Raw genomic sequence first — 72,089 nt, 5'->3', positions numbered from 1 at the left:
AGCCCTGATGCACCCACTTTCTCTATCTCTCTTCTATTTCTCTCTCCTCAGAAATCAATCAATAAATATTTTAAAAATATATTTTATTTATTTATTTATTTGGTAGATAGAAAGAAGGAGGAAGAGAGAGAGAGAATGGGCACGACAGGGCCTCTATCCACTGCAAACAAACTCCAGACACATGCACCTCCTTGTGCAACTGGTTTACGTGGGTCCAGGAGAATCAAACAGGGATCCTTTGGCTTTTCAGGCAAACGCCTTAACCCCTAAGCCATCTCTCCAGCCCAAAATAGTTTCTTTAAAGTAACAGACTAATATGTTTGGTGGAGGAAATTTCAAGGTGGAATAGCATTGAGTCTTGATGTGGTTTCTATTACCTACTCCTATTCAAATTTACAGAAAAAGAAAATGCAAGAAGAAGAGACATGAAAAAAAAACATGAAATTTGGCATAAAAAATGTGAACATGTTTAAAGTCCTGGGCAAGTAGATTACAGGCATTTCTTCAGCTATAATTATTAAGCGGATTAACATCATTACAGAAAAATCTACTGCTCTGAACTCAGGCAACAGGAAAGATGCCCTAAAGAGAAGACCTAAATTGGTGGAGGCTCAAGACATTAAAAATGCAAATTCTTTCACAAAAAAAGAAGGCCTGAAGGAAGATACTAAACTGCATTCCTAGCTGGCAGCAGAACTTGGCTGTGCCTCTATGAATATAGTTTTTCAGACATGAAAGGTGCAAGATGGAGGGGTCACAAAGTATTTCACAGTTGGAGAGCTGCAGCAGCTAAGCAATGTGAAGCAGGTCAGATTCTCTGCAAAGAGGCCCCGAGAGACCACTATGTGAATCTTGGACTCAGGAGGGGTAGAGGGGTGGAATTACCTAAGGCTTTTGTAGTTCGGACAATTTCATGATGAGCCTCAGAATTCAGGACTTGGAATTACAGGATTTGGTGTTTGCTCTGCTAGGTTTTGGTCTTGTTTTGGACCCATCTCATCTTGCTATGTTTGTATTTCTCACTCTTTGAATAGGAACATTTATTCTTTGCCATTATACTTTGGAAATTTATAATTTGTATTTTGATGTTACAAGGGCTCACAGTTAAGAGACTGCCTAAGATCTCAATAGAGACTTTGGACTTAATGTTGTAACTATTACAAACTGCAGGGACCTTTGAAGTCAGACTGAATGAACTTTGCATCATGAGATGGCCATGGGGATCAGGGGTAAAATGTAGTGGTTTGAATATAAAATGCCCCCACAGGCCCTCATGTGTTTGAATACATGATCACAGCTAGTGGCCCTACATGAACTGGTTATACAGCCCTTTGGAGAAGAACCATGATGAAGGAAGTATCACTGGGTAGGCCTTTACCTTTTATAGCCAAGCTCCACTTGATTCTTGCCTTATGCTTCCTCACTCTGCTACAATAGATTGCAGGCTTCCTGTTCCCATTCCCATGCCTTTCCTGCCATGAAGCTACCCCTTGAAACTGCAAGGTAAATTAAAATCTTTTCCTTTATTAAGCTGCTTATGGTTTGGAATTTTGTCCCAGCAAAGAGAAGGTAGCCCACATAATGGAATTTTGCTACACATAAAGCATGTGTGGCTATGTCTTTGGAAATTAAACACTGAAGTAATTAGGAAGAATGTTTTAATATATTTTATTTTTATTTATTTGAAAGAAGGAGGGAGTGAGTTGGTCAGAGAGGGAGAGAGAATATATGAATGGGTGATCCAGGGCCTCCAGCCACTGGAAACTCCAGACACATGTGCCATCTTGTGCATCTGACTTACATGGGCCCTGTGGAATCGAACCTGGGTCCTTTGGCCCTAAAGGCAAGTGCTTTAACAACTAAGTCCTATCTCCAGCCCTGAAAGAATAAATACTAGTAATTCCACTATATAATAAAAAGTTTCAAGAATATAATTTTTTAAAGATGAGTAAAAGTCAGGATTTGGATCAACTTGAAAAATTCAAGGTAGATGGATGTGAATAAATCTAAAGAGGTCTAAATTTAGCCAACTAGACTATATTTCTCCAGAGCTAACTTAACGCTTGGACATTATTGTAAATGCATCCTTTTGAATTTCTTACAATGAAGCATCTTTGTCAATAAGGCCTTTTATAAGAGAGGTCTTTGTGAAATGATTTTTCCAGTGAGGACTAGCTGGATTTCCATGGGAAGAAAGAGTAAAATGATACACCAGGGCCATTTTATGGAGTCATCTTCTCTTGTCTATATCACCTCACTTATTCCCTCATTTTCCCTTCAGCTGGAAGCTGCAAACATTTAAGGCTTTGTGGTAGTCCCAGAACATATGTAGTATATTTTCATACAAGAAGAAAAAAACTCCAAAGCCCATGAGGTTCTTGTTCCTGAAGTATGCTGTCTGCCTAAAATGCACCCTTGATGGTGTCTCAACTGTGCTGCACTACACTTAACAAAAATTATTCAGGTTTCGTTGAATCTGAAAACCTATCAGAAGAGTATTCATGGACTATTTTACATGGAAGGCAATTACATATTTTATAGATCATTCCCTAACTACCTACTAAAATTTTGCTGATATTAGCCTATCTAAAATCGCTTTCTGAGACTTAAAAGTACAACATTGCCTATTACAAAGTAAATCCATCACTTTCATAAAGTTTAAGTTAAATAGACTACAGAGAGCAAAAAGCTGTGAGAAAATTGCAGATTTGGTAGACAGAGAAGCAAAAATTAGTAGATACAGAAACAAAAAGAATGTGTTTATCCATTGCTCTCAAATTCCTGCAACCAGATTTAGAGTTAACATGATGACTGCTTTTACTGAGAGCTATCCGTGTCATTGCGGAGTTTGCAAACAGACCAAGATTAAAGAGAAACACTGTATACATAAAGCTAGCATGGGTGGCCAGCACACCCTTCTCTACCCTTAGCCTTTCCTGCCATGCCTCTGCAAACCCACAGGAACTTTCTCTATCAGGTAGAGAAGGTAAAAGGCTCTATCTAATAGAACTAACTCTATTTTACCCTAAAACACATAGAGCAATTAAGAAAGGAATGCATAATACAAATTATTGCTTTTTTCCTCTTCTCTCAATAGCAATGCTATATCTCACTATGGGAATAATTTAATAATCTGTAAAAATTTTAAAACAGAGCACTGGGGAACTTCTGGGTATGATGGCGGCTTAGGAGCCTGCCAAACTGGCCTAGGGAGGGATTTAAGCAAAACCCCAGCAAAATACACTCTTCTTCTGAAAAGTGAAGGAGTATAGGTTATTCTTAGATACAGCAGAGAAACCGGAGACAGCAAGACCCACCATAAAGGAGGAAAACAGCCAGAGTCCCACTGAGGTGATCATGGTCGTGACCCTCACAAGCCCACCCAGGGCAGGCACACCAGTCAGCAGGCACACCAGTCAGCAGGCAGCAGCAGCAGGAGACTACACCAAACAACAGATTTTTCAACTCCATCAGCCTTCTTGCAAAGTTAAGAAATCTGAAGGAAAGACAGCTGAGATCAACTAAAGAGCTACTGAAAGTACAAGCAACTCCAGAAGTCTGAATTCTCCCACCCCCCACCATCAGAACCTTGAAACTCCAGCATTCAGCCCCCAATGGCAGTGCAGCCAGCAGAGAGGATCAGAGGTACAGCTGCACAGTACAACATGGAGGGATCGAGGCAGGCACTCAGCACTGGTGAGATGGTGAGATTGGAAGCCACCCCAAAAGGTAACAAGGCTGGTTGACCAAACAAACAAACAACAACAACAATAACAACAACAACAAAAACAGGTACACAGTCCTGAAAGAGCTAATCTCTCTTTTCTTGTCAGGGCAGGTTATGTGGTATATATTCTTGGCTGGCTTTGCCATTTTCAAATAACCTGTATTTGGGGGTCGAATTTTATTGCCTTTGGTACTTTCATATATACATAGGACCTTTGTTTCTTGCTTCTGTCATTATAGGGGGCAGGGTCTGATCCAGATCCAGGTTGACCTGGAACCCAATTCAGAACAGAAATCTCTACCTCACAGCTGACAAGATTAAAGATGTAGAACAACACACACCCTTAGCGATGTTGGCTTTATATGACTATCTGTTTGTTTTGATTTCCATGATTACATAACCTGTGCTGGTTTTTATTGATTGTATATGTTACTTTGTTGAAGTTTAGAATTTGCCAGTAAATTATTCCACCCAGTCACTAGAATACTTGCTTAGCAAGCAAACTCAACACCTAGGATTACTTCTGTGGCTTGCTTGGTGAACAAGAGCTACACCTGGCACCTCATATCCTAAGGGTATATAGAGGTGGATTGCCATGTGTGGAAACATTGCAGATAAGTATAAAACCCAAGCATCAAATCAATTCAGGATGCAAAAGTTGCTACAATATTATACAAGAAACTCAAAGAATCAAAACAATACAGTCCCACTAAAAAGTATAAATCCATCAGAAATTATTACCAATGATCCTGTTTTAGATGAAATGACTGATGAAGACTTCAAGAAAATTATGGTATCTATGATCAAAGAAATCAGAGAAGAAATGAAGGGAATCAAAGAAGAAAACAAACTTCTGAAAGAGAACACAGGAAACCAGCTTAGTGAAATAAAGAGATCATTACAAGACATGAGTAAGGAAATAGAAATACTGAAGAAAAATCAGGCTAAAATCCTGGCTCTGGAGAATAGTCAATGAAATAAAAAACTCTGTAGAAAGTCTCACCAGTAGAATGAATGAAGGAGAGAACAGAATATCTAAACTAGAAAACCAAGTGGCAGATATACAACCAACAAAGAGAAAGACAAGCTAATAGGAAGTTATGAATGGGAATTTCAAGATATCTGGGACACTATGAAAAGATCAAACATAAGAATTCAGGGTATAGCAGAAGGATAAGAATTTCAATCCAGAGGCTTAGTAGGCATTTTCAACAAAATCATAAAAGAAAATTTTCCTCAAATTGGGAAAGAAATGCCAATGCAGATATAAGAAGTTTTTAGAACACCAAACAAACAAAATCTGGAAAGAACATCTCCTCACCATGTTATAATTAAACTACAAAACACACAAACCAAAGAAAATATATTGAAAGCAGTTAGAGAGAAGAAGCAAGTCACCTATAAAGGCAAGACCATCACAATAACTGTAGATTACTCAACACAAACTTTAAAAGCCAGAAGGGCTTGGAACAACGTATTCCAAGTCCTGAAAGATAACAACTGCCAACCAAGATTACTTTATCCTGCAAAGCTATCTATCCAAATTGATGGAGAAATAAGGATATTCCACAACAAAAACAGACTAAAGGAATTTATGACAACTAAACCAGCTATACAGAAAATACTTGAAGGAATTCTTAATGCCAAAGAGAAAACTAAACACACATACAAGGAAATAGGAAAAAATAAACCACACTTAAATAACAAGTAAAAGAGAGAGAGAGAGAGAGAGAGAGAGAGAGAGAGAGAGAGAGAGAGAGAGAGAGAGCGCAAAGGGAAAACAGGAAACACTACAAAATAAGAATGGCAACAATAAATACATACCTTTCAATAATAACTCTTAACATCAAGGGCCTCAATGCACCATCCAACAGACACAGCTTGCAGACTGCATTAAAAGGCAGGATCCTGCCATTTGTTGTCTCCAGGAAACTCATTTCTCAATAAAAGATAGACACTGCCTTAGGGTGAAAGGATGGAAAATGGTATTTCAAGCAAATGGGCCTAGGAAACAAACAGGGGTTGCTATTCTAATATCTGACAGGATAGACTTCCAATCAACATTAGTGAGGAAAGATAAAGAAGGTCATTTATACTGATTAAAGGAATACTCGAGCAGGATGACATTGCCATCCAAAACATATATACACCTAACATGGGTTCCCAGTTTCATCAAACAAACAGTATTAGACTTAAAGTCACAGATAACATCAAATGCAATTGTAGTGGAAGACTTCAATACCTGACTCATCAATTGACGGGTCCTCCCCGGGCAAAAAATAAACAGAGAGACATCTGAATTAAATGATGTCATGAAACAAATGGACCTAACAGATATCTACAGAACATTCCATTCAAATGCTGCAGAATATATATTTTTCTCAGCAGCACATGGAACATTCTATAACACAGACCATATATTAGGACACAAAACAAATCTCCACAATTATAGGAAAATTGAAATAATCCCTTGTACTCTATTTGACAACAATGGTATTAAACTGCAAATCAGCAACAAGAAAAGCTACAGAGCATACAGAAATTCATGGAGACTAAACAGTACATTATTGAATGATCAGTGGGTCATTGGAGAAATCAAAAAGGAAATCAAGAAAATTCATAGAATCACATGATGATGATAATACAACATACCAAAACCTTTGTGACAAAATGAAAGCAGTCCTAAGTGGAAAATTTGTAGCTCTAAGTGCCTATATTAAGAAATTAGAAGTCGGGCGTGGTGGTGCACGCCTTTAATCCCAGCACTAGAGAGGCAGAGGTAGGAGGATCGCCGAGAGTTAGAGGCCACCCTGAGACTACATAGTGAATTTCAGGTCAGCCTGAGCCAGAGTGAGACCCTACCTCGAAAAACAAAAAACAAAAAACAAAACAAAAAAAAAAATTAGAGAGTTCACAAATAAACAACTTAATGCTACACATTAAAGCCTGGGACAAAGAAGAAAAAGGCAAACCAAAAAGCAATAGAAGAAATCATAAAGATTAGGGCAGAAATTATGAAATAGAAACCAAAAAAAAAAAAAAAATCCAAAGAATCAATAAAGCAAAGTATAAACAAGATTTATGAACCCCCAGTTAATTTGACCAGAAGAAAGAGAGATGAGTCAAAAATTAATAAAATTACAGATGAAAAAGAGAGCATTACAACAGATACCAAAGAAATCCAGAAAATTATAAGGACATACTTTAAGAATATATATTCCTGGGCTGGAGAGATGGCTTAGTGATTAAGCACTTGTCTGTGAAGCCTAAGAATCCCAGTTCGAGGCTCAATTCCCCAGGATCCACGTTAGCCAGATGCACAAGGGGGCACACACATCTGGAGTTCGCTAGCAGTGGCTGGAAGCCCTGGCACGACCATTCTCTCTCTCTCTCTCTTTCTATTTTTGTCTCGTTCTCTCTCTGTCACACTCAAATAAATAAATAAAAATGAACAAAAAAGAATATATATATTCCTATAAGTTTGAAAGTCTGAAAGAAATGATTTCATTGATTCATATGACTTACCAAAATTAAATCAAGATGAGATAAATTATTTAAATATACCTATAACAAGTACAGAGATGCAAGCAGTGATTAAAAAATCTCCCAACTAAAAGAAGCCCAGGTCCAGATGAATTCACTGGCAAATTTTACCAGACCTTCATGAAAGAACGAACACCAATGCTTCTCAAACTTTTCCATAAAATAGAAAAGGAAGGAGTTCTACCCAACTCCTTCTATGAAGTCAGCATCACCCTCATACCAAAATCAGGCAAAGACAGAACAAAAAAAAAAAGAAAATTACAGACCAATCTTCCTCATGAACACAGATGCAAAAGTTCTGAACAAAATATTGGCAAACCAAATATAAGAATATACCAAAAAGATTATTCACCCCAACCGAGTTGGCTTTATCCCTGGGGTGCAGGGATGTTTCAACATACACTAATCAATAAATGTAATACATCATATAAATGGTCGGAAAGACAAAAATCACTTGATCATATCAAATAGATGCCAAAAAGGCAAATCCACCATCTTTAATGGTAAAAAGTATTACAGAAACTGGGACTAGAAGGAACATAGCTCGACATAATAAAAGCTATTATGACAACCTACAGACAACATAACACTAAATGGTGAAACACTTGAAGCTTTTCCACTAAATTCAGGAACAAATCAAGGGTGTCCATTGTCCCCTCTTTTTGTTTTTAATATAGTACTGGAAGTCTTAGCTATAGCAATAAGGCAAGAGTCACTCATAAAAGAAATACAAACTAGAAAGGAAGAGATAAAATTATCACTATTTGTAGATGATATGATTCTACAAATAAAAAATTCTAAAAACTCTACCAGCAAACTATAAAAGCTGATAAATACTTTTAGCAATGTAGCAGGATACAAAATAAATGGACAGAAATGAGTAGGTTTCCTATCTTCTAACAACAAATGTGTGGAGAATGAAGCCAGGGAATCTCTCCCATTCACAATTTCCTCAAAAAAAAAAGTGCCTTGTAATAAACTTAACTAAGGAAGTGAAGGAGCTCAACAATGAGAACTTTAAAACACTCAAATGAGAAATTGCAGAAGACATAAGGAAATTGAAAGATATCCCATGTTCTTGGATTGGAAGAATCAATAATGTGAAAATGTCAACCTTACCAAAAGCAATCTACACACTTAATGCATTATTAAAGTTCCAATGGAATTCTTCACAGGAATTTTAAAAAAAAAAACAAACACCTAAATTTCATTTGGAAGCACAAAAATACCTCGAATAGGCAAAAAAAAAAAAAAAAAAAAAAAAACTTTTAGCTACAAAAATAAGGCTGGTGGTATCACCATACCCAATTTTAAGCTATATTACAAAGCCATAGTATAATAAAAACAGCATGATATTGCCACAAAGACAGACATGTAGATCAATGGAACAGAATAGAGGAGCCAGATGTTAATCCATGCAGCTACAGCCATCTGAATTTTGACAAAAATACCAAAATTATTTATTGGAGAAAAGACAGCCTCTTCAAGAAGTGGTGCTGGGAAAACTGGATATCTATATGTAGAAAGATGTAAATAAATCATTGTCTTTCCCCATGCACAAGAATTAAATCCAAGTTGATCAAGGACCTTAATATCAGACCTGAAACATTGAAATTACTAGAGAAAAAGGTAGAGAAAACCCTTAAACTTATTGGCATAGGTAATGACTTTCTGAATATAACCCCAGTTGCTCAGAAAATAAAACCACTAATCAACTACTGGGATCCCATGAAATTACAAAGCTTTTGTACAACAAAGGACACTGTGAACAGAGCAAAGAGACAACCTACAGAATGGGAGAAAATCTTTGCCAGTTACACATTTGAAAGTGTATTGATATCCAGAATATATAAAGAACTCACAAACAGAATAAAAAGAAATCAAACAACTCAATCAAAAAAATGGCCTATGGAACTAAAAAAGTTTTCACCAGAAGAAATGTAGATGGCATATAAACATCTAAAAAGGTGTTCTACATCCTTAGCCATCAGGGAAATGCAAATTAAAACTACCTTGAGATTCCATCTCTCTCCTGTCACAATGGCTACCACCAAGAAAACAAATGACAATAACTATTGGCAAGGTTGTGGCAAAAGGGGAACCCTTCTGCATTGTTGGTGGGAATGTAATTGTGTACAACCATTGTGGAAATCAGTGTGGAGGTTCTTGAGACAGCTAAAAATACATTTGCCATATGATCCAGCTATAGCACTCCTAGGCATATATCCTAATGACTCTTCTCACTACCTTAGAGATGCTTGCACAACCATGTTTATTGCTGCTCTATTCACAATAGCTAGGAAGTGGAACTAACCTAGATGTCCATCCACAGATGAAAGGAAACTGAAAGCTGGAAAAAGCTACACTGTATGGAGTCTCATGGGAGACAGAAGTCATCAGTGGTGAAAACAGTGGACACTGGAAATCTCAAGTTTGGCCAGACAGGCCAAATGTCTGAAGAAGTGCAATAGTGGCATGTCTGCTCTGGGGGAAACCAACTGCTCTCTAATTGGACTGAAGGCCCACTCTATGGGAGGGAATATGTGCCTGGTACTGAAAACCTAATCAAAAGCCTATGGCAGGAGAGGTCATGAGCCTTAGGGGTATAAAGCCGTCTCTTGTCTGGATAAAAGCATATATTACTCTCACCAAATTGCCCTGAAATCACTACACTTAATTTCCATACTCATATATTAATACTACTCTCACTTCTGATTAGAGAAGCTTCTCTTTTCAGATGGTGATGACCACTGAGATGGCCCAAAAGGCCACATAGTGCTGAGAAGAACGGATGTAGGAGTGTCCAGCACTGAAACATCTCACACCCTCCAAGGCTCAGGGTCCATTGTGGAAAAGGTGGTGGAATGTAAGAACCAAAGGAAGGGTACCACTCCCTAAATACAACTGTCCAGATAGAATTTGGCCTTGACATCCAAGACCTCAAACAAGACCCTCATAATAGGAGAAAAAGATGATGACTTCAAATTAAAAAGAGATTAATGGACAGAGGGAGGGGATATGACAGAGAGCAGAGATATGAAGGAGAAAGTAGGGGAGTGGAGGGGAGCATAGGGGAGAGAAATACCATGGTTTGTTGTCTTAAGTATATAAGTTGTCAATAAAAATATATATAATAAGAAAAACAGAGCACTGAAAAAAACTGTACTTGGCAAAACACACAGAAAACACAATAAAGTAATATCAATTATCATTTGAACTTTAGTATTCTTTCTTTACTCATGTGTACGTTTGTATTTGCACATTGCAGGACTTAGTGGTTACTGTTTTATTCACTTATTTGTGGAGTCTGTATGAGAACACATATTTCATGGCCCATGTGTGGAAATTAGAAGAAGTCAGAGGAAAATCTCAAGGCATCTGTACTTTGTTTCCACTTTTTTTGAGACAGGGTCTCTGGCTACTCAATGAATGCCAAATTAGCTGGCCTACAAACTTCAGGTTCTCCTTGCTCTGCCTTTCATTGTTGAAGGTGAGGTGGGAATCACAGATACACATGCCACTTTGCATCCAGCCTTCCATTGAAGCTGGGGAGGATCAAACTCAGGTTGTCAGGCCTTGCAAGCAGGCATCTTTTAACTCCATGCCGTCTTCCCAGCCTGTAGTGATTATTTTCTAATGATAATGATTTTCTTTATTTTTTAATACCTCAGCCATTGTTCTTTTTTATATAAAAATGTATATTAATTGTATATAGAAACAATTAGTGAATCTTAATGGATCAAATACAAAAGTATAAAAGAGTATGCAATCAATGCATACTATTCTACATATAATAAATGATTTATTTTAGACTCTTCTAATTCTCAACCTTTCCTTAAGAATTCAATGACTCAATCCCTTAGAACAATACAAATAAGCAAAAGTATTGAATAATGACTGGGCAAGTGCTTGTTTGGTAATGGGGACTCCTTCATGGATAGATACATGGAGATAAGCCAGAAAGGGGTTTCTTTGAATATGAAATTACCCTAAAATTAGTGGACTAAGAGAAGTTTGTAAATTAATTAGGTCACCATGTATTCAGCCAAAGATAATAAAATATCTAGTATGTATTAGGTAATACAATGAATTCTGGAATAAATGCATTTATATTCATCATTTACATATAGTAGAATTTAAAGTAAAGTGGGGAAAACAGTCTGAATTTCTCAATTTTGGAGATTTAACAGGTTTTAGTTGTTAACTGTATGATACTGGACATCTGATAAAGGTGAAAACAATTTATTCACCTTGTGTGAAAACTATAAATGTTTTAGGACTTTGTGATAGTCACAGAGCCAAACAGAACTCCTGTAAGCCATGAAGTTACTAAATGAAAATCCAGTTGGACAGGGAGGTCCCTATGGCCTGCAAACAAAAATAAAAAAAAAATAATTAATTAACAATAAAAATACAGACTGTTGTTATTGTCTGTTTCTGCATCAGAACTAGATGGTAAGATTTTATTGCTGAACACACCATATATTTGAGTTGTTGGTCATAGAGAAATCAGGGCACAACTGAGCCAGAAGCTTCCTCCCTGTTGGATAACTGTATGGTACCAGAAGATGGCATATATACTGCTGGGGAACACACATCATCAACAGTCTTACTAGGTGTCGACTATGCATGCTATACCTCTGACTGGCCAGGCAAGATGTAACCACTGGTGCAACAGTGTCATGATTGGTATGGGGCTAAATGACTGATTTCCAGCTGGATGTCTGGCCCATTCAACATATGGGAATTCATGTCTTTTCTATAAATCTAGTCAAAAGCTTATAGCTAGGGTGGGGGATTGGGTCCTAAAAGAAGATATTGCTGTTATTTGTCTAAATGGACCTATGAGTCTACAAATTTGTTAATATTTATATTTAGGTCTGTAGACTAGTAATAATGTCAGTTTTGGTCAGAGAGATTTCTGTTTGCAGCAGGCAGTAGTTATTGTAGAGACATAATTGTTCAAAGTGCTGAGAATAAATTAGTGTTGAGTGCTCAGCCCTAAATGGTGCCCCCTCCATGCTCAGCAAACATTCCATAAGAACAGACAGAGGATGGGGGAGCACTGTAGAATCTTCTAGATATGATATGGCCACTATACTCTCAAACTCTTTATATCTGTGATTACCTACACAAGACCTGCATAAAATTAGACTTGTCAATATTCTTTCATAGTGCCCTGCCTTTTTAAAAATAATTTAAAGGCAGTTGATGATTGCTGGAGTATAAGCACTGTTAAATTGCTCATGCTTCTACAAATTCCCCCACATTCATTCTCATGTGTGTTACCCTAATTAAACTCCTCTGGTCACCAAAACAAAACAAACCATGAAAGTCAAAGGCAGACTAGTTGGGAAGAAGCTGTGAAACACCTGGAATGGAAAGAAGATAACATGGGGCAAAGGAGAGGGTAAATATGATCAAAATACATTATATACATGTATGAAAATATCAATGAAACTAATTTTTGGTTATCATTAATATATGCTCAGAAAACTTTTTAAAAATTATTTGAGATAGAAAGAGGCAGAGGGAGAGAGAGGCCGAGGGAGAAAGGATAGGCGGCCAGGGCCTTCAGCCACTGCAAACAAACTCCAGATGCATGTACCCCTGTATGCAAGTGCGACAGTGTGCCATTGAGTCACTGTGCATCTGGCTTATGTGGGTCCCGGAGATTCCAATATGAGTTCTTAGGTTTCACAGGCAAGCACCTTAACTGCTAAGCCATTTCTCCAGCCATAAAAATTTTAAAGTTTATTCAACAGAAGTCACACAAAAATTATATATCTTATAACAGTTATAAATCATAATTCTTGATTGAATTCCGAACACCTACAGATATCATGTATCTTTGATTATGATTTGATTGTTTCATTATTCAAGGCATTACCTTTAGGAAAAGGAAAATAGATTAAAGGTTTTCACTTTTTCCTCTCTCTCTTCATTTCCTTCCCATATTTGAACTACTTACATATACTCATCCATGGGCTTCATCTATATACTGTCCCACTTTCCACACTTGAATGACCTTTGCAAAAAACCCTTGGTCAGTCATGTTCAGTTATTACAAGTTTTACATAATTTAAAATTCTAGCTTTTATCTTCCTCCCTTTTGTATCACCCACTCCTATTACTTAGAGAAAATGCACCAAGAATGAATGAGTACATTTTAAACTTTAGTATTATATTTAGAACAGGGTAGTAATGGTAACAATAAGTATAATTTACAAAATGTGTCCTATGAGCCAAGACCATTGCTAGATGCCCCTGTGCTTTTACCATCATCCAGATGCCCAGCAATTCAATGTCATTCCTCATGTTGTGCTGCTCGCAGTCAGCCAGCACAGCACTTAAACTTGATTTTGTGTGATCCTAATGAATTTTCCCCATGTTACCTCTCTTTCCAGCAGGTAGAAATTTTGTGTACTATTTACCATAAAGTACATTTACAAGGGGAAGAGTAACTTTTATCTTTATAATATGGGAGAAAAAAAACTATAATCTATGTTGCTTTATGAAACATAATATTACTATCTACTAATAATCTAATTTCTATAACAACGTAAAGGACAATAACTAACAGCACAATTTAAAGATGTCTATTGGCTAGAGATGTTTTTGTTTTGAAGATCATGAGAAACTTGGAAAACAAAACATAACTTCTTTAAATTTCTTTGGTGCTTTCTTAAAATTCAGTCTGCTAGGACTTGGGAGGTGGCTTGGTTGCAAAGATTCCTAGCCCAGGTTTTATGACCTAGTACCTACATAAAGCCAGATGCACAAAGTGGCACAGGTACTTGGAGTTTGTGTGCAGTGACAATAGATTTTGGTGCAACCATATTCTCTCTCTCCTTTTCTTGCCTCACATGCCAGGAATGTACCAGAGCACACCAGCCAATAAGACATCAGATTTCTACTGGAAAATTGCAGCCAGGGTCACAAGTCTAATACAGAAGGATTATTTATAGCTAGAATACCAGAATAAGGGATAAATAAGAAATGAGCCCTATTGAAACTTGGCTTTTAGCTGCAAGACACTTCATATATATATATATACACACTCACACACACACACACACATATATATACACACACACATGAACTATACTGAAAAGAAGTTAAGTTTGTTTGGATGAACAGATGCAAAAAGCACCAGAAATAAACACAAATAATATGAAAGATCAGTCCATCTTGAACAAATCCTAGCCTCCAAATCATCCTGTAACAAAAACCATAATCACGTAATTAGGGTAAATGCCAGAGAGGTAATTCAGAATTTGACTTCCAAGAAAGAACAATAACTATATAAAAAGCTTGAACAAGCAGATGAATGAACTAGAGAAATTATGTAAAGATCTTAATAAGAAATTTACAAAGTAAATTAAACTGTGAGTACACTAAGAAGAAATTCCAAAATATTGAGCAGGAAAATTGAAACATTGAAAAACATTTATGCACCAAATATTGAGGCTCCCAACCTCATAAAAGGAACACAAAAGACATAAAATTTTACATAGCTTCAGGCACAACAATTGTTGGAGACCCCCACTTACATAGTTAGAAAGGTCCTCCAAACTAAAAATCAGTAAAGATATTTCTGAGTTACTGGAACAGCTGTATTCAACAAACACATGCAGAACCATCCATCCAATAAATATGAAATACACTATACTCAGCAGACCGTGGAAGCTTCTCCAAAATTGACTATATCACAGGTCACAAAGTAAGCACTAACTAATAGAAAATGTTGATAATTCCTTGTATTAAATCATACCAGAGTAGAACAAAACTAGAAATCAACAAGAGAAACATCAACAATTATACAAACACTTGGATATATATATATATATATATATATATATATATATATATATATATATATAATGTATGTTCTGGATTACTAGAGCCTACCAGATAATACCCCTAAATCACTTCTTTTAACAAATGTTGAAGGATTATCCAAAGTTGAAAGTGCCTTACCCTTTGCTCACACAAAGTTCTACTTGTTCACATTTTGCCAGTCTCTTTTGATTTTCAATAAAAATGCCAATGAGAACCTGTATGGAGATGAAACCACAGCTTCAGTAACATCAGAGCACTGGTGACAACAGCAGGTTCAGGAGGTTTACTAATAGCTGAAACTAAACTTCTCACCGTTTCCTCTCTCCTCTGGCTGCTTGTAGAGGCAGCTAACTCATTCCTGAGATAGGGGGTTCAGGAGTTAGCTCTCTCACTCCCATGCTTTGCTCCTAGAAGAAGATTGCTCACTCTGGATAGGAAAGTTCCACAGGATAGGGTTTCTTGAATCAGGACTGTGTGCCCCAAATAGAGAAATATTAAAAAAAAAAAAAATCCTCAGTCATCAGGGAAAAGCAAATTCACACCACTTTGAGATTTTATCACAGTCAGAATTGGTGTCATCAAGAGAATAAATGACAAATGTTCGTTGGGCTATAGGGGAAAGGGAACTCTTACTTTTGGAGTGCAAACTGATGTACCTACTATGGAAATCAGCATGAAGTTTTCTCAAGAAGCTAAAAACTACACTATCGTAAGATCCAGCTATACCACTCCTGAGCATATACCCAAATGACTTTATATCCTATCACAAAGGTAATTGCACATCCATATTTATTGCTGCTGTTTTCACAATAGCTTGGAAGTGGAATCAAACCAGATGTGTGTATAATGAAAATGTAGCATATATATACACAGTGGAGTTTTACTTAGCTGTAAAAAGTATATATATAATCATGAAATTTGTAGGAAAATGTATGGAATTGAAAAAAATATATACTGATAAAACCAAGCTCAGAAAGCCAAAAATCACATGTTCCCTCTTATATGTGGATTCTAACTTATAATGTATGTATGTATATATGTATGTATGTATTTATGTGTGTGTATGGCTGGTAGAACAAATATAAAGAATAAATGGTAAATTTCTAAAATAGAATGATAATGAGAATACAACTTACCAAAACTTATGGGACACAAGGAAGGCAGTCCTAATGGGAAAATGTATAGCACCAAATGGCTTCATAAAAACATTAATAACTTAACCATCCACCTAAAGATGCAGGAAAAAAATAAAGAAAAATCCAACCCAAAGAGCTCCAGATGGAAAGAAACAAGATCAGAGCAGAAATTAATGAAGTGGAAACTAATAAAACAATTAAGAAAATTGATGAAATGAAAAGTTGGCTCTTTGAAAAAAATAAACAAGATAAATGAACCCTTGGGCAATTGGATCAAGTGAGAAAAAGAATTTTGAAATTAACAAAATCATAAATTAAGTAGGAGAGGTCACAATGTATATCAATGAAATTGTAATAATCATCAAGACTTATTTCTCAAAGCTCTACTCCACAAAATTGCATAATTTGGAAGAAATGGATGAATTCATATACATCCCAGCTACCAAAACTAAACTCAGAGGAGATTAATCTCTGAAACAGATCCCTTTAAGATTTTCAATATAACCAAAAACCTCCCCAAAAGGAAAAGTACAGGATCAGACGGCTACTTAGCCAAATTCTATCAAACCTTCATTGAAGAACTGAAACAAGTTTTTCTCAAACTGTTTCACATAATCAGAGAACAGGGAAGCCTCCCCAACTCCTTCTATTAAGCTAGCTTGCCCTAATACCAGAACCTGACGGAGATGCAACAAGAAAACTATAGGCATATATCCCTGGTAAACTTAGATGCAAAGTTCCTGAACAAAATCCTCACAAACCAAATTCAGCAACACATCAAAAGCTTTGTCAGCCTTGATCAAACAGGATCATCCCAGGGATAAAAGGATGGTTCGACATATGGAAATCAGTCAATATAATACACCACAGAATAAACTTAATCACAAGAAACACAGGATCAGTTCAGTGGCTAGAGAACAGGCCTTTGACAAAATACAACATCACTTCATGATAAAAACACTGGAGAGAACAGGCATGAAATGTTTATATCTCAACACAATAGAAGACATATAGAAAGTACCTAAAACCCAAATAATGGGGAAAGACTCATAAAGTTCATATTGAGATTAGGGGTGACTCACCATTGCTCTTCAGCATAATACTAAAAGTTCTGTCCCAAGTAATGAGACAGGAGAAAGAAATAAAAGGAATACAAATTGGAAAGGAAGAAGTCAAGTTATCCCTATTTAAAGATGACATGATCCTATACATGACCCAAAAGCCTCCACCTCAAAATTTCTATGGGCGATTAACTCCTTTAGTAAAGTGGCAGGGCACAAAATAAACACACAAAAATCAGAGGCCTTTCTATATGTGATGGACAAATATAAGTAAAAGAATCCAGTTTCTGTCCCATTTTGAATATCAACAGAAAAAACTAAATTATTTGGAAAAACACTAACCAAGGTTGTAAAATACCTATATAATGAGGAGGACTTGAGAAGATGGAAAGACCTCCCATGCTCCTGGATTGGTAGAATTAATTTTGTGAAAATGGCAATTCTATCAAAAGCTATACACAGATTAAATGCAGTAACAATAAAAACTTGGGCATCATTCCTAAAACGTATTGAAAAATGATCTCAAAATTCATATGGAATGTCAGTAGGCCTCAGATATACAAACATATCCTTGTCAAAAGAAACATCTCTGGAAGTATCACCATACCCCATGTAAAACTGTATTACAAAGCCATAGTAACAAACACAACTTGGTACTGGCATAAAAACAAAAATATAGACCAGTGAAACAGACTTGAAGACCCAGACTTTAGTTCAAGTAACTCCAGCTTCTTTGAAAATGGTGCCAATAATGTAGACTGGGGAAAAGATAGCATCTTTAACAAATGGTGCTGGAAAAATTGGATAAGAATATGTAGAAAAATGAAACCAGAGCTACTAATCTCATGATACACATAAATCAAGTCCAAATGGATCAAAAACTGCAATATAAGACCCGAAGCTCTTCTACTGGAAGAAAAAATAGGAGAAACTTTCCATGATATAGGAGAGGGGAAAGACTTACTGAACAAAACTCCAGTACTCCAAGAAAATTAAACACTCAAGCTATGGAATCTCGAGAAAGTAAAAAGCTTTTACACAGAAAAAACATACCATATGCATACCCAACAGATTACCCATAGAATGGGAGAAACATTTTGCCAGTGATAACACTGATGGAGGCCTCATAACTAGAATCTATAAAGAGCTAAAAAACTGAATAATAAAAAAATCAAATAATCCACTGAAAAAAAATGGAGTAGAGAACTGAATAAAGTTCTCAGAGGAAGAAATACAAATGGCTAACACACACTTGTAAAAATTTTCAATATCCGTAGCCAGCAGGGAAATGGAAATTAAAACAACTATGAGATTCAGTCTTACTCCAATAAGGATGGAATGCATTGAAAATCCAATTACAACAAATTTTAGCAAGGATGTGGAGAAAGAGGAACCCTCATTCACTGTGCGTGGGAATGTAAACTTGGGCAAGCACTATGGAATTCAGTAGGGAGACTCCTGAAAAGAATGAATATAGAGCTACCAACAGACCCAGTTATTCCTTACTGGGCATTTACTCTAAATGTTGCATGCTTCACTACAGAGATATTTACTGAACTATGTATATAGCTGCTTAATTCATAATACCCCAGAATGGAAATCAACCCAGGTGTCCTTCATTGGATGAATGCATAACAAAGTTGTGGTACATTTACACAATGGAATTCTATTCAGCAGTAAGAAAAGAATGACACAATGAAATTTGTAGAGAAATGGATGGACTTGGAACAGTTAATAGTCACTGAACTCGCACAACCACAGAAAAGCAAACACTGCTTTGTCTCACTCATCTGCGGGTCCTAACCTGATCAGTTTGAGTTGCTGACACAACTGATAGGCAACTTAATGCCCAGACAATAAGGACAGAAGGGTTTGATTGGATGAAAAGGGGATGGTGGGAAAAAAAAGTCATACAAAACTAAGCCCATAATGAACTGGTACCATAGTAACCTTTACCCTTGCAAATAGATTAAAAGATTGAATTCTCAACAGGAGTAAGGGAGGAGCACCTGAAAAGATGCACCCTGAAGAGGTTGAGATGAAGCCTAATCTTAAAAATAATTTTGGGGCTCTCTCCTGTAACTCACAGTACCAGAAAGAGATTGCTATCCACAATGAGCTCTTGATCATAGAGACCTAAGACCCTATTGCTGAAGACACCATATGCTCCCCATACAGAGCATGGAGAGACCTAGCTGGAATCCAGAAGAGAGCAAGTACCCAGGCAGCCTGTGTAGTGCTGGAAATTGCTACATGAGCTACTTGGGGAAAGTAGCTAAGACCAGTTTGAGCAACCAGGGGTCTAAGCTACTCAGTAGGAAACACACTGATAGGATGTACATGCCAGTGTAATAGTGGCACATAGCCTTGGTTGGTAACCAATAGCTTTCTGATTGACTAAGAAATCTGCTGAGTGGAAAAGAACCCATATCTGGAATTAGGAACCAGGTCAGACAAAGATTATGCTTACCAATATCAGGTTCTTATTAGTCTTTGGCTAAAAAGGGGACTATACATCAAATTCTCCCTAAATTAATACTTATCTCATTTATCCTAATCTGACTTCACTTTAAGATGACTTCACTTGCTGTTGGAGAATCTGTTTTCCTTTTTCTGAAGGTAGTGAGATCCAGTGAGATAAATCACCCCTTGTATCTATCCAAGCCCCAGCTGAAACCGCAGAAAAACTGGGATGATGAGCAAGATTGCAGCTTCCATGGTGAGCCTGACAAGCAGGTCCAGGGTGAAGGAGATACATGCCAAATACATGCCAAATACATGCCAAAGGAGATACCTAACAAAGCAGAGATCCAGAGGCTCCTAACAGCTCAGCACCAATGTATATTTAAAAACACTAAATATTGCTCAGAGAATTTTGTGGAAGTGCGGGCCAAAAAATTGTAGAGCCACAGGTTGGGATATTATGCCCCAAAATATTGCCTCTCCACCCAAAACTTACTGCTACTCCTGGAATGTATATCCCACAACCCCAATAGGGAATACCTTCAGTGGCACTGAGGAGGGCCCCTAATGGAATAGTAGCAGGGAAGAGGGAAAGGTTGTTACTCACATGTGATGTATCCATACTAAGTATTTTCATGATAGAAAAATCTGTGGTGACCTTGAAGATATATTTTTTTCCTGTTACATACTTTTTATTTTTTATTTATTTATTTATTTATTTTAAAACTCAAACACCTTGAGAAAGGCCCTCAAACCTCTCAGGGATATCTGTTTGAAATGGCCTTTACGGTGTTTTTTTTTCTTATTTTATTTCTTTTTATTTTTTGGTTCATTTTTATTTATGTGTTTGAGAGTGACAGACAGACAGAGAGAGAGAGAGAGAGAGAGAGAGAGAATGGGCGCGCCAGGGCTTCCAGCCTCTGCAAATGAACTCCAGACGTGTGCGCCCCCTTGTGCATCTGGCTAACGTGGGACCTGGGGAACCAAGCCTCGAACCAGGGTCCTTAGGCTTCACAGGCAAGCACTTAACCGCTACGCCATCATTCCAGCCCTGTTACATACTTTTTAAATAAGTATGCTTCCTCAGTTAAAATACAGTGGTAGTTATTTCATAATAAATTATTATTCTGCTTTTTATAGTTGTAAGTGAAGGAAAAAAAAGTAATATATATGTCCTTACAAGTATAAGCATATGAAAGAAGTCAGCAAATACCCAGAAGAACATGTCTGCTTCTTTTGCTCTAAATTGGGAGGTCACCTCAGTGACTCATCAAGCATGTCAGGTACCTAAATAAAGTTCCTACCTCCAGACCACTTAGAGTTCTCTTTTCAATACTGTGAGAAAGGGTTCCTCCTCCTAACCTTACAAATGCCACTCCACTTTCTGTCACATTGCCTCAATTCACCCAGAAAAATCTCAGTGAAATGCATTATTTTAAAAGTAACATTTCAAGGGCTGGGGAGATGGCTTAGCTATTAATGAACTTGCCTGAAAAGTCAAAGAAGTCAGGTTTTATTTCCTAGGACCCATGTAAAGCCAGATGCACAAGGTGGAGTATGCACCTGGAATTTGGTTGTAGTGGCTAGATGCCCTGGCAGCCCCCCTTCTTTCTCTGACTCTCTCATAAATAAATAAATAAATAAATAAATAAATGAATAAATAAATAAATAAATAAAATATTTAAAAAGAGTACTGAGGCTTCTGGTTTGAATGTCTCCTTCCTTTTCTGGGATACAGCCTTCAAAATTGTGTGGCTCATGACCTCACAGTTGAATAAAGAAGTTCTAGAGAATTTGGCAATAGTAAAAATTCTCTGAGCATACAATGATGAAAGATTACTTCAAAATCAAATGTGCAATGAGTGAAAGGCATTCTTGTCTGTGTTATAATGTACGAATGTACTGCATCTTGCATCTGAACATAGAATACTTGCCACTATGTATGCTGTCATACCCTAAAACACTATGACATGGAGCAAGGCTGAAAATATCTTCAGTCAGATTCTATACTACTACATGTTTTAAATTGCAGTGTTATTATTATAATACCTGCATAGTTTTCTGTTCTCATGGTTTATGTAATGGACAAAGACATACTCAATATTTCCTACTATTACTCTTTAGTACGTTAAGTATCAAATTGTTATATCTTGGGATCATATTGTGTTACAATGCTTTATTTTAAAGATTGCTGTTTGACTTGATGACTTGAATTTTATAAAATATTATGAAATGGACTTCTGGTCAAGATGGCATCCACCTAACCATGCTGCACCTCCCCAGGAAAGAAAGGCAAGGCATTAAGGGTTCACTGGGTCTTTTAGGGGAGAACAATCTCTAGTAGATTGCCAGTGGGAGGGTGCAGAGGGGAACAAAAAGGTAACCAGCTGATTCCCTCACTCTCAGGTAGCCCACCAGTTCCACAATGCACCCAAGCATCTGCCCTAGCCATAGTCCCAGCCTCAGGATACTCCCACACTTACTGCAGGAAAGAGGACTCAGGACAGCATAGTTCCACTTGCTTCACTGATAAGGAGTGATTACCCTGCTACCCCCACTCACGAGTGACCTCAGGCCAGCTCCTCTGCCTGCTGGCCCATACAAGCTCAGCCTCTCCACCCACCTGCATGCTTGCTGCTCTGGCTGCTAGTCCACACCCATTCCACCTGGCCACATGCAAGCTCAGGCTCAATCTGCCTGTCCACCCATAACAGCTCAGGCCCAATCCCCCACCTTCCTGCCATGCATGCAAGCTCAGACCATGACAGCCACCCACCCATCAGCCTGCTGCAAGTGAGCTCAGGTAGCTCTGACAGCCCACCCATGCACAAGCTCAGACCCGTTCCTCCTGCCCATGTGCGAGCTCAAGCCCATGCTGCCCACTCACCATGCAAGATCAGGCCAGGTTGACACCTCTGCCCATGTGAGCTCAGGCCCAATCCCCCTGGCTGCCTGCCACACATGTTCTAACTCTGGCTAATCAGCCCACCAATGCATGAGTTCAGGACTGCTCTGTCCACCCAACCACACATAAGCTCAGGACCACTCTGCCCATCTGCTTTCCTGCGTGGGAGCTCAGGCCTGCTCTCCCAGGGAGCACTACTTCCCCCGCCCATCAAGACCACAGTCCTACTCTACCTGCCCATATACTGTGATGGGCAGACCACAGCACAAAAGAAATAACATGAAAAATCAAATGCAAGTAAATCCAGTAAGAGCACGCAGTCCTACAAGTAATGTCTCTAATCAAAACATAGAAGAAACATTAGGATCAGTGCGGGGCTCCTTCCCGCACAGGTAGTGCCGAGGTAAGGACCAGGCCTGCTGGTTCCTCCCTAGGGGTTGAGGGGATGATGAGCGTCGGACGACCCAGAAACCTCTCCTGGCCACTGGAGAAAAACCACAATGAGTCGGGAGTCTTTGCAATGCAGGAACAACTCGCTTTATTACTCTGAGCAGTTGCCTATATCATGTTGGGGATGAAGGCGGGGATTTTAGGGTGGGAGAAGAGGTAAGGGCCAATAGTAAACTTTAACTATTGAAATGGTAATTACAATTACCACGAGGAAGTAGCAGGCCAGAAGCCCTTAGGCATCCTGCTGAGTCATAGCTGGCCAGAGACAGGTCGTCAAACTTTAGCTAGGCTCAGGAAGTTCCACTAGGCCTCACGCCTAGGCCTTTCAGGGCCCAACAGATCAGAACACCAAAATGAAGCTATCAGCAATGCAATCCTGAACAAGCTACTGGTAGAACTTTCAGAAAAGCAACAAAGGACCAATAATCATGTGGATATTGCCATCACTAGACTAGACCTAATAGATTAGAAAATGGTAGAAGTTCAAAGACAGTTAAGAGATATGAAGGAGAGTGAGGAAAAAAAGAAGAGGACCTCAAAAATCAGCTGGCAATGCTAAATGAAGACATAAAGAAATGCATGGATGAATTCCAAGAAGCATCAAGAAAATCAGAAAATGATGTGAAAAGGGAACTTGACAGAGGGATGGAAACTATATATAGAAAAGTAGTAGAAAATGTAAACCTAATTGAACAAGCCCAAAACTCTTTTGAAGCTTTCAAGAATAGAGTCAACCCTGTGGAAGACAGAAACTCAGATCTGGAAGACAAGATAGAAGAAACAGTTCAAGAATTCAAAATGTTCAATAATTTCAAAAACTTCTGTGAACAGAACATGAGGGAATTGTGCAATACCCTTAAACATCCTAACATCCAGATCATGGGAATACCAGAAGAGGAAGAAATTCAGACCAAAGGCATGGAGAACCTATTTAACAAAATAACTGAAGAAAACTTTCCCACTCTCTCAAAAGAAAGGCATATCAAGATACAAGAAGCTAACAGAACTCCAAAAAGATTGGACCAAAGGAGAACTCTCCAAGACATATTCTCATTAAGACTCTAAACATTGACACAAAAGAGAAAACCCTAAAAGCAGCTAGGGAAAAACAGCACATCATTTTTAAAGGTAACCAATCAAAATGACTTCAGACTTCTCAATGGAAACACTGAAAGCCAGAAGGGCCTGGAATGGAACACTGCAAATTGAAGAACCTATGACTTCCAATCCAAAGTACTTTAACCAGCAAAAGTATCCCTTATAATAGATGGTGAGAGAAAAAATTTCCATGATAAAACTCAGCTTTACAATTATATGAACAGAAAACCAAACCTACAGAGAGTATGTCAGGAAATTCTCCATACAGAAGAATCAAATGATAAACCTCAAATGCCTACAAGAAGCAAATCTCAATAACCAAACTCCAAGAAAGAAAAAAAAAAAAAAAACAATCAAAGTCCATGAAAACACCAAGCCACATATACCATCACAATATGACAAGGAGGGATGGAGAAATGGCTTAGCGGTTAAGCGCTTGCCTGTGAAGCCTAAGGACCCCGGTTCAAGGCTCAGTTCCCCAGGTCCCACATTAGCCAGATGCACAAGGGGGCGCATGCATCTGGAGTTAGTTTGCAGTAGCTGGAAGCCCTGGTGCGCCCATTCTCTCTCTCTCCCTCTATCTGTCTTTCTCCCTGTGTCTGTCACTCTCAAATAAATAAATAAATAATGAACAAAAAATATTTAAAAAAAAACACAATATGACAAGGATCAAATTAAATCTCACAGTCATTACCCTACATGTTAATGGCCTTAATTCACCCATCAAGATACACAAGCTAACAGGGTGGATCAGAAAATTAGATCCCTCAATCTGTTGTCTTCAAGAAACCCACCTCACCACTAAAGACAGATACTTCCAAAGGGTGAAAGGGTGGAAAATGATATTCCAAGCAAATGGAAATAAGAAACAACCAGGTGTAGCTATACTAATATTGAATAAAATAGACTTCAAGCCAAAATATATCAAAAAAGACAAAGAAGGCCACTTCCTAGTTATCAAGGGAATGATCCATCCTGGGTACCACAAACATCAATCTTTATGCACCAAACACAGGGGTACCACAATTCATAAAACAAAACCTACTTGACAATAAATAAATAACCACCAACACCATCATAGTTGGGGACTTCAATGCATCATTATCAGTAATAGCTAGATCATCCAACAGAAAATCAATAAAACGGCTCAACAAAATCATAGATCACTTAGAACTAAAGGACATCTACAGAACATCCCAAATCCACAGTCTACACATTTTTCTCAGCAGCCCATGGAACATTCTCTAAAATAGATCATATACTGGGTCACAAAGCCTGCCTCCAAATATTTAGGAAGATTGACATAATTCCCTGCATAATATCAGATCACAATGCTATACTTCTAGAAATTAACAACAAAAGACCCACCAAGAATCACATCAGCACCTGGAAACTGAACAGCTCACCTTTAAACAATAGATAGATAGTGGACGAAATAGAAAATAAAATTGTGAAATTTCTAGAGATGAATGACGATAAAAACACATCATACCAAAATATATGGGACATAATGAAGGCAGTTCTTGGGAAAATTCATATCACTCAATGCTTTAATAACAAAGACAGAGAGATCCCAAATCCATAACCTAACCAACCACCTAAAGGCAGTAGAAAATCAAGAAGAATCCAACCCAAAAAGCTCCAGACAGAAAGAAATAATTATGATCAAAGCAGAAATTAATGAATTGGAAACTAAGTAAACAATTAAGAAAATTGATGAAACAAAGAGCTGGTTCTTTGAAAAAATAAACAAGATTGACAAACCCCTGGCCAATTTGATCAAGAAAAAAGAGACACTTCAAATTTACAAAATTAGAAATGAAAAAGGAGAGATCACAAAAAAAAAAATAACTGAAATTGGGAGAATCATCAAGACTTATTTCAAAAACCTCTACTCAGCAAAACTGGATAATATGGAGGAAATGGATAAATTCCTGGACACATACTATCTACCAAAGCTAAGTTCAGAGCAGATTAATCTCCTAAACAAACCTATCACACTCATTGAGACTGAAAGGTAATAAAAAACCTCCTGAAAAAGAAGAGTCCAAGACCAGATGCCTTCTCAGCTGAAGTCTATTAAATCTTCATGAAAGAACTCAATCCAATCTTTCTCAAACTGTGCCACACAACTTGAGTACAGGGAACTCCCCAACTCCTTCTATGAAGCTATTATCACCCTAATTCCAAAACCAGGCAGAGATGCCACAAGAAAAGAAAACTACCAGTCTATTACTCTGATGAACTTAGACACAAAGATTCTGAACAAAATCCTCACAAACTGAATTCAACAACACATCAAAAGCAGTATCCAACTTGATCAACTTCAACTGGGATTCATCCCAAGAATGCAGAGGTGGTTCAACATATGGAAATCTGTCAATATAATATGCCATATAAACAAGGTTAAACAAACCACATGATCATTTCAATAGATGCAGAAAAGGCCTTTGATAAAATACAATATTACTTCATTAGCAAAACATTGGAGAGAATTGGCATGGTCGGTTCATATATACAAAGCTCCTAAGGCCTAAATACTACTTAATGGAGAGAGACTGGAGGAATTTCCATTGAGATCAGGAACAAGACAGGGTTGTCCACTCTCACCTCTGCTCTTCAATATAGTACTGGACATCCTAGCTGAAGCAATAAGATATGAGAAAGAAATAAAAGGGATACAATTTGGGAAGGAAGAAATTAAGTTAGCTCTATTCACTGATGACATGATTGTATATGTAAGAGACCTGAGAGATTCCATCCCAAAACTCCTGAAGGTGATTAACTCCTATAGCAAAGTAGCAGGATACAAAATCAATGCACAAAAATTAGTAGCCTTTCTATATGAAAATGCCAAAGATACAGAGAAAGAAAAAAGGGACATAGTCCCATTTCCAATAGCAACAAATTAAAATAAAATAAAATACCTTGGAATAATGTTAACCAATGAGGTAAAAGATCTATAAGATGAAAACATAAAAATACTCAAGAAAGAAATTGAGGAGGACTTGAGAAAATGGAAAGACCTCCTATCCTCCTGTATAGGGAGAATTAACATTGTGAAAATGGCAATACTACCAAAGGCAATATTCACATTCAAAGGAACTACAATTAAAATCACAATATTGTTCTTCAGAGAGATAGGAAAAATGATCTTAAAATTCATATGGGACTTCTGGTTAAGATGGTGGCTTAGGAACCACACCAAAGTAGCCTAGGGGAGAAAAAGCCAAAGAATACCCAGAAAAATACACACTTTTACTAAAAAGTGTGGTATATAAGAAATTAAAACAGCAGCAGAGAAGTAGGAGAGATCCAGGGCATCCAGAGCCCACACAGGCAGGCCTAAGCGGCCCCGGCAGTGGCGGCTTCTGCTCTGGCAGTGGCTGCTCCAGCAGCAGCAAGGGAAGTGGTGGCTCTAGCTCCGGCTCCAGCATTGGCAGTACCGGCTCCAGCAGCAGCACCAGTGGCTCTGGCAGCAGTGGATCCAGCAGCAGCAGCAGCAGCGACAGCTACAACAGCAGCAGATCCAGCAGTGGCAATGGCAGCCGGGAGTCCAGCAGTGGCAGCTCTAGCAGTGGTGATTCCATGTCTGTGAGGCCACAGCTGTCAGGATTGGCTTGCCCTGCAGGAAAAGCCAGTTCCCACCTCCACAAAACAGAACAGCAGTCCAGCAATCCAACCAGCCTACTTGAACCCACAGGGCACTAAACAGGGACAAATAACTGAGACCAAATTCATCCAAAAAGGTAACTGGGATTCCACCAGGGAAGGGTCTCAATTGGTCACAAGCTGACTTAGAATCCTCAACAGACCAGAAATCTTAACCTCTTTGTTGATAGAGGATCTGGTTGTTATAAAACTTACTCTTCCATAAATACTTGATACTGTTTTTCATTGAATGTGTACATTGTTTAGTTATATTTTAGAATCTATCTGTATTTTGTTCCACTCAGCCTACTTGAATACTCCAATAGCAGGCAAATCCAACCCCTAAGAACACCCTTGTAGATACTCAGAGAGTCTTCAGAGCCACACCTAACACCTTAAAATCCTACCAGGAAGATATGTAACATCAGATCAATTGATGCAGCTGAGAATACCCAGCTAGCTAGAAAATCCAAGCATTAACATAATCCAAGATGCAAAATATGTATACATTATAACACAAGAAATACTAAAAAGCAAGAAAATATAAATCCACCATAAAGTATTAATGCATCAGAAATGACTTCCAATGAGAACGAGTTAGAGGAAATGCCTGAGAAAGAGTTCAAAAGAATGATTGTAAATATGTTCAATGAAGTCAAAAAAAGAAATCAAAAGAATCAAATAAGACAAAGGACACCAATTTAATGGAATAAAGAAGTCAATACAAGACATAAATAAGGAAATAGAAATAATAAATAAAAAGCAGTCAGAATTCCTAGCAATGAAGAACACAGATAATGATATGAAAAACTGTAGAAAATCTCACCAGTAGAATGGATGAAGGAGAGGACAGAATATCTAAGCTAGAAGACCAGGTGGCAGATCTAATACAGACCAACAAAGAGAAAGAGAATGACAAACTTATAGAAAAGTATAAATGGGAATTTCAAGATATTGGGGACACTATGAAAAGGTCAAACATATGAATTCAGGGCATAGTAGAAGGAGAAGGATTTCACTCTAAAGGCATAGTAGGCATCTTCAAAATCATAGAAGAAAACTTCCCCCAAATTGGGAAAGAGGTGCCAATGCAGATTCAGGAAGCCTTTAAAACCCCAGCCAGATAAAACATGGAAAGAACCTCTCCTCACCATATTATTATCAAACTAAAAACCACACAATCCAAAGAAAAAATATTGAAAACAGAGAGAAAAAGCAAGTTACCTACAAAGGCAAACCCATCAGGATTACAGCAGATTATTCAACACAAACTTTAAAAGCCAGAAGGGCTTGGAGTGATATATTCTACATTCTGAAAGATAACAACTGTCAACCAAGGTTACTTTATCCTGCAAAGCAATCCACTCAAATAGACAGGGAAAAAAGGAAATTCCAGGCTAAAGGAGAATTTGAAGACAAAACCAGTTCTACAGAAAAAAACTTGAAAGAATCCTCCATGCCAAAGAGAAGGAAAAGCATTCATATAAGGAGCCTGGAAAAAAACAAACAATACTCAAATACTAGTTAAGACAAGAGAGCAAAGGTAGAATCAGAACTATAAAAAAATGGCAAATAAATACAAAACTTTCAATAATATCTTTTAATATCAATGGCCTCAATGCCCAGACCAAAAGACATAGGTTTGCAGACTGGGTTAAAAAGCAGGATCCTACAATTTGTTGTCTCCAACAAACTCACCTTTCTACAAATGATGGACATTATGTTAGGGTGAAAGGTTTGAAAATGGTGTTTCAAGCAAATGGGCCTAGAAAACAAGCAGGGGTTGCTATCCTAATATCTGACAAACTAGATTTCAGTCCAACGTTAGTCAAGAAAGATAAGGAAGGTCACTTTATATTGATTAAGGGCACACTCCAACAGGAGGTCATTACAATCCTAAACACATAGGCACCTAAAATGGGTGCTCCCATATTCATCAAACAAACACTATTAGAACTAAGGTCACAGATAACACCAAACACAGTGGTGGTGAGGGACATCAATGCACCACTTTCATCAATTGACTGGTCATCCCGGGAAAAAATAAACAGAGAGGCATCTGGACTAAAGGAGATAATAGAAGGAATGGACCTAACAGATATATCCAGGACATTTCAGTCAAATGCTACAGAATATACACTGTTTTCAGTAGCACAAGGAACATTCTCTAAAATAGACCATATATTAGGACACAAAGCAAATCTTAACAAATACAGGAAAATTGAAATAATTCCTTGCATTCTATCTGACCACAATGGAATCAAACTATAAAAGATAAGCTATAGATCATGTACAAAATCATGGAAACTAAACAATACATTACTAAATGATGAATGGGTCAATGAAGACATCAAGAAGGCAATCAAAAATTTCATAGAGTCAAATGATAATGAGAGCACAACATACCAAAATCTCTGGGACAAATGAAGACAGTTCTTAGAGGTAAATTTATAGCTTTAAGTGCCTATATTAAGAAATTAGAAAGGTCACAAGTAAACAACCTAATGCTTCACCTAAAAGCCTTGGAAAAAGAAGAACAAGGCAAACCAAAAATCAGTAGATGGGAAGAAATAATAAAGATCAGGGCAGATATTAATGAAATTGAAACAACAACAACAACAAAAAATCCAAGGAATCAATGAAACAAAGAGTTGGTTCTTTGAAAGGATAAACAAGATTGATAAACCCTTAGAAAATCTGACCAAAAGAAACAAAGAAGAGACACAAATTAATAAAATTAGAAATGAAAAAGGTAATATCATAACAGACACCACAGAAATTTTAAAAATCATAGGGACATACTATAAAAATATATACTACACTGAGTATGAAAATCTGAAAGAAATGGATGATTTCCTTCATTTATATGACCTACCTAAGTTAAATCAAGATGAGATTAATCACTTAAATAGACTTATAACAAGTATGGAGATCTGAGCAGTTATCAAAAATGTCCCAAATAAAAAAAATCCAGGCCCAGATGGATTCACTGCTGAATTTTATGAGACCTCCCGGGAAGAACTAACGCCATTGCTTCTTAAGTTTTTACAGAAAATACAAAAAGAAGGAATCCTACCAAACACCTTCTATGATGGATTTCTACACACAGTAGTAAGAAAAAATGCCACAATAAAATTTGAAGAAAAATGGGCAAACCTGGAACAGACCATTCTCTGTGAACTCACCCAATCACAAGAAGATAATTGCCGCATAGTCTCACTCATCTGTAGCACCTAACCTGAATCTATCTAAGATGCCAACATACCCAGCAAGCATCTTAAGGAAATGAACAATAGGGTGGGTGGGGAGAGAGGGGAGGGAAGGGGGTGGAGGACACAAATTTGGACCCAAATGGCAATGGTACCATAAAATTCTGCATCCTAAAGACAGACCAAATGGTTAAACCTTCACCTGGCCCTTAGAGGGTACACCTGAATCACAAGGCCCTGGAAAGGGTATGATGAAGACTGGCCTTAATCTTCTACTGCTTCTCTCTCTCTCTCCCTCTTCTCTCTAACTCTTTTATATTACTTCTCTCTTTCTTCCTTCTTTTCATGGGCACTGACCTGTAACTTCCAGTACCAGCAGGTGGCTATCATCCATAAAGAGCTTTTGATCAGAGAGACCTACAATGTTTCCTAAAAGAATGACAGATTTCTGTCAGAGTATTTGATGACCTACCAAAGGTTAGTGGGAAGACCCTACTGCTGAAGACACCATATGCAGTTGACATGTAACATGGAATGGCATGGCTGGAAGGTAGAAGAGATAAGACCCAAGACAGTCAGTGTGTCTAGTGCCAGAAGGTGCTACATGAACGATTGGGGAAAATGACCAATATCTTCCCATGCAACTCATTGTCTAACCTACTTAGCAGCAAGTAACCTGTCATGATGCTCACACAAGTGCAATAGTGTTGCACAGCCATGGTGGGAAACCAACTGCTCTGGATTTGGCTAATTGATCTGCTCAGTGGAACAGAACCCATAGCTGGAACTGGGACACAAGTCAGAACCAAATCCAAACATGAGCTGGCTCTCCATTATCAAGCTACCACCAATCATGGGCTAAAGGAGGGCCTACATCTATTAAGTTCTCTCTAAAATAATAATGGTTACCACATTTATCTGGTGCTAACTTAACTCTCCATCAGAGAATCTGCTTCTATTTTTTCAGACAGATGCAGATCCTAAGGAGAGAACCACCCCATCATACCTCAAAAGGGCCCCAGCTGAAACTAAGAATAATTGGCAAAACAAGAAAAGGTGCTTTGTTCTTGGTGAACCTGGTACCAGCACAAGAGTGAAGAAGGTCAATGCAGAGAACAATGAACTCTTACTAAATCAGGTATTCAGAGACACAGAGGCTCCCAAAACCTCATCACTGAAGCAGACCTAAAATGAACTCAAAATGGCTCAGGGAAATTTTGGAGAAGAGGGGACAGAAAGAATGTCAGAGCCACACATTGGGTTATGATACACAGAGACATTTTCTCTTACCCATAACTGAGGGCTAACCCCACAATGCATGACCCATATACCCTAACAAGGAGGGCCCAGGGGGAGGAGGGAGGACAGGGAGAAGGTTAACAATGGAACCAACTTGACAAGATTCATTGAGCACAAATCTAATTTAAAAAGAAAGAAAATTATGAAGTGTATTATTGCTTACAAATAAGCTAGAATGTCCAAAATTTTCTGAAATGTCCTTAAACAGACTTCATCCATTATATACTATGTGTTTACAGAAACATACTCAGTATTGGTAACCATAAATCAATACATCAATCAACTCTGAGAAACACTGAAGATGCTCTATATCCTGCAGTATCAAAAATTCAGCCATAATTTAGTTCATGTAAAAGTAAATAAGGACATCCACCTTACACATGTATAGATTTGTTTTGTCATTAACAAGTGGTAATATTATATGGATATTCAATAATTCTTTTAAAAGATTCCTTAACAGTTCATTATCACTATTTGATTTATGTAACTATTTTATATTCCTATATGCTTGGAGTTGGGTTAAACTTTCCCAGGGGAAAACAAGTGTAGAAAGTTTGAGAAGCTCAGTTCAAGGATAACTACAATCATATTATGAGAACATTAAACAACCTGTGGTAGTCCTATATGGTAAAGAACTGTGGTCTCTGATGTAAATTCAGTAAGAAACTAAAGACCTCTTACAACCTCTGAGGGACTATGATTTCAAATCTCCCCTAAATTTTTAGGTCAAATTGCATCATTTGCAGCAACCTGAATGTGAGTAAGATATCATGATGCTTTGTGGAAGTGGGGACTTTGGGAGATTGTACAGGTAGAGTTTTCGTGAATGAAGTCAATCATTTCCTTATAAAAAGGGGTTGCAGGGACCTCTTACTTTATTTTTCCCATGCAAAGCTAGTAGTATGTAACCCTGAGGAGGGACCTCATCAGCATTCTAATCTTGGAATTTTAGCCTCCAGATCTGTCTGTTTATAAGCCACCCACTCAACTATATTGTATTACAGCAATGTGATCTAAGATGTTCTTATTTATGTAAAAGAATGTGATGTCTCTACCACTGTCATTGTGGAGATGTCTTATGCAGGTGTACCCATGGTCAGTTCTGGGCAAACCCAACTACCTAAGTATTCCTGCCATGTTTCCCAACCTATATGTACTTGGTGGAGCACCATCCACAAGAATAAGGTATTTCAAAGCAGTCTACCTTCTAGACTAGGCAATCAAAATCAGTCTATATTGAGAAAGTCATCAATCTTAATAAATCTTCTATGAATTTGTTCCATAAAATTATGGCTTATAATGCAAATCATTATTTTAAAGAGCTAAGCTTCAAAAACTGCTAGGAGCTCAGCACAATGGCTTACATCTAAAATACCAGTACTTTGGAACCTGAGGCAGAAGGATCACTGTGTGTTTGAGGCCAGCATAGGCTACATCTGAGTACCAGGTCAGTTTGGGCTAAAATAAGACCCTACTTGAAAACCAAAACAAGAAAACAAGGCATAAAAGCAAACTTTTTAGGCAGCAGGAGATAAACAGAACAGTTACCATTTTTATCTAGAGTTTTTACATGAAAATATATAACCCAAAAAGCTACCATTTCTATTCTATAATAACTGTGAATTCCTCTATTTATGTCTCTAGCATGGCATAATGAAACCTGCAATTTTGTTCACTAAAGAAGAAAATGAAAGAATATATGCTTGGTCCTTTGCTGAATGCTGAGAACAACCCCCCCAAATATATGCTCACATACCCCTCCCAATAAGCCAGATACATGTATACATATATACATAGGAACACACACACACACACACACACACACACACACACACACACACAATCTACCAGTAACTTTTCCAAAATGCACTTGCTATAAGAAATTGGGATATAGAGAGCCATGACAACAAAGCAAGCTTTTGATATAAATTTAATATTTGTATACTTACTCAAAATGCATATAATTAGCTTTAGGCTAAGTACAGTGTTCAAAGAGGCAATCATTGTAACATAACAAATTGTTGTACTATGTATTGTATAAAGTACAATATGATTTTAAAAGAGGGAAGTACTAAGTACTCTCTGCTTGGTAAAATCTATAACATAAAATGGCACCTCAATGAAGCAAATGTAAATATAAACTGAAGGATTTAGTACAGGAAAAAATCTTCCCAACTCCATATGTGCTGGTGATAGTGAAAGCATGACCCTAGTATTACCACACTAAACACATGAGTGTGTTAGATAGCCAACAAGTCTTACAGAATGAATACTTGGAGTCTGGAGAAATTAATATAGGTTATACGAGTAGAATGCAGTAGCTAAGAACATTGCCTTCACTCTTGTCTCAGAGATAACTCTAAACTTAAATGCTTTCTATATACTCCGAGCCACCTCACCTTGTATACTGATGTTAAAACTGCAGCTAATAAGTGGCCTCTGGAAGCCATTTTCTACTATACAGTGGTATCGCTAAGAATGTTGAAGGGAGTTACTCCTTCTCTGACCATGCACCAAAGATGTCAAAATTATTTCTGCAGGGACTGAGTAGGTGGTAGCTCTCCCTCATAATGACTTTTAGGATTATGTAAGAAGGGCGCTCTGAAAGTAATAATGATGTGAACTCAACTCCACTAAAGAACCAGGCACAATAAATTTGGAGAATTTATTCTAGCCTTCTAGAAAAATGTACTTTAAGTGGCCATTTGTGGTTCATTAGTAAACTGAGTTATTAAGATAATGATAAATTAACCTTTAAAGTAAACTTTTGAATCATCTATCTTCTGTCTATTTATTTATTTAAAATAGCAAGTAACTGAAGTGAATCACATCAGAAGGTCAAGGTATTTCTTTACAGATGTGAGTATAACTGTATGAGTGTATGAATCTCAATAAATAAATTTCTTTCTTGGGGTCATGGTCAAGTATTCTGAGAACCACTGCCCTAAGAGAACATCTGTGAAAGCTCTGGGGGATACTGCATGGCAGAAGCCAAAACCACATCAGTATTGGTTGACAGAAAAGCCTGCAAGCAAAATATATTAATATTTTTAAAACTTCTTTTTAATTTTTTTAAATTTATACACACACACGTGTGTTGTGTGCACATGCATGAGTGCACATGGTTCAGGGCCTCTTGTCACTGCAAATGAATACCTGACACTTGTTCTACTTGTTGCATCTAACTTACATGGCTGTCTGGGGAATTTAATCCTGACTATCAGGCTTTGCAAGCAAGTAACTTTAACTTCTGAACTTTCTTCCAGTTCCATTTTAATGTTTTAATTCATCTCAGGTATTGAATCTACAAAAATTAGATAGTAGTATATTTCATGTGACTAGTTTTAAGAACTACAAAATAATATTTCTCCAATTTACTAAAGAATATCTTCAATATAAAGCTTTGCTGTAATTTTTTTAAAAATTTATATATTCTACCTAAAGCCCTGTGCTCCTAAAATAATACAGTATGATTTTCAGCAAACACCACTCTAGGGTTCCTCATTTTCATCACTGGTTGGCTCCTGACCTTGACACTGATTCAATTAGAACTAACATGTCAATCATACATTCTTACTAAAGTCACTCTGCTTACACAAGGGAGAAGTTTATTCAGTTAGTAAAGATTTTTCAATTAACCTGATGCTACCAAATAGAAAAAGGAAATCTTGCAATTTTTCAGTATATAAACTAGGGACAGGGGCAGGACATTTCAAAGATTCTAGTATTTCCTCTCATATTTTAATACTCAAGAAGTCAGTGTGAATGAGGAAGGTCCATGAAGACTCTTTTGCCAAGTATATCTCTTCAAAATGTCAGAGATTATGAGGCTATTTAATCTGTTACTTGACGTGTGTCTCACTATTATGCCAATTTTCCTTTGATTTTAGGTTGCAGATGATCACAAAGTCCATATCACATGTTAGGCATACATCAAGCTTGGAGAGAACAGGACTTGTTAATACTGCCAAGCACTATTGACAAATTTATGCCTTTAGATGTTCCCCCTGGAAAAGAACCAAATAACTCATGATTTCTGAAAATTGCTTATGACAGCTTCTCAGTATGCTTTAGGCTGCCTTGCCATGTTATATGTATTTTCATATGCTGCTCAAACATTAAAAAAATTCATACCTGTCAGGCACTGACAGAGTGCCTCTATCCCGAACCTGTTTCAAGGGGGGGATACTTTACTTACAGACATTATCCAACTAAGTTTCTATCATGAGTGAGGGTGACATAACAGGTTTGGCCATAAGAAATAGAAGTATGTAGTTGTAGAATTTTAATAAGAAAGGGTCTTTTAAATTATAAAGAGATATAATTTGAAATATTCCTACATTTGAAATTGCACATCTTGCCATTGGAAAGTGGTTGGGAGAGACTATAATTCTAGCTATAGTGCAGAACTTGTGAAGTTTGTTTTATTGGTTAGGATGGAATAATATTTTCTCCCTGCCTCTATGACTTATGCTTAGAATTAGGAAAAATAAGGCTATGCATGGTATCTTTGTTCTTTGTTTTAAATAAAAGCCAATAAATTCTATTGCCCAGCTATTTGTGTTAGCAATTTGGTTTTACTAGCTTGTGAAATTGCTTGTACCACAGGGGCTGGTAAAATCTCAGTCCTAGTTATCATTGCTCCAATATGCTTATTAAACAATATAACAAAACAACAGAATGTCAAATGTCAATAGTGTAATGACATGTAAGCTCAATTATCAGAATATATGTGGTCTGAGCCTCTTGTGTCATTGGTTTAGAAATATAAAAATCAAAACCCCTTTTTAATTGCTCAAAGATTCTCCAAAAGCACTAGGAAAACCTCAAATTTGTTTAGAAAACATAGGGCACAGTTCTTTCAGAAATAGCCTATTTCCTTCAGCAATACCGAAGCTAATTCTTATCACTGGGAAAGTCATGTGAATTGTCTTGGTGTGGGAAGTAAAATAAAATAAAACCACAATGACAGATGAGCCATCCAAACACATGGGAAATGAAATGGTATAAAGAAAGCATCAATGCAAATATCTCAATCTGTATTTAATGAAGTAAAAATTCATATTCATTTAAATATAAAAAAATTTAATCCTCGTTGTAGTTATAAATAACACATAGCAACTCTTCTGGGCAGTACTACTTAATTATTGCTGCTATTAAAGTCTAAGAAATGACTAGGCTATCAGTGTTAAAAAACACAATTTGTCAATTGTGCAATAATGTTATTAAAATTTTCACTACTTTCACCTATAAAAAGGGCTTTAATCTCAGGCATGTAACTAAGGTCTACCATTTTTTCTTTACAACAGATATACCAGATGCTGAGTTATTAAATTTTAACCATTCATTATGTTGATGTAATAAAAGTCTCCTTTTTATGGATATTATGTAACAGAAGATGCTACTGAAATCCTAAAATGCTGAAGACCGGGTTATTTGTGCTTTAAAGGAAATGAAGAATGTGATAATGATATCCATTGTTTTGTAGAAGGTGGTAAAAACCAGAAGCCCAGCAAGTGGAAATGTGTGATCACACCTCCAGGTGACACTAGCTGAGATTTGGCTTCTTTCTGCCTAACACAAAATCCAATGGCACAGGGAGTCTTGATTGTTAAGATTTTCCAGGTTATGACTATGGTCTATAACCAAGGAACAAGATATGGATACCTAGGCCCATGTGATATTATAGAGACCATAAACACCTTCCTTGTAATTTCACTTCTTCTACACCTGTAATAGATAGAGAGCATGTACTAAACATTTTCTAAAGTACATCAACATTAAGAAGAGCTAATTAGGGCTGGAGAGATGGCTTAGTGGTTAAGGTGCTTGCCTATGAAGCCTAAGGACCCAGGTTCAGTTTCCCAATACCCATGTAGCCAGATGCACAAGGTGATGCGTGCATCTGGAGTTTGTTTGCAGTGGCTAGAGGCCCTGGAACTCCCCTTCTCTTTCTCTTGATCTGCGTCTTTCTCTCCCTAGCACAAATAGATAAATAAATGAAATATTTTTAAAAAGAACAGCCAAAAGCCAAGAAATAAACATGACAGTAGATGAAGTTTAAATCTCCAGGAGCATTATCTAACTATCATGTGTAAATTCGGGATCAGGGGCTGGAGGACTATTGGCTCAGTGCAATAGCACTTGCCCAGCACATCTTAGACCATGAATGGCTCATTCCTAGACCTGTGACAGACTAGTTAATTAAATAATTAGTTCTGGATTGGACCAGAGAAATAGGTCTGTTTGTTTACATTTAAAGATCATCTTTTATTTATAATCATGATTTCACTGACTTTGGTTTAAAAGTCTAGAATATACCTTTAAAAAGATTTCAGTAATGAAACTTAATGTATCTTTACTCTATATAAACATTAATTTAGACTTACTTGTTGTAATTAGATAGTTCTACATAGGCATACACTGATTTCCTCCTTTGTAGTGTTTTTTATATCTTGACATTAGCTCTTTATTATATATCATATTTTAGACCTAAAATATTTGAAAATAGTCAAAATCCTTAGCACAAACATTTATTTTTATTGAGTTTTTATATAATTCTGAATATCACCACAGACATTTAGCCATACAATCATTAGCATTATAGCTATAATATGGAATTGTGTTAGTCATAGCTGCCAGTATTATGACAAGTTTAATGAGTGCTACTGACAAGTCGTCCATAATCAGTCAGTGATCAATAGTTTTCAAGTACCATCTAGAGATAATTTTTCATAAGGATGTGAAAGAAAAGTAATACAGTGTTCTGTGTCTGAGAACTTAACAGTAGCTCTAGAAGTAGATATTTAAAAATAGTTAATATTTGAAGATGACTGACAAAGGTACCATATATTCATTAAATGAAATTTCCTCCTAAGGTCTAAAATTTACCAAATTTCCTTCACTGTTTTCTCCAACTTACAACATGGTATCCTCTACTGTTTCCTCATGTGCAATGCCCAATGCACCTTTCCTTCCAAATACTGAGGCTCAGAACTTATTTTACAATCTCCACTCACTACCACAAAGTAATTTCTTCACCAGAATACTATGTCAGTTTCCTACACCTTTTAATGCTTTGGCTTTTGTTTCCCTATAGTCCAGGCTCAAAAGAGCAATCAGAAGGATAAAAGGGATCTTTTAACACAGTGTGTTGTTTGAAACCCTCAAATGATTTCCATTTCAATTAGAATCTAAGCCAAAGGCTTGCCAATGGCCTACAAATCCCATCACAATTTGGCTCCTGTGTCTTCCCTGTCCTCATTTCCTGTTGTACTTTCTTTTTTCACTCTGTTCTAGGACATCCTAAGATGCCAATAACAAGACAATTCACTCTACCTTGGATGTTTTCTCTGCTTAAATATCCCTGCCCAGACATGCATAACTAGATCCCTTACATACTTCACTGCTTAATTCAAATGACATCTTTGTTATTTTAACCTGATTTCAACTTTTGAATGTTGACTCCTTTCCAGAAATTCATGCTCCCTCATGCTTGCTGTTTTTGCTCAGAACATTTATATTTTCTGCTATAGTGTATTATTTTCCTATACATTTTATTCATATTCTGTCTCTTTATACTGAATAGACTTCATTTATTTGAAATGCTATAGAGTAAGTGTTGTCAGTCATCTTTGGCATCAGTAAGTGCTACTTTTTATCTTGAATGAATGAATGACTGTGTGAATGCTCTGATGCTTTTGGATGCCATTCAGTACAAGTCTGCAAGTGATGAGTGATTGGAAGGCCTATATTTGTTGAGCATAGGCTGAGTACCAGGATTTTATGATTTATTTTTCAACCCCTTGGGACTGAGTACTGTTATTCTAGTGTTACCATTTCCTTTTTCCTAGATGAACTCCAGGTGCTCTGGTGATTTAATTAGGAGTTGCATAATTCCAATAAAGACCTAGTGGGACCTTCCCTCTTTGCCCTGTACTCTATAAACTTTTAGGTTCTTATTATTTTAAATCATATATATATATATATATATATATATATATATATATATAATTTAAGATATATATATATAATTTAATATATATATATTATATATATAATTATATATATATATTAAGAGAGAGGAAGATAGAGAGAAAATGAGAGACAAAATGGATATGCCAGGGCCTCTAGCTGCTTCAACTGAACTCCAGATGCATGTGCTACCTTGTTCATCTGGCTTTACGTGGGTCCTGGGGAACTGAACCTGGGTCCTTTGGCTTTAAAGACAAGGACTTTGATTACTAAGGCATCTCCCAACCCCATTTTAAGCATTTTAGGAATGAATTACTCAAGCCAACAAATAAGTGAGCCATTAGTTCAAATAAATGCTACTAGCTCGGTTGATCTGTCAAGAAATTACCAACTCAAAGAGGAAAGAATTTCTGAATCCCTCTGTTGCAACTAGTTTTCATTGCTGGGCCAAATATAAGATCAAAAGCAGCTCATGGGAGGAAAGTGTTTATTTCAGGCTTATAAAATCCAGGGGTAGCAGAAGTTAGCTCATATCCATAGATGCTTAGCAGAGAGACACTACCAAAGAACCAGCCAACACAAACAGCCAGAACTTAACTGGCTATAAACACATCTAGTATGTTGGAATACAAGATCTAACCTCAGTAACACATCATTTTCCCAGCAAGGCTCCACCTCTAAAGATTCAAGTTGCAAACTTAATATTAATGAAAAATCTCTCAGTCTATGGGGAGCATACATTCACATTCAAACCATCACATCCTCCAAGATTAATTTTTATAATTAAAAGGTTCAGCAATTTTAACAACAGAAACTATCTACCTCTGTTAAATTTTCTGGATATAATATTAATTCCATTTATACTGAACCTGAAATATGAGATTACTAAAAAACTTGTTGTCAATGTTAATTCTATTCCTGTTAAAGTCGCAAAACAATCACTAAACCAAGAAGTGACAACTCGTATTACTAGAGTTATTTATCAGGTATGACAGGAGCAGTTAATAGTCCAAACTGGAAGAAATTTGCCTAAAGAGCATCTCCAAAGCAAAACAGAAATTAACAACTTAAACTATGATTCCTCATCATGGAAAATTCTTTATCTGAGTCTGTTCCAGAAATTGCTTGACCAAGTGAAACTGAATCCTTCATTCCAGGACAGGCTCTGTGCACTTTCTCTTGTACCTGTCAGAACATAAAGTATCTTGCTGATGCTTACAGCACTATACAAGTTGTACTCACATTATATGTGGCAAAATTACAAATCTGTAGACATTTATCTGTACTGCAGTATAAAACCATAATACAAATATGTTCAAATAAAGGATATTAGAACAGAGTTGGCCAATCACATTGGTTGAGCTACCTTCACACTGGTATGACAAAATACCTAATGAGAAGAAGTACACAGGAGGAAAAAGTTTATTTTGGCATACAGTTTAAAGGGAAAGCTTCATCATGGCAGGGGAAGCATAGCATAAGCAAGAGATGGGGGGAAGGAAATACTGTGAGTGAGCTAGCTAGTGAGGACCCATTAGAACTGGATAATAGGCCTCAAGGCAAGGTCCCAGTGACACCACATTCCTCCACCAATTCTGCACCTCCAAAAGGCTCTTCCATTTGGGGAAGCTTAACATCAAACACATGAAGCTATGAGGGTCATTTTACTTTCAAACTGCTACACATGTCAAGTGAGAAAGTTTTACAAAAAGAGAATTATAAAAGGAGAAGTTAATCTAAACCTATTTAAGCTTCTAATTTCTCTGGAATGTTACTCTTTGCTGATTATAAACACTCAGTACATATTGATGCTTCTGAGTATACCATGTAAGAGCTCGATACTATATTTATTTTGGTGTTTTTACTATAAAATCATGAAAGAACTGATTTCTACTAGCTACCTAAAATTGCTTAGCACATTACATTATTGTTCAGAGCTAATCCTACTGTGCAAGAAACATAAAAACACGCCTTTAAAAAGTTATGATTGAGACTGGGGAGATGGCTTGGTGGATGGATAAAGTATGTGTTGCTCAAACTAGAGTCAAACGAGAATACCAAAATTTGGTTGTAGACTATATGTGAGAACATGAAACCCATGGTGGGTGTTGCAGTCAGGTTCACACTGCTGGTAGAAATCACTTAACCAAGAGGAGCTTGTAGGAAAAGGAGGTTTATTTTGGCTTACAAACACGAAGCAAAGCTCCATGATGGCAGGGGAAAATGATGGCATGAGCATGGTGGACATCACCCCCTGGCCCACATAAGATGACCACACAAGAGAGTGCATCAAACACTGGCATGAGGAAACTGGCTATAACACCCATAAGCCCTCCCCCAACAATACACTGCCTCCAAGGACATTAATTCCCAAATCTCCATCAGCTGGGAACCTAGCATTCAAACCACCTAGGTTTATGGGGGACATCTGAATCAAACCACCACATTTCACCCCTGGCTCCCATAAACTCATAACCATATGTGATGTAGAATGCAGTATATTCATCCAACTTTAAAAGCCCCCATAGGTTTTATCAGTTCCAATAATGTTCATACACACAAGATATTTTAACTGAGCCATAATAGCAAAAACAAAAAACCTCCCCCAAGCCCCATAATGGCACAGAATAAACACTCACACTGCAAAAGATGGCATTGGACAAAACAAAGAAATATTCAACCAATATAAGATTTAAACATGGCAAACATCAAATTCTGTAGCTTCAAGTCCAAGTCAATAACAAATCTCCAAGTCAGATAATTCTAACCAGCAACAAGTCTCTGGAGTTCCAATTCTACCTCTCCAGCTAGGCTGCTCACAGTCCTGGAACTGGCATCTGTCTCATAGTCCCAGCATCTCTACTGGGTCTCCATGACAATTTACGATTCATCCTCATGGCCCTATGGGGCTCTCCATGCAGGCATCCAGTAAATCGGCTTCACACTGCCCATAGCCATTTCCAAAACATAAGACCATGTTGCAAATTCAATGACTCATTTTCCTGTATTTCTTATACTTCACAATAGCAGGTGGGGTGCCAATTTGTTGATCCAGGGAGAAATAAAGAATACTTTGAAGAACAGGACACTCCTTGAGCCCTCAGGCCCCTTCAAAAGAGTCTACATTCTTCCTGTTGTGCCAGTGTATGTCAGCTGGCCCAATATCAAATGTTGTAATCTCTCAATTGCAGCTGAACAGGCAGCAGTTCACCCAAAGATTTTTTTTTTTTTCCTGTGCCACATCCCTCTGCTCACACCAGTCCAATTCTATACAAAGCAACCCTGCACAACATCTCAGGATATGGGCATAACAACAAGCTTCTCAAAAAAACTGCTGCCCCACTCCAAGCAAAGCTCTTACTCACCCTCATATGCCAAACCTCACAGACCATAGTGCTTACTGCATTTAAGTCTGTCAACCTTCAACAGAAGAGTCCATAAATCTGTACTTACAGTACTGCAAGGCATTGCTTAGATCAAGGTTTCAAATCCTTCCACATTCATCTTGAAAATCAGCTCTAAAAGGCCAAAGCCACACAATCAGGGTCTACAGCAATGCCGTTCCTAGGCACCACTTTACTGTTGCAGTCAGGTCACATTGCTGGTATAAATCACCCAGACAAGAGCAGCTTGTGGTAAAAAGGGGTTTATTTTGGCTTACAGGCTCAAGAGGAAGTTCCACAATGGCAGGAGAAAATGATGGCATGAGCAGAGGGTGGACATCACCCCCTAGCCCACATAATAGCAATAGCAACAGGAGAGTGTGCCAAACACTGGCATGGGGAAAATGGCTATAATACCCATAAGCCTGCCCCCTGGAGGTGTTAATTCCCAAATCTCCATCAGCCGGGAACCTAGCATTCAGAACACCTAAGTGTATGGGGGACACCTGAATCAAACCACCAACAGTGGTCTTCTATAACCCCAACAAGAGAGGAAGCAGCAGAGAGAGAATTTCCCTGAAGCTCACAGAAAGTACAATAAAGACCAACAGCAATGTGAGATCCAGAGAAACTCTGCCCAGATGAGGATAAAAGATAAAGATCAGGGCTGGAGAGATGGCTTAGCGGTTAAGCGCTTGCCTGTGAAGCCTAAGGACCACGGTTTGAGGCTCGGTTCTCCAGGTCCCACGTTAGCCAGATGCACAAGGGGGCGCACGCATCTGGAGTTTGGTTGCAGTGGCTGGAAGCCCTGGTGCGCCCATTCTCTCTCTCTCCCTCTACCTGTGTTTCTCTCTCTGTCTGTCGCTCTCAAATAAATAAATAAATAAAAATATTAAAAAAAAAAAGATAAAGATCAACCTAAATGCTTTCTGCTGACCTCCGCAGGTGTGCTGGTACAGATACATATTTATACATACACACATTTGCACATCTACAAGAATCAGAAAGACAAATGGTTTCAATTTTCCAGTTTGAGGGGACAAAAATAATAAAGAACACAAAAAGAACAAGGAAACTTGCAATACTTATGGGGCAGTATCAAGAAGGATACTATTTATATAATGGAGATCAAGAATGAAAAGAGAGAAAGCATGGAGCAGAAAGTATATTTAAAGAACAAATATCTAAAAATTTTCCAAAATCAAGTCCATGTCCAAATGTATGAGACAAAAACTGACCTTAAAATACTGGTTTTGACCTCCATCTCATAATTGATTTGATAAAAGGAAGCAAGAGAATTATGACTTAAACACAAGAACCTTATGATCATTTCAGTTGATGCAGAGAAAGTCTTTGACAAAACATAGCACCACTTCCTGATCACAACACTGGAGAGACTAGGCATAGAGGGATCACATCTAAACATAATAAAGTCTATAAAGAAAGCACTTAAAGCCCAAATCATACTTAGTGGGGAAAGACTCAAGGAGTTCCAATGAAGATCAGGAATAAGACAGGAGTGCTCACTCTTACAACTTCTCTTTAACATAGTATTAGAAGTCTTTGCCCAAAAAATAAAAGAGAGAGATATAAAAGGGATGCAAATTCAAAAGGAAGAAATCAAACTATCCCTATCTGCACATGATATGATCCTATACATAGTGACCTGAAAGACTCTATCATAAAACTTCTAACAGTGATAAATTCCTTCAGCAAAGTGGCAGGATACAAACCCAACACACAAAAGTCAGTAGCCTTCCTATATTCAAAAGACAATTATATACAGAAAGAAGTCAAAGAGGCTGTCCCACTTTCAATAGCAACAACAACAAAAGTGAAATACCTTGGAATAACACTAGCCAAGGAAGTGAAAGATGTATATAATGAAAACATAAAAACATTCAAGAAAGAAAAAAGGAGGACATGAGAAGATGAAAGGACCTCCCATGCTCCTTGATAGGTAGAATTAATATTGTGAAAATGGAAATTCTACCAAATCAATATATAGATTCAACAGAATACTAAAAAAAAAAATCCCTGCATCATCCAGGCATAGTAGGGTACACCTTTAATCCCAGCACTTGTGGCATAGAGGTAGAAGGATTGCTATGAGTTTTAGAACACCCTTAGATTACATAGTGAATTCCAGGTTAGCTTGGGCTAGAGAAAGACCCTACCTCAAAATTAAAGAAAAAAAAAATCCCAGCATCATTCTTCACATGAATAGAAAATATAATCTCAAAATTTATATGGCATGACAGAAGGCCCTGGATATCCAAATATATTCTCAGAAAAAGAAAAACATCTCTGGAGGTATCAGCATACCTGGTCTAAAGCTATAATACAAAGCCATAGTGACAAAAACAATACAGTACTAGCATAAAAACAGACAAACAGACCAATGGAACAGAACTAAGGACCCAGACTTTAGTTCAAATAACTACAGCTACATGGTTTTTGAAAAAGAAACCAACAATATATACTGGAAGAAAAGACAGCATTCTCAAAAAATGGTACTGGCCAAATTGCATAACCACATGCATAAAAATGAAACCAGACCCACTCCTCTCTCTATGCATGAAAAACTCCAAATGGATTAAAGACCTCAATATAAACGTGAAATTCTCAAACTACTGGATGAAAAACTAGAGGGAACTTTCCATGATATGTTAGTGGAGAAAGACTTCCTGAACAATACCTCAGTAGTCCAGGAAATTAAACAAACACTCAACCAGTTTGATCTCACAAAGCTAAAACTTCTATACAAACAAACATACCATAAACAGAGCCAACAAGCTACCTACATAATGGGAAAAAACTTCATTAGCTATACCTCTGACAGTGGCCAAATATTTAGGATCCACAAAAAACTCAAAAATCTATACAATAAAAAAATCAAATAGTTCACTCATAAATGGGGCATAAAACTGAATAGGGAATACTTTTTTAATTTTTAAAACTTTTTATTTTATTGTATTTTATAAATTTGAGAGAAAGAGCGAGCTAGAGCAAGAGAGTGAGAGAGAATGGGACCACCAGGGCCTTCAGCCACTACAAATGAACTTCAGACACATGTGCCACCTTGTGCATCTAGCTCACGTGGGTCCTGGAGAATCAAACCTGGGACCTTTGGCTTTATGGACAAGTGCATTAACTGCTAAGCCATCTCTCCAGCCCAGGAATTCTTAAAGGAAGAAATACAATTGTCTAATACACATCTAAGAAAGTATTCTACATCCTTGCCCATCAGGGAAATGTAATTTAAAACAACTATGAGATTCTACCTTACTCCAGAAAGGATAGAAATCATTAATAAACAACTGCTGGTAAAAATTCAGGAAAAGAAAACCCTCATTATCTGCTGATGGGAGGACAACCTTATACAACCACTATGTAAATAAATACAGAGACTCCTGTAAAAGATTAAAAATGAGTTACCAACTGTCACAGCCATTCTTCTACTGGGTATATACTCTAAAGGCTCCACTATTCACTGCAGAAATATTTGTTTAAGCATATTTATAGCTTAATTCATAATAGCTAAGAACTAGAATCAACCTAGATACTCAACATTAGGTGAATGGATAATGAAATGGTACATATACACAGTGGAATTCTATTCGGCACTAAGGAAAATGATATAATGAAATTTTATGAAAAGGGACAGACTTGGAATAGATCATACTGACTGAACTCACACAATCACAGAAAGACAAATGCTGCATATTCTCCCTCATCTGTGGTTCCTAAAGTGGAGCAGACTGAGTTATAGGCATATCTGGTAAGAAACTTCAATGGATAGTAAAGAAGGCTGGAAGGGTCTGGATCTACGGGAATAAGAGAACAGTGGGTGTACACAAAACCAAATATAAAATAAATTGGTACCATAGAAAAGTTCCTCTTGGATAGCAGACTAAAAGTTATAATCCTTAATGGGAGCACAGAGGGTTTGTCTAATAAGAAGGTCCCTGTGGAGAGAGGGATAAAGCCTAATTATAAAACATTTGTTGGTGGCTTGAAACTCCTAGTACCAGAAATTGGTCACAATCCATGTGAAGCCATTGATCAGAGAGACCTATGAGGCCCCCCAAACAAGACAGGATTCTGTCAAAGCACTTGATTACCCACCTGAGGCAAAAGGTAAGGTCCTATTGATGAAGACACTACATGCTGCCAATGCAGAACATTGCAGAGATGCAGTTGAATCTGGAAGGAAGCCAGTTCCCAGATGGTTAGTCTGTATAGTGCTGAAAAATGCTAAATGAGCTGCTGGGGGAAAATGGCCAATAATGTTGTGAGCAAGCAGGGGACCCTGCTATGTGAAAGCAACCAACCTGACAAGATGTAGACAGCTGTGTAATAGTTTTACTCAGCCTGTGTGGGTAACCAATGGTTCTCTCATTGGCCAAGAGAGCTGCTCAGCAGCAAAGAACCCAGAGCTGGAACTGGGAAACAAGTCAGAATCCTATGGAGACCAAAACCGTGACCTCAATGAGAAGCTCCCACTAGTCTTTGGCCAAAAGTGAGACTACAACCATCAAAATCTCTCTAAATTAATACAGGTTATCCCCTTTTGCATATCCTGATCTCACTCTCTGTTGGAGAATCTGCTTTAATGTTTCAGAAAGCAGCAAGAACTAAAATTTATCAACAAGCCAAGAATAGATAGCTGACTCCCTGATAGGTGATAAACCACCCCCAGTAGAGCAGTCAGGGGCCAGGTGAAATCACAGAGGAATTGGCAAGATGAGCAAGAGTGCTGCTTCTACAGTGAGCCTGACAACCTGGAGGCAGATATAGAGGATACTCAAAATGCACAAAAGCAAAAATTCCGAAGGTGCTGAGAGCTCAATATCAAAGTAGACTTAAAGCACACCCACTAAGGCTCAGGGAATTTTGAGGGGCCAGAAATAATGTAAGAGCCACAGTGTGGGAGGGAATATACAGAGGCATTGCTCCTTCCTTACAATGACTGATTGGTGCTCTTACAACTCATAATCCACAACCTCATGGTGAATACCAACAATGCCATTGAGAAAGGCCCTCAGTGAAACAGGGGCAGGAAGGAGGAATATGATGGTACCAGCACATGATATATACATACAAATGAGCTGCTGGGGTAAAATTTCTACTTAATAAAAGTTTATCACTATTAGACTTGTTTTATAAGGTATGCTATTCAGAAATTCAAGATCAAATGGAAGTTGATAATAAATACCAGGGCAAATATATACAAATACATGAAATGCATCAATAAAGTACAATATATAGCTCAAGTCAAAACTGATTTTGTAAGGGTTATGCTCAAGACATATATAATTAATTGGAACTATATTAATTTGTTATTGGACACTGTATTAATTGTTGCTGTGACAAAATGCCTGAAGAAAAGAAAGGGGTATTCCATCTTACCTTTCCAGGGGACAGAGTCTATCATGACAAGGAAGATATGACGTCAGAAGCAGGAAGCAACTGGTCACATTCCATACTCCACCAGGAACACAGAATGATGAATCCTAGTGTTCAGTTAGCTTACTCCTTTTCTTATAATCTGGGATGATACCCCATGGAATGGTGTTGTTCAAAGTTACTTTGAGTCTTCCCACCTCAGTTAACCTGGTCTATAATCTCTCTTACAGACATGACCAAATTTTTGTAACCTAGGTGATTCTAGGTCCAATTAAACCATAGGGATTCACAATATAAAACTCAGACCAACTTCAATAAAAACAAGTTAAAATGTGGAAAATAATACAAGTATAGTTGATCTACACAATCACAGTGAACAGCTTAAAATAGGATATTATTTTATGCCATGTGGTAACCACAAAGGAAAAACATATAGTAAAAACACAAGTGATTATGAGAAAATAATCAAAACACACAAGTATAGAGTAATTAAATAACAAGGAAAACAACAATAGAGGAAGAAAGAGATATATTATAAATCATCCAGAAAACAATAAAGTAACAATAAGGCTTTACTTATCAATATTTCCTTAATCATAAATGGATTAAATTCTTCCATGAAAAGGCAAAAATAACTAAATGGATTAAAAATAAGATCCAGGGCTGGAGAGATGGCATAGCAGTTAAGCGCTTGCCTGTGAAGCCTAAGGACCCCGGTTCGAGGCTCGATTCCCCAGGTCCCACGTTAGCCAGATGCACAAGGGGGCGCACATGTCTGGAGTTCGTTTGCAGAGGCTGGAAGCCCTGGCGCGCCCATTCTCTCTCTCTCCCTCTATCTGTCTTTCTCTCTGTGTCTGTCACTCTCAAATAAATAAATAAAATTAAAAAAAAAAACAAAGTTATAAAAATAAGATCCAATGATGGAAGAGATTCACATTGTCTATAGGGACACAAAGATAGGAAATGAGGAATAAAATAAAATGTTCCTTGCAAAAGAAATATCCATAAGGATCTCAAAGTGGAGTCATAGCATGTGTGCATGTGTGAATATATAAATAAATAAGAAAAATAAAGCTATTCTCTCAACTTACATATTCTTTTAAGACATAATTAAAATTGTGAATGATTAAACACATATAAAACAATTTAGGAACAATCAAAACACATAAAGGAACCAATACAATATAGACTTTTCTGACAAAAAAAAATAAATTTAAATAGGTGAGGGTATACTCTATAACTCTGAAAGAGAAAACATAAACCCTCTAAGCAGGCCTCCCACTTCTGTCCATTCGCCCATGAGCTCATGGATGCAACTGTAGAGTCAGAGTGCCCCCATCCAGTTCCTCTAAGGATCCTCCTCTGCTTTCTGCTGCATGGAGGACAAAGCCTTCCATAGTTGAGGAACATTTCACATTCAAAGCACAATACCCACACAAAATAAAATGATAAGTCAGAAAGGAAGATAGAATTCTTTTTATTTGTTGCCAATATTACTTTTGAGTGGAAAATTCAGGAGACTCTATTAATTATTCAAATATTTAAGGAAACTTTTTGTATAGAAATCTATTAAATAAAATGTACTAACTTAGGTTCAATTCTGGTGACTATGTATACAAGCTACTTTCAGCCTGATGACTTTGGGCATGTGAGGTCAAGTCTGTACACATGTATTCCTCATCTGAAAAATTCTAGAATGCTACTATATTCCATGAGGGCTTTAGAAATAAAATGAGTACTGTTTATATCATTTACAAGCCTAGTTTTCTGTTCCCTATGAAGTGCACTTAATAAACATAATGAACATAGCCATTAGTTTACATTATTGTTTTTAATTTGATAATTAGTATTAACTATACAATTATATTTACAGACAAATATTCATAGAAAGAATTTATTACCAATGCTTTTTGCAAGAGAAATTGAAAGTTAAACAGAGTTGACTGATTTTCTTTAAAGTGAGAATGGAAATCTTCCTTAGAAATGGATTCAATCCTGTGTATACCTTTCTCAGTTATTTAAATGTAAAACAGCAGGCTCCCATTTTGTCCCAGGAGACCCTACCAAAAAATAGCATCCATAAGTTTATTTTTCTCAGAGCAACCCTTGTCCTTCCTTGTGAGCTAATAACTAGGGAACAGGTGAGGAAGTTTGTATAGGAGAACCTTGATGGAAGACATAAACAACTCAAACTCCTTTTAAATAGATCTTACTATTATAATCATTTGAATGGATTGAAATAAACCAACTGGAATCTGTAAGCAAGAAAGATATTTTTGTCCTCCAAAGGAAAACACGATAGGAGCAGCAAGGGGGAAGGCTAGCCTGAGCATTTGTGCTCAACCTCAGGGTGGTCTTGCATTGATAGTTATTTGAAAACAACCAGTAAAAAAATAGCCTTAGCTCTGAGAGGTATGTGTGTACTCATGCATGCGTGCACATATATGTATGCAACTAATTTAGATGTTACTAAATGCCCATCCTCACACAGCTTAATGAAGATCCTTCCTTTTACTCCATTTTTTTCCCCACTGTTTTCTCGGAGAAGCCATCTTGTAGTGCTCAGGAATCTGCATCCACTGGAACACATTATCACAATTATGTACAGTGACAACAAACTGTGCAAGTACTGCTTTCAACAGTGACACCCTGTGGCAAGCAAATGGTATGGACTTAGCTAATTTTTCAGTTTTCGTGAGCTTGATTTTAAAAGATTGAACTTTTTGATTATTTTCTCCCAATATGTGACCAAGAGAGAAAACCTTATATTATATTTATTATATTGGAATATAATCCAAGTAATTAAAAGAGAATTCCATAGCATTACTCTCTACTCTGGTACATATAGGTTTCTTCAGCTGTCCAGCAGGAAAAAAACTGAAGGTCAGATGTGGTACTCCATTCCCTCCTGGGCATGGTTATAGAATTTATTTGTTTGCTTTCAACAAATAAATTATAAAAATTACGATTTTATTTAATATATTTCATGAACTCCTTAAAGCCTATTTAAAGTAGCAGCCTATTTTAATTTTCCACAGCTATAATTCAAAGAGGAAGGTATAAATCATTGCTAAGCTATTTCCTCTTACTCACAGCACACATTTATTTCTCTTGTGAAGGAGTTCATGAAATACAAATAGAAAGTGATGCGACACCAAGCTGAACTTACATGCCCTCTAACCTAGGAGAAACCAGCTCAAATGGCTCCTTAGGCATCTTGTTTCCTTCTTGGTACCACTCATGCTCCAGGACATCCAATCCCGACCATCCTGTGGTGTGACTCACTCAGAGGCATTTCAGAGAATTCAGTTACAATACAGTAATTATCAAAGAAACACTCAGTTTTAATAAGCAAATATCAGGCTTCTAATCCCATACTATTTTTATAACTAGAACAGATGAAAATTAATCGCAAATACTAAGTGATATGCTTGTAAATTCTGAGAGAATCCATTGTCTTGGGCAGAATTTTAGAATTTACCTTTGGCTGTCCTTTCTTCTCTGTGACATTCAGTAATGCCCATTTTATTGCTAAAGTCTTAACTAAAGAAACAAGTTACCTCTAAAAGGAAACATTATGGTATATTCCATTAAGCACAATAAAGCTTAAAGTTTCACATAAAAATCGGCTATCCAATGACATGGTAAATGTGTCATTTGTTCATTGTCGAGTTCACAATATATTTACAGGAAAATTACCAAGAGCTTCTCAGCTGTATCAGATCTCAACCTTATATTTAGATGCAGCCATATATTACTGCTGATAATGTGATGTCAGTGAATAGATTGGAATTTTTCACTGTCCTTTATCAAGATAAATTGTTCTGTCAATAGCAAATGGCTGGCAAGTATTAGCACTGTGCACACTGTATGACTTTTCATTCCCTGAAAAAATTGTATTTAATGCTTTTGCACAAAATCTATGGCCGTGACTATCCTTATTACCTATTTAACTACCTTTTAAAAGGAGGATTTATTTCTGCAAATTAGGACCTGGGTAACAAGATGGTATCATGCATCATAAACTTTAAGTCAATACAAGGCAGGACACTTGCAGTCTGAATGGGAAAATACCTCACTCTCGTCTCTTGGTCATCCAATAGTATTAGCAATCTGTGGTGGGAGCAGCTGCTCAGAGCAGAACTTTATCTTGGCCTCCTTCCATCTACACTGCTACAGTGTCCCATAGTAGCAATTTGCTCATTGGCCTATTACTTTCAATAGGTATTCCAGTAATTGGCTATTTCACACTTGTAAGGCTTGAACTGGCAGAGAGCAAAGGCCAGGCAGCCAGTCTGTCAAGGTCTAGCAGGCTGGTCGTTCATCAATTATAATCAGCTTTTACAAGAGTGACTGAATCCTCCAGAACCTTGTTTGCTCTGATCAGCTACCAGTATAATTTGACCTAAAAGTGAGCTCAGTCTTTATCTGCAGAATATGAAAGCTGTCCTACAGTGGCAGTCGTGTTCAGTTTTTCAGACACCTGGAGAGACTGGTTTGGCTGTAAAGAGGTAACAAGAGAATGCTGATAATCTTGAGAATTCTGGATTAATTCTGATTTTGTCTATCCATCACAAAACATACTTCTCTGACAAAAATTAAACATTGAAAGCCAGGTGTGCCTTTAATCGCAGCACTCCAGAGGCAGAGGTGGGAGGATCACTGTGAGTTCAGGGTCACTCTGAGACTACATAATGAATTTCAGGTTAGCCTGGGCTAGAGTCAGACCCTACCTCAAAAAACAAAAATAAAATAAAATAAACATTTAAAAGGCATCAAAACAATTTTCTTCATATTAATGGATTCAAGAGACTTGCATGAAATTAAAAACTGAATTCCTCTAAGGTGAGATTTAGTCATGTGAGCTTTTGCAATCATGTAAATTATTTAAGTAGAATATGCAATTACCTTGTAGTAGCCAAAACAGTTTCTGTGTGCCTATGGATAATTCATGACATAATTTAAACTGACCTATGAAAACAGTTTTGTAAAAACTTTGGCTCTATAATAATAAATTAGCATAGGCTACCTACATTAGAGAAGGACATTTAATTTCCTAGCCATTTTGAATATATTCTATTATCCTCATATTACTAAATTCTAATAGAACAGAAACATCTGCCACAAATTTAAGTTTTCAAGTAAAAATATATAAAACTCAGCTGACTGTGGTGGCCTACAATCCCAACACTGAAGAGGCTGGGGCAGTAGGATGGTGAGTTTGAGGCTACAAAATTCCAGGGCACATAGTGATAACAGAGGTTAGGCAAGGTAACCTTATTTTGTAAGTAGTCAATTTAGGGATGAAGGCCCACAACACAGACATAGATGCTGCACTGTTGTTCAGAAGAGAACTCAGCTCTGATTAAAGATGGCCATAAGGGAAGCTCCCTGGTTGTTTCTCCTGAACTTTCACTCAGTTTGTTCCCACCATGGGCTTGCTCTTTCTGAGTTCACACACTCCTCGTGGGCCTACAAACCAATCAAGATCCTTTATATAAATTTGGATTTGGCAATTAGGCTCATCTAAATTGGATGCCTAATTTCTAAAAACAACATCTGATCCAATTTGCCACATGGATTTCCTTGATTTTCTTTCTCAGGACCCTTCTCAGTTGGGGTAGGGGATTTCCCTTAGCTCAAGAACTTCTCTGCTTCTCGTCTCCCTTATTTCTACTCTCTCTAAGAATAAATATTTCATAATTTACACATAGATGTCTACATTTATCAATTATTTTAAACCCTAAGGAAAAGAACTTAAGACTTGAGAGCTACAGGCTTAGGGAATTCTAAGCCCATCCAGTGCCCCAAGAGATGTCACTGGCTCTCAATTCTGTAACAGTGAGATCCTATCTCAAAAACCTAATTATCTCTCTAACACCTATCCATCCATCCATCCATCTATTATCGATCTATCTATCATCTATATATCATTATCTATCATGTCTATATTATCTATCTATCAATCAACTATTGTCTGTCTATATATATCTGTCATTTGAGAACATTGTAAGATTATATAAATCTTACCAGGTTTAACTATACAAGTAGTTTAGGTATGAGCATGATGGTCACTGCTAATTTATTAATTCACCCTAGAGTTTGAGAAAAATTCTATATGTATAATCTTTTCTTCTCTACTGGTATTTTGTTTACCTAAAGCAATATACCAATGCCCATTTCAAAGGCATGTATACAAAACTTATAATGAAAAATAAACCCAAAACTTTGTTGGTTTATGACTATTATTTATCATGGGCCAGAACCTATGACTCCTATCCTATACTATCCCTTCCCAAGGGTCCATTTGGTCTGTTAACTGCTGTTGACAAGGTGATTCATTATCCAACACCTTCCTTGAGCACACATAAACACACAACTCACAATTTAACCTACTTACCAGAGATGTTCATAAATTCCAACTTACAAAAAGGGAAAGGAAGCTAGGTTGGTGGCTCATACATATAACCCCACATTGAGGAGGCTAAAGTAGGAGGATCACTGTGAATTTAAGGCTAGGCTGGAGGGCTCCAGAGAGAACCCCAGGTAACCCTGGGATGCAGTGAGAACCTGCCTCAAAATAAAAAAAAAAAATCAAAAAAGGGAAATGGTAGGTGATTTATAAAGCTATTAGAGATGCTTCAAAATCAGTTCTAAATTTTAAAAAGACATGAGGAAAGCTCTTAATAAATCTACCTTCAAAGAGTTATGCACTCTTCCTAGCCAAATAAATGAAGTGAGGCTGATGCATATGTAATGGTAATACACAACATGATAATCTGTCAGGCCCCAAGTGCTCAGGCCCTAACACCCCCGTCATCTATTACTGATCTACAACCTTTCTTGCCAGTGAAATACCTATGGAGTATGTAGGGCAACCTCGTAGACTGAGGTTTTGCTATCAAGCAGAAACTTTCTGAGAGCACATAGGATGATAACCATTCAACAACATATGAATGGGGTGTGGAGGGTGGAGGGGTGTGCCATGCTAAGAAGCACCAGAATTATCCCAGACACAACCATGATGCATCTCTTTGAGCCAGGCAATATGCTAGATGTACCACACAAACGCAGCTCACCTGAGTGAAGATATAAGGCCCCTTTTCTTTGTTAGATAGCAGCTAACTAAGCCTGATGATTTTTCCCTTATTACGAATGGAGGGGAAAAAGCATAAACAAGAGCAAGGCTCAGCTTCTCACACACCTCTTCAGTAACAGGCAAGGATAAGAAAAACCCAGTAGAATTATTTGTAGCACTTTTTATAGCTTACTTGCTAATGTGAACATGCCGTAAAGATGAGGAGTGGTACTTGTTTGCCCACTTCCTCGATGTGACAAACCCATGTCTGACAGCTGCTAGGAGACTGCCAGCCTTTGCTATTGACTGTTTCTCCCAGCACACATAGCTCATGGTCTTCTGAGCACATGAATTGTGGATTGATAATAATCAATAATGCATAGTTTGTATCTTGAGTTTTCTTGTTTGCCTGCTTTTTCTTATAAAAAAGGGGGGGTGGAAATCACTGGTATATTTCATATCAAGACTTTTAAAAAAAAAACATACTCTTAAGTAGTAAAAAGAAAAATATACATTTGAAACCATTTTATTTTTTAGACAGTTACTCAGATCTAGTCATGAGGGGGTGATAAGAACAAAGATCTGCTTCAGGCATTTAGTGCTAGAAAATTAAGGTTTATATAAATTAGGTAACTGTATTCTTTTCCCAGTCCAATTACTAGCTTTATTATTTGTCAATAAAATACCAAATAAAGTCTAGTCTCCAGATAAGGCAGCTGTTTCAATGAGCCCTCATGATAGTTCATACTCTCACACTGTGCTGTGGAAGTTGCAGATAACAACTCTGTGTCAGCAAGCAGATGCCCTGAGGCCCAGATCTTATATGCTTTCCTCTGGAAAGAAAAATTATAATAAAAGAAGAGAAAATATACATTATAGACTAGGTATGATTACATAAGTTGCTCTTTCACGGTCTTGTAACATGTGGACTGGAGTTATGGGACATACTTGGTGATTAATGAAAATCACAATTAATGTAGGACTACGATGGCTAGTAGTAATGTGTGGAGGCAGGTACTTGGCTCCTCCACACAGCCTCTCAAAATCCCCCTGACCAGAAGCCAGTGTTTTCCTATCACCTCCTTGGACAGATGTTTGCAGAAAACACAGCTTTGCTACTGAGGCCTAGACATCTCTCTGAGGATGCCCAGGAAATCCCACCATGTGGAAAAGACATGCTTGCCTCTTCCCTTTGAGGATATATGCTGAACTTAAAGGATCATTAACTTACCCTGGAAGAGAAAATATGGATGTTTTCTCTGCTTTAAAACTTCCTTCTCTAATTTTTTTTTAAAAGATAGCTTCTTATGGAGTGTTGATAAAAGCAGCACTCAGGATCTAGACTCAAGCTCATTTTACTTAGAAGGGTGCTCTGGCATTTGGAGCATTGTTAAAATTTATTTTTTTTAATCCAAATCAAAATCTTAGTTTTTGAAACACACATTTTCTTCTCTAATGTTGATCCACAAAAGTTCTCTGAAAGAATAAAAACAAATGTCCAGTGGCATATCATACTTATAAGAGTCAGCCTCAATTTTCAAGGGGTGAGATTTAGGGTTAAGCTTGATTGTGGAAGTACTGACAATTTAGGATGATGGTGTGACATGAAAATAAAACTTCTGATTGAATTTCAAGGACTCTTCTGTTTAACTAGTTTCAAGAGTCCTTTTTTGATCATAATAAAATTATTTGCCATATGGTTTAGATGCTTCTGATCCCCTCTCAATGAGAGGATTATGCATGAGATAAAATGCCTACTGTAGATGCAGCCAAGCACACAGCTGGCTCTGATAATGCCAACAAATGGCTTCATCTATCTCAATGTCACGTAGAAGCTGCTGTGACGGGAGTCAGCCCCAAGTACAATTAAAATCTACATCATCTGTGAGAAAGGTGATAGAGGTTCTGACATCAGAGCCATGCCCGATTCATCCTCTTTCCAAGGGAACAGAAGAGATGTGTTGCCCTCCTCACCCTGTCACACTAATGATGGCCAGAGCACATCCCTTAAAGGCACTAAATCAGGGACCTTCTGTTTAAAGGCTTCACCTTTATCTGACATTCAATAGCAAGATGTACTGTTCCTAAACTTCACTTGTATATTCCTTGATTCTTTCTTCCTGGTAGAATAATGGCATGTATGTCCACCAGTGAAATATAAATGGAAAAGTTTATGATCCATGCGGCCTCAAATTGTGGCAATATGCAGGAATTTCCTTGTTTTAGTTCCACTATGTTCAACTACACTAATAAAATCAGGTTTGAACAACCATTTGTTCCAGAAAGCCAAATTTTATCACTAAAGCATCCATAACTCATAACAAACTAGCTCAATCCCAATTCAGTGGCAAGCTTTGCTGCATGTTTGAAGTAAAAATGAAGGAAATGGAGGTTATGCAGGAATGTGGCTCTGTTTTTGCTATGTTAATCTAGAAGGAAACTTTCAAATATATCTTAAAAGCATTTTAATGACCTTCTGTGAAACTTATATGGAATAACAATAAATTTTAGAAGGTTAATGAAAAACTAGTTCTAGAAATAGTTAATCATTTATATATTTATTCCCTATTGAATGATTACTCTAGAATGATAAAATTATATCCTGAAAAGTATCATTTATATCTAAAAACTAACATGGAATTCTCTTACGTACCTGGAAGATGATTTAGTACATATTATAATCACAGGGGCCCCATATAAGAGCCTTTGAAAGTCTTTAAGATATAAGTATGTATGTATGGATGTATACATATTTGTAGATAAATGTATGCATAAGTAACATTGCATATACTTATATACATATTTGTTTTTACATATTATTACATATAGGGAAGTAAATATGGTTTTCTTTTGTTTTATAGGTTTGATTTCTTAATTCATCACTTAAGTATGAGGCTTTGTGCAACACAGGGCAGAAAATAGCCAAGGAATAGCAGTTATTCCAGATGATGTATGATATGTGCTTATGGTCTATAAAGTACACAAGTATAAACTGTGGTCAAGTTTCTCACATATTCTACTAATGTGATAATCAGGCCTGTGTTCAGTTTATGAAAAATATATGAAAAGTAGGGCATGTTTTCACAAATATAAGCCCTATAATTTTCTGTTTCCTCTCCTCTCCTCTCCTTCTCTCTCTGTTTTTCTTTCTTTCTTTTCTGAGGCGGAGTTTCACTCTAGCTCAGAGTAGCCTTGAACTCATGATTATTCTATTTCAGCCACTCTCTTGAGTATTGGGATGAAGGGCTTATAACACGGCACATAGCTAAGTTTTCATGCAGCTTTCTATGACAATCTGTATATTGTTTGGCATGGTCATGCTAAAGTAGTTGTTTTTCAGGTTGGCTGGGCCATGATATGACTTGTGGTTTCTATAAAAGTAAAGATACATGTACTACCCATCTGCATAGAGATACCAAATATCTGTATGTGGGGGTCAATATTTCTGAATAAGTTTCTCATGTGATAGCTAATGTACCAAGTGAATGTGAGATATAAACATCGCCTGAAAGTGTTTTCAAATTTATGATTTCACACCCACCTGAAATATATAGCTCCTTTAAATTAACTTCTTAGTTATGCTTATATGACTAAAACTACTGTTTCAAAAGTACCAGAACATTATTCTGTGAAAGAAATGTAAAGATCAGAAAGACTGTAGGACTTGTAACAGTCAGAAATAGGAAAAAAAAAAAAAAAAATATATATATATATATATATATATATATATATATATATATATATATATATATATAGGCATGAGACACTTTGTTTATTCCCTAGCATGACAAGACAAAAACAAGATCATAGAATCCATCCAATAATCATATACAAAAATCTATCCAATAATCATGTGAAAATACTGTTTCAAAAGTACCAGAACATTATTCTGTGAAAGAAATGTAAAGATCAGAAAGACTGTAGGACTTGTAACAGTCAGAAATAGAAAAAAAAAAAAAATATATATATATATATATATATATATATATATATATGGGCATGAGACACTTTGTTTAATCCCTAGCATGACAAGACAAAAACAAGATCACAGAATCCATCCAATAATCATATACAAAAATCTATCCAATAATCATGTGGATAGACATGACATATATCATACATGAGTTTTAAAAACTTTGTTGGACAAATCCATGCCAGACATTAATTACTAAATCAAATTCAGTAAATTAAGACTTCATTATTTAGAAATATTAAGCAATGAATCCAGAAGATAAGATTTCTAGTGTGTAGCTATTCCTAAAAGACAAAATTATACCTAGCTTTGTTGTGTGATTAAAATATCTAAAAATAGCACACAAATCCCACAAACAACAGGATGGTAAATAAAAGTGGCCATGGATTTGTGCCTTACAGTGAAAGAAAACCACTTGTAAAATACATCGAAAATCCTGAAGTACCTATATTTGCCACAGACGAGTGACCTATGGTCATTTAGGGTCAGTATTCTTGTGGCTCTGTAAGGTAAGTCATTTTGATATAAAACACACCCAAATTCTACTGGATTTCTGGTACTTACTAGCTAAGTGATTTGGAGAAAATCTATTTACTATTTTTAACCTCAATTTTCCATCTATATAATAGAAGTTAATAGGTATGTGATTCTAAATCTTCAATAAAAGGCTTAATAATAATTATTTTTCTACTATTGAGAAAAGCTAAGGGAAAAGCCTGGCTGAACACTGGAATATAGATTCTAAGCAGAGTACTGTCTTCCTATGTGAAGGAGTTGAGTTCTACAAGTGAAATTTCATTCTTCTACTCAGGCCACTGAAGCAGCTGTGGTGGATGCCTCCTTTGCTTCCCATGCTTCAAATTTGTCTAAGGGAACAGAGCTTAACAGATGATACCAGAACTTACAGATTCACAGGTTCACTGTCCCTGTACCTCACACTATACTTGTTTCTTATACTTTTATACTTGGATGGGAGGTAACTGGCAAGGAGAAAAATTATGTAAGATGCATATAGTAAGATAAAGTAGCTTCTTGGGCTGTTTGAGTATTTTATGCACATCAACTTAAACAGAGCACATAGTAAATGTTCTACAGTGGGGGAGGAAAGGGGGATTGAGAGAGAGAGAGAAAGAAAGATCTTTCTAGACATTGGAATCAGAACGAAGAAAATAACCTTTTCAGGGTTTTATTGTTCATTTCTAAGAGATACAAAAGAAATATATCTTAGATTCAACCATTATTCCCAGATCTAAACTGTAGACTTGCAGAATGACAAGCCTCAAATTTAACATAAAAATTTAAATCACTCAACAATGTAGTCTCCTAATGAAAGAATAATGAGAAACTAGAATTTTTTTTTTTTTCTGCCAGAATGCCACTTGTTACTTATCCTTCCCTTCAGTAGTTCAAAGATAAAATAGACTCACTGAGGTGTCTGTGCCAGCTTTCTTCCAGATGAAATCAGTTCTGAAAGGTCATAATAAAATTACTAAAGGCAGATGGAAAATGTGCTGATAACAGCTGGGAGTCCCCCCCACCCCAAAGCATGCACACTGGTGTAATTATGACATCAGGCACTGCTCTTTAATCTCTCTTCTTCTCCACATGCATTGTTTAATTCCCAGAGATGCAATTATCTTGGGGTTGAAATTCAATAATACACAATACAGATTGATGGTTAGAATGGCATTATTAGTTTCTTAGCTAATATAGAATTCTTTTTGTCAATATAACTTGTCAATGAATAAGTATGAATAGAATTTCGACTTGTTAAAAATATCTTTAGGCCATTGATAGATTGTAAGTTATCACCTTCCAAGATTGTTATTAATACACATTTTATCATCTGCTTTTACTAATACCAAAGAATATAAAGATACAAATTATATATTACAAGGAGAAAAGACAGTTTTAACCAGAATCTGATATTTAATACAACTAATATAAATCTGAATTTTAAACATTATATAAAATAATTCCTGTGGTTACTCAAATTAACTCACTTTAATATAGTCAGTATTTACTATTTCAGATGTTTTAGTATCTAAATTCTAGGTGTACTTAAAATATGTCTATTTTTATATCTTGTCCTACACATAGAAGTGAATCCATAATTTTATTACACAAATATTAAACAGAACAACTTCAAAAACAGTTTTGGGGGCTGGAGAGATGGCTTAGCAGTTAAGCGCTTGCCTGTGAAGCCTAAGGACCCCGGTTCAAGGCTCGGTTCCCCAGGTCCCACGTTAGCCAGATGCACAAGGGGGCGCACGCGTCTGGAGTTCGTTTGCAGAGGCTGGAGGCCCTGGCACGCCCATTCTCTCTCTCTCCCTCTATCTGTCTTTCTCTCTGTGCCTGTCGCTCTCAAATAAATAAATTAATTAATTAATTTAAAAAAAAACAGTTTTTGGTTAGTTCTTTTCTCAAAAGAACTTTTGAACCTGAAAAAATGCAAAGATTCAAGAAGCCACTTGTGAAGACAGAGTGGGGCTGATCTTCACCATACTGAATGCAAAGCAGGTGTGTGTTTGTCAGGCACCAGGTCACCACTGACTCCTGGCTCCTTTTCCTTCCTTCTCCAGTAACTATAGATGAAGTAACCATTTGATTCTCTGAACAAGCTCCAGAAAGTTTCGAGGCAGTAAGGCTTTTTGGTCACCTTCCTCTATTTCCAGTTTTCTTATTGTGGGACTCAGCTGTCTGTTTACAAGATGAAAAAGACTTCGTTTAGTACAGTATCAGTGTTCCTGGTTTACCACTGACAGCTTTGGAAAGGTTGTTGAAAACTGAATGCATATATGCAAATGTTTTGTTATTAAATGGAAACATTCCAAGAACTCAAATGATCCATGTGAAATTTTAATTATAACTTAACAGCTGCTTGAGTTAATTGAAGGATATCAGAAAGGTGATTTCCTTCTCATTGTAATTAAAGAGTTAAGCCTAATTTGCTGTTGTCAGAACAAGACTAAATACCAATCTGGTCTCTCTAATTATATTAAAAAGGTAAACAGATAGCTGCTAGAAGGGTAGGTCCCATCCTACTCTGAGACAACAGGTTCTCAGTGTGCCATCGCCACGCCAATCCTATTGGGATGTCAGCAATGGCCTTTAAGGAAGGTAGTGACTGTTCTCTACTTCAATGACTGTAGCAACTGTTCACTGTCTCTGGTAACCACAGACCCATCCGTTACCAAGCATTTCTCCAGGGGCCCCCATGATATCTTCACTTCAAAGATAAGCAATTGAGGCCAATAGAGGGCAAGATAGGCAATCTTCTCAGCAAACAATGAGGCACTGGCAAAGAAGGCCTCTTAGCTAAACAGTGAGATGATTTTCCCACTGATCTCTGTACTTGGTATCTGCTTCCCAGACAGCACCTTCCATCACCTACACTGAACATCCACAGTGGTGGGCACATCTGGAAGCTGTTGGTTTGCTTTGCAATGGTTTGTTATCAATTATTCTTTGTTTCAGACCAGCAACAATGCTGTGATTTTGATTTTATTTTTCTTAGAGCACTGTTGTGAAAGAGTGTCTTTTGTGAACAGCATCATCCTCTAATATTTAAGTTGAATGAGGTTAAAATTATTGCTCAGAGGTACAAAGATTTTAAATATAAGGTAATGGAAGCACCTTATTGAAACCCAGTATTTCAAGGTATTTATGATATCTTTCTTTGTTTCAGGGCAGGCTTTCAAATATTAAAGCATGGATGTAGAATTTATCAATAATGATACCTCTTACATGACTCACATTCTGTTTCTTTCAGAAACTCATTTTTATTATCAGCTATAAATGTAGTCAATATCTGTAACTTCCTTGTTTGTATTCAAGTTTCTATGGAAGAGAATTCTAGGTAAATACATACAGAGAGTATAGGGCATGGGCTTATTTAATGATCTTTAATTCATTCTCCATGGACATTTGATTCCTTCCCTTCAGATGTAAATATAAATTGCCAGTGAGACAAAGCTGAAAACAGAACCATTGTCAAAATGAACCACCAGGTGCTGGAGAAATGGATTATTGGTTTAAGCACTTGCTATATATGTGTGTGGATCTGAACTTGGATCCCCTGAACCTGTGTAAAGTCAAATAAAGTTGTGATCATCAATAACCCCATTACTCCTACAGCAAGATAAGATATGGAGACAAGAGAATATGCTGAAGCTCATGAGCCAGACAGCACTGTGTACATAGTGTTGAACAGAACACTGGTGATACAAACAATGCATAAGATGGAGATGGGCTACCAAGGTTATCCTCTAAGCACCACATGTACATTATACCTCATGCATCCATACTCACCCATCACATACTCATACACATTAAAAACAAAAACAAAAACTACTATGTAACTAGTCCTTATAAACTCAACCTAGGGCTGGAGAGATGGCTTAGTGGTTAAGCGCTTGCCTGTGAAGCCTATGGACCCCGGTTCGAGGCTCGGTTCCCCAGGTCCCACGTTAGCCAGATGCACAAGGGGGCGCACGCGTCTGGAGTTCGTTTGCAGAGGCTGGAAGCCCTGGCGCGCCCATTCTCTCTCTCTCCTTCTACCTGTCTTTCTCTCTGTGTCTGTCTCTCTCAAATAAATAAATAAAAAATGAACAAAAAAAATAAAATAAAATAAAATAAACTCAACCTAAAATCTTGTAATTATTCTTAGGTGAAAGCCACAGAAACTCTGCCAGTCAAAGCTGAAAGGGCATTTCTAGAAGAATTAGTGGAGAAGTAAGTGGTCCTGGCTCAGAAAATGCAAATGAAAGGGAAAAGGCTAAGCACCCCATACCACACCTCTGAACCTTTCTACTTTCTACTGAACCCTGCTACTTCCTTCACTGAGCCACAGATGCCACCACTCAGGACACTCCTCCCCAGCCCTGCTGTGGCTCAACATTAGATATGCAGCATGACTATCACAGAGTAGATGCACCTTCCTCAATGCCAAAATACAGGTCCCAGTGAAAAGACAATTCAGTTTTCATTATACCACCCAGATAAATCTTCTTTTTGTCTCCTAACCAAACCATTAGCAATAAGCTAACAACATACAGTCACTTTCAACAAATTCTATTCCTTCTTACTTTCCCAAAGCATTATTATTATTATGTGTGTCAAAACAACTATTTTGTCATAATAACTGGTAGTTTTTACTTTGTACTACTCCAATTCTCTCTCTTCATCTCCCCACCTCTTCGCAACCAAGGTTTGCTTGACTTTCATCATGTGCAAGGAGTTATCTCAGAACACTGGAACTCAATGGCACCATCTTTTCTCAGTACCCATTGCATATCATCCTTAGTATCCATTATGGTGTTTACCATCATGAACATGCTATCATATCACCAGCTATCTTTTCATGCATGTAGTTTTAGATTTATATCCTCAAATTTCTGCCTTTGTGTCAAGAAAGACCATGTCTTGTAATTCTTTACATCACCTCTAGCAACTATTATCCTGTCTTTAAGACAGCCTGTTCAACCCCTTGGGGTGTGAAATAAAATCCTGATTCAGTGACCATTGTGTATTTCATAGTGTTCAGGTAACATACTTCCTTTTCACAATGGAGGGCAAGTACAGTACACATTAGTTTAAGTGAGATGATCTGCTATCTTTAAAGCATTATTATTATAGACTTCTGGAACCATTACCTTTGTGCTCATAAATTTTTTATTTTACTTTAAGGTTTTTAATAAAAGTTATATAAAGTACAACATGAGAGAATTGATAATAGTAAGGTTACCAGGGACCGAAAAGTATCATGACAGATGAAAAGAATGCAATGTCTCGTGTCCTGAGTAGAGGAAAAGCTTCCAGTCACCCCATAAGCTACAAAGTACTCCCTCAAGGCTAGCTATGCAGAAGTCTGCCCCTGCTTCCTTGACAAGGAAGCTTTGTCAGTCTGTCCTATAGCAGAATAGCATTCTCCCTCTTCTTCTTCCTCTTCCCTTTCATAGCCACCTGCTCAAAAATAAGCCACACGCCCTATATTCACTGCATGCATTTATACACATACAAACCAGCACATGCTGGCACCAGCCCTCTGTTTAATCTGTCATTACTAAGTTTACCTAGTAGTTGTTGTTTGCTAGATCCAGCAGTCATTTTCATAATTCATCTTACATGATATGCACCAATAGGTGTATTCTTATTTCTTTCTAAACAATAAATTACTTTTTTTGCTTTCAATTGTTACTTTCCCAGCTTTATTTCCTCATCTTCCTCCTTTTGAGAAATTTAAAAAGACTTCCTCCACTTCAACCCACCTTTGCAATACTCCAAACTGTTGTGTTACCCTCTTCTTACTTTTCATGTGAAATACCCACAACCACCTGTTACCTAATATAGTATTATAGAGAAATTAGTTTTAATAAAATTAATAACAATCTGCCTGTGGAGTTGCTGATACAATGCTATGTATTACAGTGAAAATCATAGGAGAAATGACAAAAATTGTTATCTCCCTTTGATATTTTTCTGTACAGCCCAATCATATACTCAGTTGATTTTGGTTTAAAATTTAATGTGTTTCTGCCAATTAGAATGTCATTTATGACCTAAAACTCTCCTGTCACATCTATTTCTATTTTACATCTTTCAGATTAGATTCTTGACAGATATTATTCAGCTATTAAAGCCTTTATAGAATCAGAATGAAGATTTAACACTTCCTCATGAAGTTATGGTATGATGAACACATCTCATTTATGTTCCTGATGAAAACAGGAAGGGAAAGCTGTTTACTCTAGTCTGGACTAGGAAGCTGTTTCTGAGCCAGAAAAACACAGATCTGCATTGGTTTTGCATATATTCTCCAGTTCTCATGTTTCAAAAATAGATATAAAGACAATATCTGCAACCCCACTGAAAAACATACTACAAATACAAAAGGGTTTAAGTGAATATTAGTATATTTTTTTATTTATTTATTAGAGAATAACAGAGTAAGAGAAAGTAGCAGATAGAGAATGGACATGCCAGGGCCTCTAGCCACGGCAAATTAACTCCACATGCATGTGCCATCTTGTGCTGTTGGCCTACATGGGTTCTAGAGAATTGAACTTAGGTCCATAACTGTTCAGCCATCTCTCCAACCCTCGTATATGATGGCAGTTGGTCCCTAAATTCTTTTCAGAAATTGTGATCTACTTCTATCTTCCTTTGTGTGACACAACCCAGTATCAGCTGGCCTCCTATATGCTAAGGGCATATGTGTTTCAGAACCCCCTTTTTTTTTGTTGTTGTTGTTGTTTGTTTTTTGAGGTAAAGTCTTGCTGTGTCCCAGACGGATCTGGAATTTACTATGTAGTCTCAGGGTAGCCTCAAACTCATGGTGATCCTCCTACCCCTGCCTCCCAAGAGAATGCTTTTAAGCTTGGGCTTCATCCCACCCTCACCAGAGCCCTACTTTCCAGGTGCTCCCCCCTTATGCCTTTTGAGGATTATATCTTTTAGGCTCCCTCCAAGGATAAAGGTTTCTATGGTATCAGCTCATTTTGGGTTTAATTTTATGTTTGGTTTCCCCCTTCTCTTCCCCTACCCCCACATCTTCCATCACTATCATCTGGGCCTTGAGTTGCCTATCAGTTACGACAACTCAAGCAGGCTCAAGTTAGGAACCAGAGATACATGACGCCATGTGCGGTTTGTCTTTCTATGATTGTGTGAGTTCACTAAGTATGATCTGTTCCAGGTCTGTCTGTTTTTCTACAAATTTCATTGCACTGTTTTTTCTTACTGCTAAATAGAATTCCATTGTGCAGATGTACCACAACTTCATTATCTATTCATCCAATGATGGGCATCTGTTGATTCCAGTTCTTAGCTATAATGAATTGAGCAGCTAGAAATATGGTTGAGTAAATGCCTCCATATTGATACATGAAGCATTTAGGATAAATGCCCAGTAAGAGAATAACTGGGTCTGTTGGTAGATCTAAATCCATCCTTTTCAGGAATCTCCAAATTGATTTCCATAGTGGTTGTATAACTTTATATTCCCACCATCAGTGGATGAGGGTTCCTCTTACCACACATCCTTGCCAATATTTGTTGCTATTAGATTTTTTAATGATTGCCATCCTTGCATTTCCCTAATAGTTAGGGATGTTGACCATTTTCTTATGTGTGAGATAGCCATTTGTAATTCTTCCTCTGAGAACTCCCTGTTAAATTCTCTGTCCCACTTTTGAAGTGGGTTGTTTCTTTTTATTATTGTTTATTTTTTTTTTAAGTTCTTTGTAGATTCTAGATATTAGGCTCTTGTCAATGGCTTATCTGGAAAAGAGTTTTCTTCTATTCAGTGGGTAATGTATTGGCTCTGCTTATGGTGTGTTTGCCTGTGCAAAAGCTTTTCAGCTTCATGAGATCCCATTTGTTGAGTAATTGTTTAATTTCCTAGACTACTGGAGTTTTGTTTAGGAAGTCTTTCCCCACTCCTATATGATGGAGAGTGTCTAGTTCATGAGATGCTTGCTGGGTATGTAAGGCATCTTGGGTAGATTCTGGTTAGGTGCTGTAAGTGAGTGAGACTATGTGGTGATTTTTTTTTTTTTTCTGGGATTGGGTAAGTTCACTGAGAATGATCTAGGCTAAACTTCACTAGGCTCTTCGAGGGAACACCTGAGCCACAAGACACTGGAGAGGGTATGATGAAGACTGACCTTAATCTTCTATAGCTTCTCTCTCCCTCTCTCTCTCTTCTCTCTAACTCTTTTATATTAGTTATCTTTTCCTTCCTTTTCTTAGTTGGCACTGACCTGTAACTCCCAGTACCAGCATGTGGCTATCATCCACAATGAGCTTTTGATAAGAGGTTAGTGGTAAGACCCTACTGCTGAAGACACCTTATGTGGTTGACACATAAAATGGAATGGCATGGCTGGAAGCTGGAAGAGAGTCAGTCCCCAGACAGTCAGCACGTCTAGTGTCAGAAGGTGCCACATGGGTGATTGGAGGAAAATGACCAATATCTGTCCAAGCAACTCATGGTCTAACCTACATAGCAGAAAATAACCTGTCATGATGCTCACATATGTGCAGTAGTGGCACACATCCATGGTGGGAAACCAACTGCTCTAAATTCAGCTAACTGATTCCCTCAGTGCTACGGTATCTAGAGTGGGATCTGGGCAAAAAGTCAGAACCATATCCCAACATAAGCCTGCCCTCCATTATCAAGCTACCACCAATGGTGGGCTACAAGAGGGGGTGGAAAGGATGTCAGAGCCACATGTTGGGTCATGATATGCAGAGACATTTATCCTACCCATTACTGTGGGCTAACTCCAGAATACATGATCCATATACCTCAACAAAGAGGGGCCAGGGGGAGGGAGTAGGACATGGATGAGCCTAATAATGGTACCAAATTGACTGTATTTGCTGAGTACAAAACTAATTAATGAAAAAAATAATATCTGGCTATATGTATCTGATGTGTGTGTGTGTGTGTGTGTGTGTGTGTGTGTGTGTGTGTGTTTGTGTGTGGGGGGGTGTGTGTATGCATGCATCTTTGGGCACATCAAGGTCTCTTGCCAAGTACATCCAGCCATATGTGGGAATTGTTATTTGAACTTGGTTCCAAACTCTGTGTGGTAGTTTGAATAGATGGCCCCCAATATATTCAGGTCTTGATTTGACTGTAGTTTGCATTCTGCAGCCACCTGGCTGGAGGCAGTGTCACTGGGTGGATCTTAAGGTGTGGTGAAGGGTTCAGATTTCAATCTAAAGATATGCAAAGTATACCAAGCTGGAGTTGCTGAAGTGTTCTCTGCTGTGTGGCTTTTTGGCTTTTGGCTTGTACTTATCTCTCTCTCTGCTTGGTCCTGTGAAGGCAGGCCAGCTTCTTCTGCCATTTATGGAATGTTCCTTGTATCTGTAGTCTTCAATAAATATCCCTTCCACCATATCTGTGTCTGGTCTGAAAGTTCATCTCAGTGGACCTGAAGCTGTCTGCTATAGAATTTGGTACTGAGGAGTGGACTGAGATGAACCTGACCATGTGGATGTTGATCTTTTGGAACTTTTGTTTTGGAGGAATAGACATGGACTTGGTGCTTGCAACTGATGATGTTTTTTGGAGTGGTAAGCCAAGTTTTATGGACTATTCTGATGAGAGTCTGAGAATGCTAAGTGCAGACAGCATTGACCTTCAAGGCTTGGCTTATGAGCTTTCTAAGGGGAAGGAAAGACTGCAGAGGACTTTGTTGGAACTGGGCTACTGGCATAAGGGCTGGCTATGTCCTGCTGCCCAGCCACAGAGAGTTTGATCAAGGTTAAATTTGTAATGGGCTGATATGCTTGGCTAGCGATATTGGACTGAGAGATTTAAGATTGTAAGCTAGAAAACCTCAAGCAAGTTAAAATTACAGGCACTGAGACTGGTTTTAGGTTACTGAATCTGCTATTGTCAAACACATTAGCAATCTTAAGGAAGATGGTCCAATTGCTTTACCATGGAAAGGATGCCTAAGGAAAGATGATCATAGAAATGCAAACACTTTTGGGAAGAGTTGACTGGAGAAGGAACCTGCTTTTCAAGGTTATGATTTATTTTATCTGTGAATTAAGAATATGGTTGTAGCCGGGCGTGGTGGCGCACGCCTTTAATCCCAGCACTCGGGAGGCAGAGGTAGGAGGATTGCCATGAGTTCAAGGTCACCCTGAGATGACAGAGTTAATTCCAGGTCAGCCTGGACCAGAGTGAGACCCTACCTCGAGAAACAAAACAAAAACAAAAACAAAAACAAAAAAAAAAGAATATGGTTGTGTCCTGTACACCTGCTATTGGGTTCAGAAGCATGAAAAATGTGAAGAGTCGTCATGAATTGCACACAGTTCTAGGAGCTGCTGCTGAAATGTGGCATGAAATGTGGCCTGATGCCCTGATAGGCTGAAAGAGCCTTTGGAAGATGGGTCATGGTTTGCATAAAGACCTCAAGATGTTTTGGATATACCAGGACTATGCAAGCGTTACCATAGAGTGCACTGTTGGCCTGAGATGGAAGTGTTCCCTGCTACTATGCCCAGCTGGATGGGCAGAATTGGAAAATCTGGAGACTGTCAGTCTTTGGTTTATTGCACTTGAACTGCAGAAGTTTGATGTTTGTTTGATGGTGGTTGAGTTTTCTTTGTTTTAGTCTCTCCTTGCTATGCCTTATACCAGTTGAAAATGTTTACTTTGTGCCTTTATATGTTAGAAATGTTTGACTTGTTTGATTTTACAGGTCTTAATATCTTAAATTGGTCAAGACTGTGGGGACCTTTGAAATTGAACTGAGTACAGTTTACAATGTGTGATGGCTATAAATCTATTTGGGGCCAGGGACGGAATGTGGTAGTTTGAATCGATGGCCCCCAATATATTCAGTTCTTGATTTATTTATAATTTGCATTCTGCAGCCACCTGGCTGGAGGCAATGTCACTGGGTGGGTCTTTAGGTGTGGTGGTGGGTTTCAGATTGCAATCTAAAGATATGCAAAGTGTACCTAGCTGGAGTTCCTGAAGTGTGCTGTGCTGTATGGCATTTTGGCTTTTGGCTTGTACCTCTCTCTCCCTCTCCCCCCCCCTCTCTTTCTCTCTCTCTCTCTCTCTCTCTCTCTCTCTCTCTCTCTCTCTCTCTCTCTCTCTCTGCTTAGTCCTGTGAAGGCAGGCCAGCTTCTTCTGCCATTTATGGAACATCCCCTGGATCTACAGGCTTCAATAAATATCCTTTCCTCCATTACTATGCCTAGTCTGGAAGTTCATCTCAGAGAACCTGAATCTGTCTGCTATACTCTGGCTAACTGGCTTTGCAAGCAAGCGCCTTAGCCACAGAGCATCTCTTCAGGCCCTTGTCTCATTCTCTCTCTCTGTTTTACTCAGTCACTTTATTATACCATAC

The sequence above is a fragment of the Jaculus jaculus genome, chromosome 6 (genome assembly GCF_020740685.1).
Source record: "Jaculus jaculus isolate mJacJac1 chromosome 6, mJacJac1.mat.Y.cur, whole genome shotgun sequence".
NCBI lineage: Eukaryota > Metazoa > Chordata > Mammalia > Rodentia > Dipodidae > Jaculus > Jaculus jaculus.
Note: the sequence above shows the minus strand (reverse complement) of the source record.